The sequence below is a fragment of the Ranitomeya imitator genome, chromosome 10 (assembly GCF_032444005.1).
Source record: "Ranitomeya imitator isolate aRanImi1 chromosome 10, aRanImi1.pri, whole genome shotgun sequence".
Lineage (NCBI taxonomy): Eukaryota > Metazoa > Chordata > Amphibia > Anura > Dendrobatidae > Ranitomeya > Ranitomeya imitator.
The window spans coordinates 77,141,045-77,213,133 of NC_091291.1; the positions used below are offsets into that span (position 1 = coordinate 77,141,045).

Consider the following 72,089-nt stretch of genomic DNA (forward strand, 5'->3'; position numbering starts at 1 on the left):
GATTAGGGATTGCGGTCTGCAGAGTTCCCACGTCTCAGAGCTCGTTCTATGATTTTGGGTTATTGTCAGATCACTGTATGTGCTCTGACCGCTATGTCCATTGTGGTACTGAATTGCCTTTCATAACAGGGTTAATAAACTTCTTGAATGTGGTTTTTAGTACCTTAAGGGGTGCCGTTTTTAGAATGGTGTCACTTTTGGGTAATTTCTTTCATTTAGACCCCTCAAGGTGACTTCAAATGTGATGTGGTCCCTAAAAAAATTTTTTTTGTAAAATATGTTGAAAAAGTGAAAAATCGCTGGTCAAATTTAAACCCTTATAACTTAAGAAAAAATATTTGGTTCCAAAATTGTACTGATGTAAACATGTAACATGTGGTAAATGTTATTTTTTAACTATTTTGTGCGATATGGCTCTCTGATTTAAAGGAACTCTGTCAACTGAATTTGGAGGGAACAATCTTCAGCCATAGGGGCGGGGTTTTCGGGTGTTTGATTCACCCTTTCCTTACCCGCTGGCTGCATGCTGGCTGCAATATTGGATTGAAGTTCATTCTCTGTCCTCCATAGTACATGCCTGCGCAAGTGTCTGTATGGGGCAAGTGTCTGCATGGGGCCATAATCAACGTTTGTGCAGCACTATATGGGGCAAGTGTCTGTATGGAGCATCTTATGGGGCCATAACGTTTGTGCAGCACTATATGGGGCAAATATCTTTATGGAGCATCTTATGGGGCAATAATCAACATGTGTGCAGCATTATATTGGGCAAATTTGTCTATGAAGCATCTTATGGGGCCATAATCAACATTTGTGCAGCATTATATCGGGCAAATGTTATGGGGCCATCATAAACTTTATGGAGCATTATATGGGGCTCCTGATTCAATATGGATATTCAAAAACACTTAACCTACTGATGTCTCAATTAATTTTACTTTTGACATTTACCGGTAGCTGCTGCATTTCCCACCCTAGGCTTATACTCGAGTCATTAAGTTTTCCCAGTTTTTTGTGGCAAAATTAGGGGGGGTCGGCTTATACTCGAGTATATACGGGTATTTATGCCAGATTTTTGGTGCGCTTTTTAGAGTGACGTAATTATCCTGCTGTGCACACCCTGTTTGTTTCCTTCCCCCATTTATGCTCGTCTTTGATATTGTATTTAGGGTTTGTGCCACCCAATTATTTTATACATGTATGAGTCAATAAAAGTACTGTTTGATTATTCATAAAACGCTGTCTCACCATATTTACTGTCTGAGTATAGAGCTCCATATTCTATGTAGGTTTATACAGAGTAATCTAAATGTTGCATATACATAAAATGGAAGCATACTCAGAACTACAGAACAGGAAAGGACTTGGGTATTGTGGTTACAGGTAATTAGAGAATCAATAGTCAGGATGGTACATCAAAAATAAAGGGAAGAGACAAAAGTGTAGTCAGGTAACAGTCCAAGATCAAAATACCAGGAGGATGGCAGATCAGGTCAAAGGGGTTAGCCAAACAGGTGATCAGACTAAGGTCAACGTCAGACAACAATAGATCCCCAAGAAAACAAAGTACACTGAGCTGAAGATACGGATGGCAGCTATCTGGGACTGCATTCCCAGTTAAGTAGCTGAGTAATCAAAAGAACAGGGAGCACCTGATGAGAGCTCAGCACCTTCCTTTCTCCAATTGAACGGCTGAGTTGTCAATCAAAACACAGACAGCTGAGCTAAGCATGCACTTGCACTAGATTGTATGACTGAGCTTTCAATCACTGCATCTTAAGACACTGAGGGGTGGAATAGTTACATAGAGTTAGTTCAAAGGCGGGCAACTAAATTATTACAACAGATGTCAGGCCTCCTATATGATGAGAAGTTGAAAAAAGTTGGGCTTGTTTAGCTTAGAAAAAAGACGTCTCAGAGGAGATCTCATTTATATGTATATATTGTGGTCAATGCAAAGGACTGACACATGACTTGCTCCTTCCAAAAACCATACTAAGGATCAGTGGCACTCATTATGGGTGGAAGAAAAGCGATTCTGGCAGCTAAACAAAAATGGTTTCTTTACTGTTAGAGCAGTTAGATTGTGGAATGCCCCACCACAAGAGGTATTAATATCAGACACTATAGCTTTTAAAAAGAGGATGCATGATTTCCTCAGTACATATAACATTATGGGTTATAGATAATGTAGTGACAAAAAATGTATATTTGTTGGAGAAAGGTTGACTTTGATGGACCTAGGTCTTTTTTCAACCTATGTAACTATGAATTGCCTGATGAGAAAGTTCCATCAGCAACATCAGACAGTAGAAGTTTGTGAGGGCCCGGTGGCCCCTCGTAGAAGTGGAGGTACTGCCATAGCTTGGTTTGGAGATTCAATCAGATGAAATGTTGCTACGTGGTCGGTTCTTCTGTCTGCTTAGATATTGCCTGTTTTTCCCTGTCCAAATGATAATGGTTTTTATTGTCTTTGTTTTCCTTTATAGGTTTGCTCCTCTCCTACTGTTTCTCATGTTCCCGTTTTGGTTTTCCCCATCACATTGTGGGTGTGATTTCATATGCTTACCCTTCCCTTCACTTCCTTGCTGGCTATCTCTCTTGGTAGATGTGTGTTCAGGAGTTCCAGCCCTTCAGCTAAGTAGTTTATCTTGCCTGATAAAATCCAGTTGTATTCTTGCCTTGAATCTGTTTGCTTTCCAGCACCTTTACCTTCAACAGCTGTTAGGTTTCTGTGCGGTTATACTTGATCTTTTTATTTTTGATTCTTCTTAGCTTGTCTTTTTGCCCTATATGAATGTGTTTTAGTTTCTCATATCTTACTTCAAACTTTCCTTTCCCTTTGTTGACAGTGTATTGGGGCCATCCCCTCTAGTTCCTCAGGAGGTATGACAAACCCCTCAATGGCCTATTAGGGAGTTAGTCCCCAGATGGTGTTTTTAGAAGTCAAACTAGTGCCTTTCTATTCTGTACAATGACCAGTTGGGTGTAGTTGCAGTGTTCTCCCCTATGTGAGTTCTCCGGCGGCTATCAAGATGCGCTTTCTGGTTAAAACATTTCCCACATATTGAACATGAAAAAGGCATTTTGTGTGACTGCTCTGGTATGTAACAATATGCGATTTTGAGTTAAAAAATCTCCCACATCCTAAACAAGTTTCTCCTTGGTATGAGTTTTCCAATGTGTAATAAGATTTGATTTCTGTATAAAACATTTCCCACATTCTGAACATGAAAAAGGCTTCTCCCCTGTGTGAGTTCTGTGGTGTACAACAGCATCTGATTTCTGGTTAAAACATTTCCCACAATATGAACATGAAAAAGGTTTCTCCCCTGTGTGAATTCTCTGATGTCTAATAAAACTTGATTTCTCTGTAAAACATCTCCCACATTCCAAACATGAAAAAGGCTTCTCCCCTGTGTGAGTTCTCTGATGTTTGATAAGAGTTGATTTTTTTGTAAAACATTTCCCACATTCTGAACAGAAAAAAGGCTTCTCCCCTGTGTGAGTTCTCTGATGTGTGATAAGATTTGTTTTCTCTGTAAAACATTTCCCACATTCTGAACAGAAAAAAGGCTTCTCCCCTGTGTGAATTCTTTGGTGCTTAACAAGGGTCGATTTATGGTTAAAACATTTATCACATTCTGAACAAGAAAAAATCTTCTCCCCTGTGAGAGTTATCTGATGTCTGATAAACTTGGATTTCTCTGTAAAACTTTCAATGCTTATTTTGTGACTTTGATAGTCCTTAATAGTCAGTAATGAATCAGAAGGCAGAAACTGTTTCATTTGATCAGATGACAGATCTTTGCAGTGAAGAGATGATGGTATATCTGGAGTAATGGCAATCACTTCAATTGTATCCTGTGGGATCTCAAGATCATCTGATTTAAAAATTGAAGATATCAGCTGTCCCTCTGATCTCCTGGTACAGTCATCTGCTAAGAATTAAGGCAATTATTATTAATTTACGATTTTCAACATTTCTACTTAAACTGTCCATAAAATAGCAAGTTATGTAAAAATATTGAATTATTCACCAAGACAATTACAATTCACAAACTAATAGAAAACCTCATAGGATGAACCAGTAGAGCGTGGTATTCAGTTGTGTTTTCATTCTGCCTTCCAAATATTGGAATAAAAAGCCACCAAACAATGTTATGTAGGCGAATATAATACCAATAAAAACTTCTACTCATCTCACAAAAACAAGTCCTCACTCAGATCTATAATCTGTCAATGGAAAAACAGAGGTTTCCACATTAATAGTCGCTCAAACGCAATAACAAATCTATTGAAATGATCAAACAATAGTCTTCATCAGTAAAGAATGAGTAACTAGCGGAGAAACCTCTCTAGGGAAATTTCAGCACGTGGCTCAGTGGCTCTTGGCTATCTAAATTATTGTAAGGGCCAACATATTCTGTCAAATAAGTTTCAAACAGAAATATTAGATATTGAAGGAAAACTTTTTGTAACAGTGCAGAGCAGAGGTGTCTTAAATTTAGATCCTGGGCATTTGGTAATGGAGACCTTTTTTAAAGACTACCAAGGAGTTACAGACTCACATAAGCGAGGCAGGCCAATCCCACCACAATCAAACTGTCTTACAGAATGAATCAGTAAAAAAAAAAAAATAGAATAAAAAAATATTATATTGACAACAACAATGAATGTTTGGGGGAAAAATTCCAATACTAAATCAGAGTTGCACTTTTTTATGGTGGATAATTGGAGCTACTATGAGTTCTGACCAGAAAAGTAGAGAAAGTATTAGTGCTCCCCATTTCTGGAGAGATTGTGCAGTAATCTGATTTCCTTAGGATTGAAAACAATGTAATATATGATATGGAGTGATTACATGAAACCAGGGCTCAAGCCATGCGAATACATCTCCTGCAGGCATGAATAAATGTATATTACAGCCATCAGCAATGCACAGCTTAGAGATATATCATGGCACAGGTGTAATGTTTTTATGTAGTTTATCACAATTTTATCACAATCATCCTTTAAGTTAGTTTTAACCGCTTAGCAACCGCCGATACGCCTTTTAACGGCGGCCGCTAAGGGTACTTAAACCACAGCGCCGTTAATTAACGGCGCTGTGGAAAAAGTCAATAGCGCCCCCCAGAGGCCGATTTTCTCCGGGGTCTCGGCTGCCGGGGGTAGCTGAGACCCCAGAGAACATGATTCGGGGGGTTTTTAACCCACCCCACATTTGCGATCGCCGGTAATTAACCGTTTACCGGCGATCGCAAAAAAAAAAACAAAACAAAAAAAAACGCGATCTCTTTTTAATTTCTCTGTCCTCCGATGTGATCGCACATCGGAGGACAGAGAAAAGGGGTCCCAGGTTGCCCCCCAATACTCACCTAGCTCCCCCGATGCTCCTCGTGTCTCCCGGTGGGCGCCGCCATCTTCAAAATGGCGGGCGCATGCGCAGTGCGCCCGCCGGTCGGCACCGGGAGAATCTTTGGGGTCTCGGCTGCCGGGGGTAGCCGAGACCCCAAAGAGCATGATCGGAGTCGGTTTTACCGACCCCTGTTTTGCGATCGCCGGTAATTAACTGTTTACCGGCGACCGCAAAAAAAAAAAAAAAAGTAAAGTGTAATTCTCTGTCCTCTGATGTGATCGCACATCAGAGGACAGAGAAATAGGGGGATTCGGGGACCCTACAATACTCACCTGTGTCCCTGGATCCTCTTGCTGCTCCTCCTGGCCGCCGGCAGAAGAACATGGCGGACGCATGCCCAGTGCGCCCGCCATCTGTCTCCATCTGCCGGCCGGCAGGAGAACAGCAGTTGGGGCTAAAATTAGGGTTAGGGTTAGGGTTAGGGGTAGGGTTAGGTTATGGTTAGGGGTAGGGTTAGGGTTAGGTTAGGGTTAGGGGTAGGTTAGGGGTAGGGTTAGGGTTAGGGCTAGGGTTAGGGCTAGGGTTGGGGCTAAATTTAGGGTTAGGGTTGGGGCTAAATTTAGGGTTAGGCTTCTTTCACACTTACGTCGGTACGGGGCCATCGCAATGCGTCGGCCCGACATACCGACGCACGTTGTGAAAATTGTGCACAACGTGGGCAGCAGCTGTAGTTTTTCAACGCATCCGCTGCCCAATCTATGTCCTGGGGAGGAGGGGGCAGAGTTACGGCCACGCATGCGCGGTCAGAAATGGCGGATGCGACGTACAAAAAAACGTTTCATTGAACGTTTTTTTGTGCCGACGGTCCGCCAAAACACAACTGATCCAGTGCACGACGGACGCGACTATGGGCAAAAAACGCATCCTGCGGGCACATTTGCAGGATCCGTTTCTTGTCCAAAACGACGGATTGCGACGGAATGCCAAACGACGCAAGTGTGAAAGTAGCCTTAGGGCTAGGGTTAGGGTTGGGGCTAAAGTTAGGGCTAAAGTTAGGGTTAGAGCTGGGATTAGGGTTAGGGTTTGGATTAGGGTTGGTATTAGGGTTAGGGTTGGCATTAGGGTTACGCTTGGGATTAGGGTTAGGTTTGGGATTAGGGTTAAGGTTAGGGTTGTGATTAGGGGTGTATTGGGATTAGGGTTAGGTTTGAGGTTAGGGTTGAGATTAGGATTAGGGGTGTGTTGTTTTAGGGTTTTGATTAGGGTTATGGTCAGGGTTGACATTAGGGTTGTTTTGGGGTAAGGGTTGTGATTATGGTTAGGGTTAGTGATTAGGATTATGGATCAGGTTGGGATTAGGGTTAGGGGTGTGTTGGGGTTAGGGTTGGAGCTAGAATTGGGGGGTTTCCACTGTTTAGGTACATCAGGGGGTCTCCAAACACGACAGCCAATTTTGCGCTCAAAAAGTCAAATGGTGCTCCCTCCCTTCTGAGCTCTGCCGTGCGCCCAAACAGTGGGTTACCCCCACATATGGGGCATCAGCGTACTCGGGATAAATTGGAGAACAACTTCTGGGGTCCAATTTCTCTTGTTACCCTTGTGAAAATAAAAACTTGGGGGCTACAATATCTTTTTTGTGAAAAAAAAAATATTTTTTACTTTCACGACTCTGCATTCTAAACTTCTGTGAAGCACTTGGGCATTCAAAGTTCTCACCACACATCTAGATAAGTTCCTTGGGGGGTCTAGTTTCCAAAATGGGGTCACTTGTGGGGGGTTACTACAGTTTAGGTACATCAGGGGCTCTGCAATCGCAACATAATGCCCACAGACCATTCTATCAAAGTCTGGATTCCAAAAAGGCGCTCCTTCCCTTCCGAGCTCTGCCGTGCGCCCAAACAGTGGTTTACCCCCACATATGGCGCATCAGCGTACTCGGGATAAATTGGACAACAACTATTGCAGTCCAATTTCTCCTGTTACCCTTGTGAAAATAAAAACTTGGTGGCTACAATATCTTTTTTGTGGAAAAAAAATATTTTTTATTTTCACGACTCTGCATTCTAAACTTCTGTGAAGCACTTGGGCATTCAAAGTTCTCACCACACATCTAGATAAGTTCCTTGGGGGGTCTAGTTTCCAAAATGGGGTCACTTGTGGGGGGTTACTACAGTTTAGGTACATCAGGGGCTCTGCAATCGCAACATAATACCCGCAGACCATTCTATCAAAGTCTGCATTCCAAAAAGGCGCTCCTTCCCTTCCGAGCTCTGCCGTGCGCCCAAACAGTGGTTTACCCCCACATATGGGGTACCAGCATACTCAGGACAAATTGGACAACAACTTTTGGTGTCCAATTTCTCTTGTTACCCTTGTGAAAATAAAAACTTGGGGGCTAAAAAATCTTTTTTGTGGAAAAAAAAAATATTTTTTATTTTCACGGCTCTGCATTATAAACTTCTGTGAAGCACTTGGGCATTCAAGGTTCTCACCACACATCTAGATAAGTTCCTTGGGGGGTCTAGTTTCCAAAATGGGGTCACTTGTGGGGGGTTACTACAGTTTAGGTACATCAGGGGCTCTGCAATCGCAACATAATACCCGCAGACCATTCTATCAAAGTCTGCATTCCAAAAAGGCGCTCCTTCCCTTCCGAGCTCTGCCGTGCGCCCAAACAGTGGTTTACCCCCACATATGGGGTACCAGCATACTCAGGACAAATTGGACAACAACTTTTGGTGTCCAATTTCTCTTGTTACCCTTGTGAAAATAAAAACTTGGGGGCTAAAAAATCTTTTTTGTGGAAAAAAAAAATATTTTTTATTTTCACGGCTCTGCATTATAAACTTCTGTGAAGCACTTGGGCATTCAAGGTTCTCACCACACATCTAGATAAGTTCCATGGGGGGTCTAGTTTCCAAAATGGGGTCACTTGTGGGGGATTTCTACTGTTTAGGCACATCAGGGGCTCTCCAAACGCGACATGGCGTCCGATCTCAATTCCAGCGAATTCTACATTGAAAAAGTAAAACGGCACTCTTTCTCTTCCAAGCTCTGCGGTGCGCCCAAACAGTGGTTTACCCCCACATATTGGGTATCGACGTACTCAGGAGAAATTGCACAACAACTTTAGTGGTCTAATTTCTCCTGTTACCCTTGTGAAAATAAAAATTTGTGGGCAAAAAGATCATTTTTGTAGAAAAAATGCAAATTTTTTTTTTCACGGCTCTACGTTATAAACTTCTGTGAAGCACATGGGGGTTCAAAGTGCTCGCCACACATCTAGATAAGTTCCTTAAGGGGTCTAGTTTCCAAAATGGTGTCACTTGTGGGGGGTTTCCACTGTTTAGGCACATCAGGGGCTCTCCAAACGCGACATGGCGTCCTATCTCAATTCCAGCCAATTCTACATTGAAAAAGTAAAACGGCACTCCTTCTCTTCCAAGCTCTGCGGTGCGTCCTAACAGTGGTTTACCCCCACATATTGGGTATCAGTGTACTCAGGAGAAATTGCACAACAACTTTTGTGGTCTAATTTCTCCTGTTACCCTTGTGAAAATAAAAATTTGTGGGCAAAAAGATCATTTTTGTAGAAAAAATGCGATTTTTTTTTTCACGGCTCTACATTATAAACTTCTGTGAAGCACATGAGGGTTCAAAGTGCTCACCACACATCTAGATATGTTCCTTAAGGGTTGTAGTTTCCAAAATGGGGTCACTTGTGGGGGGTTTCCACTGTTTAGGCACATCAGAGGCTCTCCAAACGCGACATGGCGTCCAATCTCAATTCCAGCCAAATCTACATTGAAAAAGTAAAACGGCGCTCCTTCACTTCCAAGCTCTGCGGTGCGCCCAAACAGTGGTTTACCCTCACATATGGGGTATCGACGTATTCAGGAGAAATCGCACAACAACTTTTGTGGTCTAATTTCTCCTGTTACCCTTGTGAAAATAAGAATTTGTGGGCGAAAAGATCATTTTTGTGTAAACAAAAGCGATTTTTTATTTTCACGGCTCTACGTTATAAACTTCTGTGAAGCACTTGGGGGTTCAAAGTGCTCACCACACATCTAGATAAGTTCCTTAAGGGGTCTAGTTTCCAAAATGGTGTCACTTGAGGGGTTTCCACTGTTTAGGCACATCAGCGGCTCTCTAAACGTGACATGGCGTCCGATCTCAATTCCAGCCAATTCTGCATTGAAAAAGTCAAACGGCGCTCCTTCACTTCTAAGTTCTGCGGTGCGCCCAAAAAGTGGTTTACCCCCACATATGGGGTATTGGCGTATTCAGGAGAAATTGCATAACAAAATTTCTGGTTACATTTCTGTTTTTACACTTGTGAAAATAAAAAAAATGGTTCTGAATTAAGATGTTTGCAAAAAAAAGTTAAATGTTCATTTTTTCCTTCCACATTGTTTCAGTTCCTGTGAAGCACGTAAAGGGTTAATAAACTTCTTGAATGTGGTTTTGAGAACCTTGAGGGGTGTAGTTTTTAGAATGGTGTCACACTTGGGTATTTTCTATCATATAGACCCCTCAAAATGACTTCAAATGTGATGTGGTTCCTAAAAAAAAATGGTGTTGTAAAAATGAGAAATTGCTGGTCAACTTTTAACCCTTATAACTCCCTAACAAAAAAAAATTTTGTTTCCAAAATTGTGCTGATGTAAAGTAGACATGTGGGAAATGTTATTTATTAACTATTTTTCGTGACATATCTCTCTGATTTAAGGGCATAAAAATACAAAGTTTTAAAATTGCAAAATTTAAAAATTTTTCGCCATATTTCCGTTTTTTTCATAAATAATCGCAAGTAATATCGAAGAAATGTTACCACTAACATGAAGTACAATATGTCACGAAAAAACATTCTCAGAATCAGCAGGATCCGTTGAAGCGTTCCAGAGTTATAACCTCATAAAGTGACAGTGGTCAGAATTGCAAAAATTGGCTCGGTCATTAAGTACCAAATTGGCTCTGTCACTAAGGGGTTAAAAGAATATGAAAAGTCAGGATAAGGGGAAACTCTTGTTATTGTTCAGAAATTCACACTTAGACCTCACTTCAAATTTAATGTTGTCGATCATTAAAGCGAAGCTAGGCCATAAAGACTGGACCTGGTCTTGTAGAGACCATATGAGCACATTCAGCAGCACAGAAGAAAAAGGAGGTAGATTCATCCAATAAAATATCAGGGTTCTAGGAAGCCAACAGAATCATTTCCCCTCTGCTTTCTTTAAAAGGCCCATCATAATATTTTTCTTCAAGTGATTTTCTAACTTGTCAGCATATTCTGCATATGCTGTCATTTGGCTTTGTGGTTTACAGATCTGGGCAGGTAAGGGTCAGCGTCTTCTAATACCAGTTGGTAGGTTAATCATCCTGGTGGCTTTCAATATCTAAAGTAATTTAAAGAATTTCGTGTGGAGGTGAATGTTCTGGTCTAGAGGCAAAATGATGATCAAATGATTGTGATACAGCTGGACTACACCACCGAAAAAGCAGACACAGCCTGTGACTAAGAAAAATCTGTGACTTCTCAGCATTTAGTGGTTACTACTCACCTGGGTAGTCATATGTAGGAATCTCCTCTTTACACCACTCACCACCCCTCACATATGTCTCTGTAGTATTAATATAGGTCAGATCTTCACTCTGAAAGAAATATTGTAAAAGTCATAGACAGACGGAGAAGTCACATCTATGATCAGCTCTAATCCTGCCATCTCCGTCACTATCATTACACAAGTATAAAACTTATAACACTGATGGATCCAAGGGGTTACAATTCTCTTTGTGGAGACTGACATTTCAAGCCTGACATGCCAAGGTGAGGAGACTTTTTAAGCCTTTCAATGCTCCTTGGGGAATATACAAATTGTCTCTTCAGGGAGGACTAGGACTAGGACTCCTCTAGTGCCACCTATTGGAAGTAGCAATCCTAAAAGTCAATTCCAACTCTCTATCGAGCCTTGTCATGACTTTGGCTTTTATCCTATGTCATATGACAAGGCTTGTTAAAGAGTCAGTATTGACTTTTCGGATTGCTACTTCCAATAGATGGCACTAGAGTTCTAGTTCTCCTCCTCCCTCAAGAGAAATTTTTTTTTAACACTGGTGGATAAAACAAGACTGAACACAAGACCTTCACAGCCGTCTACTCATCATAGGGGAGATCTCATAACACTTTCTCTCCATCTACCTGATGATCCTGAGGAACATTGCGATCTTCTTGTTTACAGTCCTGTGGAAGAAGAGGATGGGAACATCTCTCTGGTGTTGTCATCTTACTGGATGTAACTGGAGGAAACACATACAGTGACTGAATTCATTCTTTGCATACAGATAATTACAGGTCGTGTGTATTTAGTCCTGTCTCTTACCTGGTGATGTGAGGGGCTGAGGAACCTCCATGACGTCTTTGTACACATCTTTATGTCCTTCTAAATACTCACATTCCTCCATGGACAAATAGACAGCGACATCCTGACATCTTATAGAAACCTGATGCATGTAATGATACCGTCAACTTCCCGATCCCTTCATAGCGTTATTTTTAAATGCCCCAGCATTCCCAGCAGTGTCACCTCTCCAGTCAGCAGCTCAATCATTTTATAGGTGACTTCTAGGATCTTCTGGTCATTGATGTCCTCATGTATCAGGGGGTGAGGTGGAGGCCCCGTGATTGGGCTCAGGAGTCTTCCCCTTCCCTTAGACACAGGGTCCTGACAGCACTCACTAGAGGTCTTCTTCACTACTGTGTAATCCTGGTTATGGAGAAACACATTAATAAATCTCACTACAGACATTTCCAGAGTCCTCACCTCTCCATTTCTGTCCATCTGTTATTCCCATAGATAAGAATGATGTAATGCAGGGGTGTCAAACTGCATTCCTCGAGGGCCTCAGACCATGCGTGTTTTCAAGATTTCCTTAGCATTGCACAAGGTGCTGGAATCATTCTCTGCAGGTTATTAAATTATCACCTGTGCAATGCAAGGAAATCCTGAAAACATGACCTGTTTGCAGCCCTCGAGGAATGCAGTTTGACACCCCTGATGTAATGTGATGTCATCAGAATCTCTCACCTCTCCAGTAAGCCGGAAGAGGATCTCTAGGGTGAGGTGTAATATTCTCTCTGCCATCTCGTCTCTGTCTATATGCATCCTTGGTGGGTAATTCAGGAAAATTCTCTTCTATAGAACGTCTCCACTGAGAAGATCTGATATTGCACAGACCTGAATGAGAAGATGATGAGCCGATGTAACATCATAAATATCCTGTGTAATAATACAATTACTGGAGATAATAATGGAAACATATGAGGAGATTTATTATTGTAAGCCCCAAGGGTGGTTTGCACGTTAATGACGGCCAATTTTTACAATTCTGACCACTGTCCCTTTATGAGGTTATAACTCTGGAACGCTTCAACGGATCTTGGCTATTCTGACATTGTTTTCTCGTGACATATTGTACTTCATGATAGTGGTAAAATTTCTTTGATATAATGTGCGTTTATTTGTGAAAAAAATGGAAATTTGTCAAAAATATTGAACATTTTGCAATTTTCCAACTTTGAATTTTTATGCCCTTAAATCACAGAGATATGTCATTTAAAATAATTAATAAGTAACATTTCCCACATGTCTACTTTACATCAGCACAATTTTGGAACCCCAATTTTTTTTGTTAGGGAGTTATAAGGGTTAAAAGTTGACCAGCAATTTCTCATTTTTACAACACCAATATTTTTTAGGGACCACATCACATTTGAAGTCATTTTGATGTGTGGCACCATTCTAAAAACTGCACCCCTCAAGGTGCTCAAAACCACATTCAAGAAGTTTATTAACCCTTCAGGTGTTTTACAGGAATTTTTGGAATGTTTAAAAAAAATTAACATTTAACTTTTTTCACAAAAAATTTACTTCAGCTCCAATTTGTTTTATTTTCCCAAGGGTAAGAGAAGAAATTGGACCCCAAAAGTTGTTGTGCCCACTGTTTGGGCGCACGGCAGAGCTCGGAAGGGAAGGAGCGCCATTTGACTTTTCAATGCAAAATTGACTGGAATTGAGATGGGACGCCATGTTGCGTTTGGAGAGCCCCTGATGTGCCTAAACATTGAAACCCACCACAACTGACACCATTTTGGAAATAGACCCCCTAAAGAACTTATCTAGATGTGTGGTGAGCACTTTAACCCACCAAGTGCTTCACAGAAGTTTATAATGCAGAGCCGTAAAAATAAAAAATCATATTTTTCACAAATATGATCTTTTCGCCCCCAATTTATTATTTTCCCAAGGGTAAGAGAAGAAATTGGACCCCAAAAGTTGTTGTGCCATTTGTTCTGAGTACGCCGATACCCCACATGTGGGGGTAAACCACTGTTTGGGCGCATGGCAGAGATCGGAAGGGAAGGAGCGCTGTTTGACTTTTCAATGCAAAATTGACTGGAATTGAGATGGGACACCATGTCACGTTTGGAGAGCCACTGATGTGCCTAAACATTGAAACCCCCCACAAGTGACAATATTTTGGAAAGTAGACACCCCTAAGGAACTTATCTAGCTGTGTTTTGACAGCTTTGAACCCCCAAGTGTTTCACTACAGTTTATAATGCAGAGCCGTGAAAATAATTTTTTTTTTTCACAAAAATTATTTTTTAGCCCCCAGTTTTGTATTTTCCCAAGGGTAACAGGAGAAATGCGACCCCAAAAGTTTTTATCCAATTTGTCCTGAGTACGGCGCTGATACCGCATATGTGGGGGGACCCACTGTTTGTGCGCATCGCAAAGCTCGGAAGGGAAGGAGCGCCATTTGGAATGCAGACTTAGATGGATTGGTCTGTAGGCGTCACATTGCATTTGCAAAGCCCCTGATGCACCTAAACAGTAGAAACCCCCCAGAAGTGACACCATTTTGGAAACTAGACACCCCAAGGAACTTACCTAGATGTGTTGTGAGAACTTTGAACCCCCAAGTGTTTCACTACAGTTTATAACGTCGTGAAAATAAAAATTATTTTTTTTCCCACAAAAATGTTTTGTAGCCCCCCAAATTTTTATTTTCCCAAGGGTAACAAAAGAAATTGGACCCCAAAAGTTGTTGTTCAATTTGTCCTGAGTACGCTGATACCCCATATGTGGGGTGGGGACCACCGTTTGGGCGCATGGCAGAGCTCGGAAGGGAAGGAGCGCCATTTGGAATGCAGACTTAGATGGATTGGTCTGCAGGCGTCACGAATCACGATGCATTTGCAGAGCCCCTGATGCACCTAAACAGTAGAAACCCCCCACAAGTGACACCATTTTGGAAACTAGACACCCCAAGGAACTTATCTAGATGTGTTTTGACAGCTTTGAACCCCCATGTGTTTCACTACAGTTTATAAAGCAGAGTCGTGAAAATAAAAATTAATTTTTTTCCCACAAAAATGTTTTTTTTAACCCGCGTAATTTTTATTTTTATTTTCCCAAGGGTAACAAGAGAAATTGGACCCCAATAGTTGTTGTCCAATTTGTCCTGAGTATGCTGATACCCCAAATGTTGGGGTAAACCCCTGTTTGGGCGCACGGAAGAGCTTGGAAGTGAAGGAGCACTGTTTTACTTTTTCAAAGCAGAATTGGCTGGAATTGAGATCGGACGCCATGTCGCCATGGAGAGCCCTGATGTGCCTAAACAATGGAAACCCCCCAATTATAACTGAAACCCTATCCTAAACACACCCCTAACCCTAATCCCAACCATAGCCCTAACCACACCCCTAACTCTGACACACCCCTAACCCTAATCCCAACCGTAAATCTAATCGAAACCCTAACCCTAACTTTAGCCCCAACCCTAACTTTAGCCCTAACCCTAACTTTAGCCCCAACCCTTACCCTAACTTTAGCCCCAACCCTAACTCTAACTTTAGCCCCAACCCTAACTTTAGCCCCAATCCTGTTATGACCTGGTGGTCAGGACAATAATGGACCTGGTGGTTAAGAGCACACGGAATGACCTGATAGTTACTGATAATAAAGGACGAGCTCTGGGACGTGGGAACTCTGCTGACCGCAATCCCTAAACCTATCAACCACACTAGAAATAGCCGTGGATTGCGCCTAACGCTCCCTATGCAACTCGGCACAGCCTAAGAAACTAGCTAGCCCTGAAGATAGAAAAATAAAGCCTACCTTGCCTCAGAGAAATTCCCCAAAGGAAAAGGCAGCCCCCCACATATAATGACTGTGAGTAAAGATGAAAATACAAACACAGAGATGAAATAGATTAAGCAAAGTGAGGCCCGACTTACTGAACAGACCGAGGATAGGAAAGGTTACTTTGCGGTCAGCACAAAAACCTACAAAAAGACCATGCAGAGGGCGCAAAAAGACCCTCCGCACCGACTCATGGTGCGGAGGCGCTCCCTCTGCGTCCCAGAGCTTCCAGCAAGCAAGACAACAAATTAAATAGCAAGCTGGACAGAAAAATAGCAAACCAAAGAAATACAAGCTGGAACTTAGCTTCTGATGGGAAGACAGATCACAAGAACGATCCAGGAGTGTACTAGACCAATACTGGAACATTGACAGGTGGCATGGAGCAAAGATCTAAGTGGAGTTAAATAGAGCAGCAGCTAACGAATTAACCTCGTCACCTGTGAAAGGAAACTCAGAAACACCCACCAGAGGAAGTCCATGGACAGAACCAGCCGAAGTACCATTCATGACCACAGGAGGGAGCCCGACAACAGAATTCACAACAGTACCCCCCCCTTGAGGAGGGGTCACCGAACCCTCACCAGAGCCCCCAGGCCGACCAGGATGAGCCAAATGAAAGGCATGAACCAGATCGGCAGCATGAACATCAGAGGCAAAAACCCAGGAATTATCTTCCTGACCATAACCCTTCCACTTTACCAGGTACTGGAGTTTCCGTCTCGAAACACGAGAATCCAAAATCTTCTCCACCACATACTCCAACTCCCCTTCAACTAACACCGGGGCAGGAGGATCAACGGATGGAACCACAGGCGCCACGTATCTCTGCAATAACGACCTATGGAACACATTATGGATGGCAAAAGAAGCAGGAAGGGCCAAACGAAATGACACAGGATTGATAACCTCAGAAATCTTATACGGACCAATGAAACGAGGCTTAAACTTAGGAGAGGAAACCTTCATAGGAACATAACGAGACGACAACCAAACCAAATCCCCAACACGAAGTCAGGGACCCACACAGCGCCGGTGGTTAGCGAAACGTTGAGCCTTCTCCTGGGACAATGTCAAATTGTCCACCACATGAGTCTAAATCTGCTGCAACCTATCCACCACAGTATCTACACCAGGACAGTCTGAAGACTCAACCTGCCCTGAAGAGAAACGAGGATGGAAACCAGAACTGCAGAAAAACGGCGAAACCAAAGTAGCCGAGCTGGCCTGATTATTAAGGGCGAACTCAGCCAACGGCAAAAAGGACACCCAATCATCCTGATCAGCAGAAACAAAGCATCTCAGATATGTTTCCAAAGTTTGATTAGTTCGTTCGGTTTGGCCATTTGTCTGAGGATGGAAAGCCGAGGAAAAAGACAAATCAATGCCCATCCTAGCACAAAAGGATCGCCAAAACCTTGAAACAAACTGGGAACCTCTGTCAGAAACAATGTTCTCCGGGATACCATGTAAACGAACCACATGCTGGAAAAATAATGGCACCAAATCAGAGGAGGAAAGCAATTTAGACAAAGGTACCAAATGGACCATCTTAGAAAAGCGATCACAAACCACCCAAATGACCGACATCTTTTGAGAGACGGGGAGATCCGAAATAAAATCCATAGAAATATGCGTCCAGGGCCTCTTCGGGACCGGCAAGGGCAAAAGCAACCCACTGGCATGAGAACAGCAGGGCTTAGCCCGAGCACAAGTCCCACAGGACTGCACAAAAGAACGCACATCCCGCGACAAAGACGGCCACCAGAAGGATCTAGCCACCAAATCTCTGGTACCAAAGATTCCAGGATGCCCAGCCAACACTGAACAATGAATCTCAGAGATAACTCTACTAGTCCATCTATCAGGGACAAACAGTTTCTCCGCTGGGCAACGGTCAGGTCTATCAGCCTGAAATTTTTGCAGCACCGCCGCAAATCAGGGGAGATGGCAGACAAAATTACCCCCTCTTTGAGAATACCCGCCGGCTCAGGAACACCCGGAGAGTCAGGCACAAAACTCCTTGACAGGGCATCAGCCTTCACATTCTAAAGGTACCGTCACACTAGACGATATCGCTAGCGATCCGTGACGTTGCAGCGTCCTCGCTAGCGATATCGTCCAGTGTGACAGGCAGCAGCGATCAGGCCCCTGCTGTGCTGTCGCTGGTCGGGGAAGAAAGTCCAGAACTTTATTTGGTCGCTGGACTCCCCGCAGACATCGCTGAATCGGCGTGTGTGACACCGATTCAGCGATGTCTTCACTGGTAACCAGGGTAAACATCGGGTAACTAAGCGCAGGGCCGCGCTTAGTAACCCGATGTTTACCCTGGTTACCATCCTAAAAGTAAAAAAACCAAACACTACATACTTACCTACAGCCGTCTGTCCTCCAGCGCTGTGCTCTGCACTCCTCCTGTACTGGCTGTGAGCGTCGGTCAGCCGGAAAGCAGAGCGGTGACGTCACCGCTCTGCTTTCCGGCCGCTGTGCTCACACAGACAGTACAGGAGGAGTGCAGAGCACAGCGCTGGAGGACAGACGGCTGTAGGTAAGTATGTACTGTTTGTTTTTTTTACTTTTAGGATGGTAACCAGGGTAAACATCGGGTTACTAAGCGCGGCCCTGAGCTTAGTTACCCGATGTTTACACTGGTTACCGGCATCGTTGGTCGCTGGAGAGCGGTCTGTGTGACAGCTCTCCAGCGACCAAACAGCGACGCTGCAGCGATCCGGATCGTTGTCGGTATCGCTGCAGCGTCGCTTAGTGTGACGGTACCGTTAGAGCCCGGAAGGTACGAAACCACAAAATCAAAACGGGAGAAAAATAACGACCATTGACTGTCTCGGATTCAACCGTTTGGCAGACTCAAGATAAGTCAAATTCTTGTGATCTGTCAAGACCACCACGCGATGCTTGGCTCCTTCCAGCCAATGACGCCACTCCTCGAATGCCCACTTCATGGCCAACAATTCACGATTACCAACATCATAGTTACGCTCAGCAGGCGAAAACTTTCTAGAAAAGAAAGCACATGGCTTCATCACCGAGCCATCAGAACTTCTTTGCGACAAAACAGCCCCTGCTCCAATCTCAGAAGCATCAACCTCAACCTGAAACGGAAGCGAAACATCTGGCTGGCACAACACAGGGGCAGAAGAAAAACGACGTTTCAACTCCTGAAAAGACTCTACAGCCGCAGAAGACCAATTGACCACATCAGCACCCTTCTTGGTCAAATCAGTCAACGGTTTAGCAACAGTAGAAAAATTAGCGATGAAGCGCCGATAAAAATTAGCAAAGCCCAGGAACTTTTGCAGGCTCTTCACAGATGTCGGCTGAGTCCAATCGTAAATGGCCTGGACTTTAACAGGGTCCATCTCGATAGTAGAAGGGGAAAAAATGAACCCCAAAAATGAAACCTTCTGAACTCCAAAGAGACACTTTGACCCCTTCACAAACAAGGAATTCGCACGAAGGACCTGGAACACCATTCTGACCTGCTTCACATGAGACTCCCAATCATCCGAAAAGACCAAAATATCATCCAAATACACAATCAGGAATTTATCCAGGTACTCTCGGAAGATGTCATGCATAAAGGACTGAAATACTGATGGAGCATTGGAAAGCCCGAATGGCATAACCAGGTACTCAAAATGGCCCTCGGGCGTATTAAATGCTGTTTTCCATTCATCGCCTTGTTTAATACGCACAAGATTATACGCCCCTCGAAGATCTATCTTGGTGAACCAACTAGCCCCTTTAATACGAGCAAACAAATCAGACAGCAACGGCAAAGGATACTGAAATTTGACTGTAATTTTATTAAGAAGGCGGTAATCAATACAAGGTCTCAAAGAACCATCCTTCTTGGCCACAAAAAAGAACCCTGCTCCTAACGGTGATGACGACGGGCGAATATGGCCTTTCTCCAAGGATTCCTTTATATAACTCCGCATAGCGGCGTGTTCTGGCACAGATAAATTGAACAATCGGCCCTTAGGAAACTTACTACCAGGAATCAAATTAATTGCACAATCTCAATCCCTATGAGGAAGTAGGGCACTGGCTTTGGGCTCATCAAATACATCCCGATAATCTGACAAAAACTCTGGAACTTCAGAAGGAGTGGAAGACGAAATAGACAAAAATGGAACATCACCATGTACCCCCTGGCAACCCCAGCTGGACACAGACAGATTTCCAGTCCAATACTGGATTATGAACCTGTAGCCATGGCAACCACAAAACGACCATATCATGCAGATTATGTAACACCAGAAAGCGGATATCCTCCTGATGTGCAGGAGCCATGCACATGGTCAATTGGGTCCAATACTGAGGCTTATTCTTGGCCAATGGCGTAGCATCAATTCCTCTCAATGGAATAGGATACTGCAAGGGCTCCAAGAAAAAACCACAGCGCCTGGCAAACTCCAAGTCCATCAAATTCAGGGCAGCGCCTGAATCCACAAATGCCATAACAGAATAGGATGACAAAGAGCAAATCAGAGTAACAGACAATAGAAATTTAGACTGTACCGTACCAATGGTGGCAGACCTAACGAACCGCTTAGTGCGCTTATGACAATCGGAGATAGTATGAGTGGAATCACCACAGTAAAAACATAGCCCATTCCGACGTCTGTGTTCTTGCCGTTCAGCTCTGGTCAAAGTCCTATCACATTGCATAGGCTCAGGCCCATGCTCAGATAGTACCGCCAAATGGTGCACAGCTTTACGCTCATGCAAGCGTCGATCGATCTGAATGGCCAAGGACATAGACTCATTCAGACCAGCAGGCATGGGAAATCCCACCATGACATCCTTAAGGGATTCAGAGAGACCCTTTCTGAAGATTGCTGCCAGGGCACATTCATTCCACTGAGTGAGCACAGACCACTTTCTAAACTTCTGACAATATATCTCCGCTTCATCCTGACCCTGACACAGAGCCAGCAAGATTTTCTCTGCCTGATCCACTGAATTAGGTTCGTCATAAAGCAATCCAAGTGCCAGGAAAAACGCATCAACATCACGCAATGCCGGATCTCCTGGCGCAAGGGAAAATGCCCAGTCTTGAGGGTCACCACGTAACAAAGAAATAATGATCTTTACTTGTTGAACAGGGTCACCTGAGGAGCGAGGTTTCAAGGCAAGAAATAATTTACAATTATTTTTGAAATTCAAGAACTTAGATCTATCACCAAAAAACAAATCAGGAATAGGAATCCTAGGCTCTGCCATCGGATTCTGAACCACAAAATCTTGAATGTTTTGTATCCTTGTAGTGAGATTATCCATCCAAGAGGACAGACCTTGAATGTCCATGTTTACACCAGTGTCCTGAACCACCCAGAGGTAAAGGGGAAAATTGAGACAAAACACACTGCAAAGAAAAAAAAATGGTCTCAGAACTTCTCGTATCCCTCTATTGAGATGCATTAGTACTTATGGCCACCTGTACTGTTATGACCTGGTGGTCAGGACAATAATGGACCTGGTGGTTAAGAGCACACGGAATGACCTGATAGTTACTGATAATAAAGGACGAGCTCTGGGACGTGGGAACTCTGCTGACCGCAATCCCTAAACCTATCAACCACACTAGAAATAGCCGTGGATTGCGCCTAATGCTCCCTATGCAACTCGGCACATCCTAAGAAACTAGCTAGCCCTGAAGATAGAAAAATAAAGCCTACCTTGCCTCAGAGAAATTCCCCAAAGGAAAAGGCAGCCCCCCACATATAATGACTGTGAGTAAAGATGAAAATACAAACACAGAGATGAAATAGATTAAGCAAAGTGAGGCCCGACTTACTGAACAGACCGAGGATAGGAAAGGTTACTTTGCGGTCAGCACAAAAACCTACAAAAAGACCACGCAGAGGGCGCAAAAAGACCCTCCGCACCGACTCACGGTGTGGAGGCGCTCCCTCTGCGTCCCAGAGCTTCCAGCAAGCAAGACAACAAATTAAATAGCAAGCTGGACAGAAAAATAGCAAACCAAAGAAATACAAGCTGGAACTTAGCTTCTGATGGGAAGACAGGTCACAAGAACGATCCAGGAGTGTACTAGACCAATACTGGAACATTGGCATGGAGCAAAGATCTAAGTGGAGTTAAATAGAGCAGCAGCTAACGAATTAACCTTGTCACCTGTGAAAGGAAACTCAGAAACACCCACCAGAGGAAGTCCATGGACAGAACCAGCCGAAGTACCATTCATGACCACAGGAGGGAGCCCGACAACAGAATTCACAATACAACCCTAACTTTAGCCCCAACCCTAACTTTAGCCCCAACCCTCGCCCCAACCCTAACCCTAGCCCCAACCCTAACCCTAACTCTAACTCTAGCCCTAACCCTAGCCCTAACCCTATCCCTAGCTCTAGCCCTAACCCTAATAGGAGAATGGAAATAAATACATTTTTAAATTTTATGTTTTATGTTTCCCTAAGATTTACTTTTCTAGCGGGTTTTCTAGCGGATTTTTATGATTGGCAGCCATCACACACTAAAAGACGCTTATTATTGCAAAAAAATATTTTTAGCATTAACCCATTTTGAGACCTATAATTTTTCCATATTTTGGTCCACATAGTCATGTAAGGTCTTGTTTTTTGCGGGACGAGTTGACGTTTTTATTGTTAACATTTTTGGCACGTGGCATTTTTTGATCGCTTTTTATTCCGATTTTTGTGAGGCAGAATGACCAAAAACCAGCTATTCATGAATTTCTTTTGGGGTGGGGGTGCGTTTATACTGTTCCGCGTTTGGTAAAATGGATAAAGCAGTTTTATTCTTCGGGTCAGTACGATTACAGTGATACCTCATTTACATGATTTTTTTTATGTTTTGGCGCTTTTTATATGATAAAAACTATTTTATGGCAGCTCGTTTTTTGCGGGACAAGATGACGTTTTCTGCATTACCGTGGTTATTTATATCCGTCCTTTTTAATCGCGTGTTATTCCACTTTTTGTTCGGCAGTATGATAATAAAGCGTAGTTTTTTGCCTCTTTTTTTTATTTTATTTTTTTACGGTGTTCACTGAAGGGGTTAACTAGTGGGAATGTTTTATAGATTGGGTCGTTACGGACGCGGCGATACTAAATATGTGTACTTTTATTGTTTGTTTTTTTAAATTTAAATAAAGAAATGTATTCATGGGAACAATATATATATATTTTTTTCTTTATTTAGAAATTTTTTTTTTTTTTTTACACATCTAAAACTTTTTTACTTTGTCCCAGGGGGGACATCACTGTATAGTGACAGATCGCTGATCTGACACTATGCAGAGCACTGTGTCAGATCAGTGATCTGGCGTGCCCTGATCCTTGGTTACCAGCGCCTGCTCTGGACCGGGAAGTAGCCCCACGGCCATTTTGGATCCGGGGCCTGCAGGGAGGAGACGCTCGGTACAAGGTGAGCACATCGCCTTGTACCGATCGTCTTAGGGAAGCACAAAGGGAGCTTCCTCCCTGTGCGATGCTTCCCTATGCCCCCGGAACACTGCGATCATGTTTGATCGCGGTGTGCTGGGGGTTAATGTGCCGGGGGCAGTCCGTGACCGCTCCTGGCACATAGTGCCGAATGTCAGCTGCGATAGTCAGCTGACACCCGGCCGCGATCGGCTGCGCTCCCCCGTGAGCGCGGCCGATCGCCTATGACGTACTATCCCGTCACTGGGAATTAAGTCCCAAGTCACCTTTACGGGATAGTACGTCATATGGGATTAAGGGGTTAAAGTATTTTGTTTTCTTCTTTACATCTACTAATGAATCCTATATATTTTAGGCCACAGATAGTATGGGGCGGCCTAGTTACTACGATACTTACATGCCAATAATTGTGTCTGGGCTTGCAATGTACGATGGTCCATTAGGCTGGGCCAGAGGCACCGAAAACCAACCCATTCCATAATAGAAAGGTTTGTCCATTCATCGTGATACCTGCATCTATGGAATAACTTGCCTTATACTCTGCCTCCTGATGAACCGTGGGTCAGGAAATGCGTCGAGGCCATGAGGCTACTTGCTGGAAGCTAAGTTTTTTCTTTGGGTTAACACCCGTGTATGCTTCTTCCCTGCATTGCTCATCAGTGTTCACAAAAAAATGGTGCATTGCTTTGAGTTGATATGTGATCTATGATGGGTATGCTACCATTATTTTGAATCAGGCCGTATATCTTGTTATCTTATGGCTTTATTATTCCCCCTCTTGTCTGGTTATTTCTGAGTCCTATGGAATACAGGCTTTGTCTATACATGAAGCGGCCATTATAGCCATTACAATATAGGATTTCTGTTTGATATATGCTACTCTATTATAAGTTATATATACTAGCACTTTATGATGGGGGAATTGAATTATCATTTTCTGTACTATAGCCTTTTTTATTAAGTGCTTTCCTTTCATCTCTTTTTGCTGCTTATTGTTTTCCCACCTATAGTCTAATAGTTATTTAACAGGGCGAGTTGGGGATAGCCGCCGCTGAGTGGAGGCGCCAAAAATCGTGTCTATTAGGGTGCCAACCTCCACTGGTAGGTAGGGATAGCAGCTAAGCATAGGGAAACTGTTAGATTATTGTTACGGAGTAGATCTACATTATCATTTTGTTACACTGGGTTTTGGTGTTTTTTAAAGTAACTTGGCATTAAACTTTATTATTTTTAAGGGATTACATGTTGCACAGTTGATTATTTTCCCTGTTTTTGCATTTTATACTTTCTCCTCATAATAGAAAGCAGCAGGGATAAAAAAAAATGAAGAAATCCGCACAGAATCCGCAACAAATCTGCCAAAAAAACAACAAAAACTGCAAAAAAAAAGTGCAGATTCTTACCTGTGTTTTCTGCCAAGAAATGCAGAATCTGCACAGAAAATTCCAGTCAAATCGTGTGCACATAGCCTTAAAATGAAAGAAAATATCACAGTTTTAGCAACAAGAAATATCTGTAAATATAGGGAAAGCAGAGTTACTGCATAATGTTAGTTACGTCACATTCATAACAACTTTATTATACTGTACTATCCTATACACTGGAGCGTAGATAGAAGTCACAGGTCCAAAAGCAATAGCTGCCCAACTTAAAGGAAAAAATATATACCCGTATATACTCGAGTATAAGCCGGCCCAAGTATAAGCCGACCCCCCTAATTTTGCAACAAAAAACTGGGAAAACGTAATGACTCGAGTATAAGCCTAGGGTGGGAAATGCAGCAGCTACCGGTAAATGTCAAAAAAGAATCAGGAGCCCCATATAATGCTCCATACAGTTCATTATGGCCCCAAAAGATGCTCCATATTAAAATATGCCCCGTATAATGCTCCATACAGTTTATGATGGGCTCCATAAGATGCTCCATATTAAAATATGCCCCATATAATGCTGCACAAATGTTGATTATGACCCCATAAGATGCTCCATAGACACATTTGCCCCATATAATGCTCCACAAATGTGGATTATGGCCCCATAAGATGCTCCATGCAGATATTTGCCCCATATAATGCTGCACATGGCTCTATACAGATATTTGCCCCATATAATGCTGCACAAAGCCCCATAAGATGCTCCATACAGATATTTGCCCCATATAATGCTGCACATGGCCCCATACAGATATTTGCCCCATATAATGCTGCACATGGCCCCATAAGATGCTCCATACAGATATTTGCCCCATATAATGCTACACATGGCTCCATACAGATATTTGCCCCATATAATGCTGCACATGGCCTCATAAGATGCTCCATACGGATATTTGCCCCATATAATGCTGTACATGGCCCCAGAGAGATATTTGCCCATTATAATGCTGCACATGGCCCCATAAGATGCTCCACACAGATACTTTCCACACAGATACTCTCTTTCAAGCCACATATCCAAGCCCTTGCCTCCTCTTGCCGATTCCAACTCAAAAACATTTCCCGGATCCGTACATTCCTTGATCATGAAACCACAAAAACACTAGTGCATGCCCTTATCATCTCCCGCCTTGACTACTGCAACCTCCTACTCTCTGGCCTCCCTTCTAGCACTCTGGCACCACTCCAATCCATCTTAAACTCTGCTGCCCGACTAATCCACCTGTCTCCCCGTTATTCCCCAGCCTCCCCTCTCTGCCAGGCCCTTCACTGGCTTCCTATTGCCCAGAGGTTACAGTTCAAAACACTAACAATAACATACAAAGCCATTCACAATCTGACTCCTCCATACATCTGTGACATGGTCTCCCGCTACCTACCTACACGCAACCTTCGATCATCTCATGATCTCCTACTCTACTCCTCTCTCATCTCTTCCTCCCACAACCGCATCCAAGACTTCTCCCGTGCATCCCCCATACTCTGGAACTCTCTATCCCAACACATCAGGCTCTCACCTACCATGGAAACCTTCAAAAGGAACCTGAAGACCCACCTCTTCCGACAAGCCTACAACCTGCAGTGATCCCCAGTCTACTGAAGCGCCACATGACCAGCTCTACCCTCACCTAGTGTATCCTCACCCATCCCCTGTAGACTGTGAGCCCTCGCGGGCAGGGTCCTCTCTCCTCCTGTACTTGTGTGTGCCTTGTTTTACTCATGTTTATTGTACTTGTCTATATTTGCCCCATTCACATGTAAAGCGCCATGGAATAAATGGCGCTATAAAAATGAATAATAATAATAATACTTGCCCCATATAATGCTGCACATGGCCCCATACAGATATTTGCCCCATATAATGCTGTACATGGCCCCATACAGATATTTGCCCTATATAATGCTGCACATGGCCCCATACAGATATTTGCCCCATATAATGCTGCACATGGCCTCAGAGATATTTGCCCCATGTAATGCTGCACATAGCTCCATAAGATGCTCCATACAGATATTTTCCCCCATATAATGCTGCACATGGCCCCATACAGATATTTGCCCCATATAATGCTGATTATGGCCCCATAAGATGCTCCATACAGACATTTGCCCCAAATGCTGTTTCTGCGATTAAAAAAATAAAAAATGACATACTCACCACTCAGGCCCCCGACACTTGCTATACTCACCTTTCCCGTTCCACCGCCAACCGCTGCTGTGTCTTCCCCGTCCTCTGCACTGACGTTCAGGCAGAGGGCGACGCGCACTAATCGCGTCATTGCGCCCTCTGACCTGCGTGTCACTGCAGAGGACGCCGAAGGTGGAACGCAGAAAGGTGAGTATAGCGCACTGCCTCGGCCATACTCACCTGCTCCTGGCGCGTCCCTGCACGTCTGTTCCCCGGCACCAGCAGCTTCTTCCTGTAGTGAGCGGTCACATGCTACCGCTCATTACAGTAATGAATATGCGGCTCCACCCCTATGGGAGTGAAGTGGGGTCCATATTCATTACTGTAATGAGCGGTACCATGTGGCCGCTCACTACAGGAAGAAGCTGCCGGCGTCGGGGAACCAGGAACGTGCAGGGATGCGCCAGAAGCAGGTATTATTACACAGCTCCGTTCCCCCTCCCCTGCCGACCCCTGGGTATGACTCGAGTATAAACCGAGAGCATTACTTTCAGCCCAAAAAAGTGGGCTGAAAATCTCGGCTTATACTCGAGTATATACGGTATATACTGTATATTTGGCAGAGTCATGTCTCCCGACTCTGCAGACCTCATACTGCTGTTGTACTTGGCAGGCCCTGATCAGATGGAATGGAGATGAATGAGACCAAAGTTCAAGAATAAACTTTCCTTTACTTAGCAAGAACTTAATGAGAAGTACTGTATATACTTCAGATAGGAGGCACAACACTGTGAATGCTTCTTCTGCATTATGCAGAGTCAGGAACTTTACGGTTATATGTGGGGGTACATATCTTTTGTTATAAGCCACAATAGTCCAGCAAACTTGAGCCAAGAACCTCGCCCTACTCTTTGTCTCTGCTATGCTCCCTGCCTGGAATCCGAGTTCCCACTGCCATTATATCTTTGCTTACCTTCAGCATGTACTATTTGATGTCTCCCTCCTGGCACACAACACATATCAATTCAGGAGGACTGCAATCAGATAGACCAAAGGTCTGTATTTCTAACTTTCTATCTGACTCATCACAAGTAAATTGTTCTCCTGTGTGCCCATATATCTCAGTATGAGGTCTCCCACATAGTATGATGGCATCCACAGACCCCACTGTTATGATGCGGTGGTCTAGGAGCAACATGGAACGAGCTCTGAAGGAAGTGGTAACTGTACTGACCGCAGTTCCTAAGCTCAACACAACACTAGAAGTAGCCGTGGAATGCTCCTAACTCTCCCTAGGCATCTCGTCACAGCCTAAGAGCTAACTACCCCTAAAGACAGAAGCAGGAAAACTATCTTGCCTCAGAGAAAATCTCCAAAGGATAGATTAGCCCCCCACAAATAATGACTGTGAGTGGAGAGGGAAAAGACATACACAGAATGAAACCAGGATGAGCACAGGAGGCCAGTCTAGCTTGATAGATAGGACAGGATGGAATACTGTGCGGTCAGTATAAAACACTACAAAAATCCACGCAGAGTTTACAAAAAAAATCTCCACACCTGACTAAAGGTGTGGAGGGTAAATCTGCTTCCCAGAGCTTCCAGCAAGACAGAATTAATTCATACTGATAACGCTGGACAAACATAGAAAGCACTGAACGGATAAGTCCACAATCTGTGAACAGAAAAGCGCAAGCAAAAACTTAGCTTTGCTGAACTGGTCAGGATAACAGGGAAATCCAAAGAGATGTGAATCCAACCAGGAACCATTTACAAGTGGCACAGGCTGAAGAAAAAGCCAGGCCTAAATAGCCGAGCAGAAGAGACGATAAGTGGAGGCAGCTGATGACAGCTAACTCCAAGGAGCAGCCAAACCACTTGAAACCACAAGAGGGAGCCCAAGAGCAGAACTCACAAAAGTGCCACTTACAACCACCGGAGGGAGCCCAAGAGCGGAATTCACAACAGTACCCCCCCCCCTTGAGGAGGGGTCACCGAACCCTCACCAGAGCCCCCAGGCCGATCAGGACGAGCCAAATGAAAAGCACGAACCAAATCGGTGGCATGGACATCGGAGGCAACAACCCAAGAATTATCCTCCTGGCCATAACCCTTCCACTTGACAAGATACTGAAGCCTCCGCCTCGAAAAACGAGAATCCAAAATCTTCTCAACCTCATATTCCAACTCTCCCTCAACCAACACCGTGGCAGGAGGGTCAACCGAGGGAACAACGCGCACCACATATCTCCGCAACAAAGATCTATGGAAAACATTATGAATGGCAAAAGAGGCTGGAAGAGCCAAACGAAAAGACACCGGATTAATAATTTCAGAAATTTTATAAGGACCAATAAACCGAGGCTTAAACTTAGGGGAAGAAACCTTCATAGGAACATGACGAGAAGACAACCAAACCAAATCCCCCACACGAAGCCGGGGACCAACACACCGACGGCGGTTAGCAAAACGTTGAGCCTTTTCCTGAGACAACGTCAAATTGTCCACCACATGAGTCCAAATCTGCTGCAGCCTGTCCACCACAGAATCAACACCAGGACAATCAGAAGGCTCAACCTGCCCAGAAGAAAAACGAGGATGAAAACCAAAATTACAAAAGAAAGGTGAAACCAAAGTAGCCGAACTAGCCCGATTATTAAGGGCAAACTCGGCCAACGGCAAGAAAGACACCTAATCATCCTGATCAGCAGACACAAAGCATCTCAAATAGGTCTCCAAGGTCTGATTAGTTCGCTCAGTTTGGCCATTAGTCTGAGGATGAAACGCCGAAGAAAAAGACAAATCAATGCCCATCCTAGCACAAAAGGCCCGCCAAAATCTAGAGACAAACTGAGAACCTCTGTCAGACACAATATTCTCCAGAATGCCATGCAAACGAACCACATGCTGAAAAAATAATGGAACCAGATCTGAGGAGGAAGGCAACTTAGGCAAAGGTACCAGATGGACCATTTTAGAGAACCGGTCACAAACAACCCAGATAACAGGCATCTTCTGGGAAACAGGAAGATCCAAAATAAAATCCATGGAAATATGCGTCCAGGGCCTCTCAGGGACCGGCAAAGGCAAAAGCAACCCACTAGTGCGGGAACAGCAAGACTTGGCCCGGGCGCAAGTCCCACAGGACTGCACAAAAGCACGCACATCGCGCGACAAGGAAGGCCACCAAAAGGACCTAGCAACCAAATCTCTGGTACCAAAAATCCTAGGATGACCAGCCAACACTGAACAATGAACCTCAGAAATTACCTTACTTGTCCATCTATCAGGAACAAACAGCTTCCCCACTGGACAGCGGTCAGGCCTATCAGCCTGAAATTCCTGAAGCACCCGCCGCAAATCAGGGGAGATAGCAGAAAGAATCATCCCCTCCTTTAGAATGCCAACCGGCTCAAGGACTCCAGGAGAATCAGGTGAAAAACTCCTAGAGAGGGCATCAGCCTTAACATTCTTAGATCCCAGAAGATACGAGACCACAAAATCAAAACGGGAGAAAAACAGGGACCATCAAGCCTGTCTAGGATTGAGCCGCTTGGCTGACTCGAGGTAAATCAGATTCTTATGATCGGTCAGGACCACAACGCGGTGTTTAGCTCCCTCAAGCCAATGTCGCCACTCCTCAAACGCCCACTTCATAGCCAACAACTCCCGATTGCCGACATCATAATTGCGTTCTGCAGGCGAAAACTTTCTGGAAAAAAAAGCACACGGTTTCATCAAAGAACCATCAGACTCCCTCTGAGACAAAACGGCCCCTGCCCCAATCTCAGAAGCGTCGACCTCAACCTGAAAAGGAAGAGAAACATCCGGCTGACGCAACACAGGGGCAGAAGTAAATCAGCGTTTAAGCTCCTGAAAGGCCTCAACAGCCTCAGAGGAACAATTCGTCACATCAGCGCCTTTCTTCGTCAAATCAGCAAGGGGCTTAACCACACTGGAAAAGTTGGCAATGAAATGGCGATAGAAATTAGCAAAGCCCAAAAATTTTTGAAGGCTCTTCACAGATGTGGGTTGGATCCAGTCATGAATAGCTTGGACCTTAACAGGATCCATTTCTATAGACGAGGGAGAAAAAATAAAACCCAAAAAAGAGACCTTCTGAACTCCGAATAGGCACTTAGACCCCTTCACAAACAAAGCATTATCACGAAGGATCTGGAACACCATCCTGACCTGCTTCACATGAGACTCCCAATCATCGGAAACAATCAAAATATCATCCAAATATACGACCATGAATTTATCAAGATAATTGCGGAAAATATCATGCATGAAAGACTGGAACACAGATGGAGCATTAGAGAGCCCAAATGGCATCACAAGGTATTCAAAATGGCCTTCGGGCGTATTAAATGCAGTTTTCCATTCGTCACCCTGTTTAATACGAACAAGATTATATGCCCCTCGGAGGTCAATCTTAGTAAACCAACTAGCCCCCTTAATCTGAGCAAATAAATCAGTAAGCAAAGGCAAGGGGTATTGGAATTTGACCGTGATCTTATTAAGAAGACGATAATCAATACAGGGTCTCAAGGAGTCATCCTTCTTAGCAACAGCAAAGAAACCCGCTCCCAATGGTGACGAAGAGGGACGAATATGCCCCTTCTCCAAAGACTCCTTGACATAACTCCGCATGGCGGCATGCTCTGGCACAGACAGATTGAAAAGTCAGCCCTTAGGGAACTTGCAACCAGGAATCAAGTTAATAGCACAATCACAGTCCCTGTGCGGAGGAAGGGAACTGGACTTGGGCTCATCAAATACATCCTGGAAATCCGACAAAAACTCAGGGACCTCAGAAGAGGGGGAAGAGGAAATTGACATCACAGGAACGTCACTATGTACCCCTTGACAACCCCAACTAGTCACCGACATAGTTTTCCAATCCAGCACCATATTATGTTCCTGTAACCATGGAAAACCCAGTACAACAACATCATGCAGGTTATGCAACACCAGAAAACGGCAATCTTCCTGATGTGCTGGAGCCATGTACATAGTCATCTGTGTCCAGTACTGAGGTTTATCCTTGGCCAAGGGTGTAGCATCAATACCCCTCAAAGGAATAGGGCTCTGCAAAGGCTGCAAGGAAAAACCACAGCGCCTGGCGAATTCTAAGTCCATTAAGTTCAGGGCAGCGCCTGAATCCACAAATGCCATGACAGAAAAGGACGACAATGAGCAAATCAGGGTCACAGATAAGAGAAATTTCGGCTGTATAGTACTAATGGTAACAGACCTAGCGACTCTCTTAGTACGCTTAGGGCAATCAGAGATAACATGAGCAGAATCACCACAGTAAAAACACAGCCTATTCTGACGTCTGAATTCCTGCCGTTCTGTTCTAGTCAAAATCCTATCACATTGCATAGGTTCTGGACTCTGCTCAGAGGATACTGCCATATGGTGCACAGCTTTGCGCTCGCGCAGACGCCGATCAATCTGAATGGCTAGAGACATAGATTCGCTCAAACCGGCAGGCGTAGGAAAGCCCACCATAACATCTTTAAGGGCTTCAGAAAGACCTTTTCTGAAAATAGCAGCCAGAGCCTCTTCATTCCATTTAGTGAGCACAGACCATTTTCTAAATTTCTGGCAGTATAACTCTGCCGCTTCCTGACCTTGACACAAGGCCAACAGGGTTTTTTCTGCATGATCCACAGAGTTAGGTTCGTCATACAATAATCCGAGCGCTTGAAAAAATGCATCAACATTCAATAATGCCGGATCCCCTGTTTCAAGAGAAAAAGCCCAGTCTTGAGGGTCACCACGCAGCAAGGATATGATTATTTTTACTTGCTGAATGGGATCACCAGAAGAACGGGGTTTTAAAGCAAAAAACAATCTGCAGTTATTTTTAAAGTTCAAAAACTTGGATCTGTCCCCAAAAAACAAATCAGGAGTAGGAATTCTAGGCTCTAAAGCCGGAGTCTGGACAACATAGTCCTGGATACTCTGTACTCTTGCAGCAAGTTGATCCACACGAGAAAACAAACCCTGAACATCCATGCCAAAGCATATATCCTGAACCACCCAGATATCAAGAGGAAAAAAAGACAAACCAGAGTACAGAAAAAAAAATGGTTCAGAACTTTCTTTTCCTTCTTTTGAGATGCATTTAATTCATTTTTGGCCACTTGTACTGTTATGATGCGGTGGTCTAGGAGCAACATGGAACGAGCTCTGAAGGAAGTGGTAACTGTACTGACCGCAGTCCCTAAGCTCAACACAACACTAGAAGTAGCCGTGGAATGCTCCTAACTCTCCCTAGGCATCTCGTCACAGCCTAAGAGCTAACTACCCCTAAAGACAGAAGCAGGTAAACTATCTTGCCTCAGAGAAAATCCCCAAAGGATAGATTAGCCCCCCACAAATAATGACTGTGAGTGGAGAGGGAAAATACATACACAGAATGAAACCAGGATGAGCACAGGAGGCCAGTCTAGCTTGATAGATAGGACAGGATGGAATACTGTGCGGTCAGTATAAAACACTACAAAAATCCACGCAGAGTTTACAAAAAAAATCTCCACACCTGACTAAAGGTGTGGAGGGTAAGTCTGCTTCCCAGAGCTTCCAGCAAGACAGAATTAATTCATACTGATAACGCTGGACAAACATAGAAAGCACTGAACGGATAAGTCCACAATCTGTGAACAGAAAAGCGCAAGCAAAAACTTAGCTTTGCTGAACTGGTCAGGATAACAGGGAAATCCAAAGAGATGTGAATCCAACCAGGAACCATTTACAAGTGGCACAGGCTGAAGAAAAAGCCAGGCCTAAATAGCCGAGCAGAAGAGACGATAAGTGGAGGCAGCTGATGACAGCTAACTCCAAGGAGCAGCCATACCACTTGAAACCACAAGAGGGAGCCCAAGAGCAGAACTCACAAAAGTGCCACTTACAACCACCGGAGGGAGCCCAAGAGCGGAATTCACAACACCCCACACAGTATGACAGCCCCACAGCACCTCACACAGTATTGTGGCCACCGCAACCTGCTACAAAATAAGGACCCCCACTCAGTATGGAGATATTTACAGTCCACCACAACCCCATACTCAGAATAATGACCCCGGCCAGCCATTCAGTATGAGAGTCCCAACAGCTCTTCTCTTAATATTAAGCCCCTCACAATTCCTGATATTTAAAAATAACACACACACTACTCACCCAACTGGGTTCCTGAGGTGTGCTGCTCCAGTCTGTGACATGTGAGTACTGTGGCTCCATACTATAGGAGTGATGTAGTAATGTCATTGTGCCTGTAGTGCACGGAGTCTCAGACTCACAAGCGAAGGCTGAATGGTGGATCAGGAACTTTTTACTCCCTGATTCACTATTCTATTCAATGGTATCACCGTCATGGAAATGTGGATATCGCTGAAATTCTGATGATGGGAAGGAGAGGGTGACTAAGGCTAAGTGAGCATTTATTAATTAGCTGTGAGGTTGTCGGATGGGTGGATGGTATCATATTGCGCATGTAGGGGACAGTACTGTGGGAACATTAGAAAGTGGGGAGAAGGCAGTACTGTGGGAACATTATACCATGTGTGAGGGAAGCTGCTATTGTGGGAATATTAACCACTTAACGAACGCCGATATGCCTTTTAACAGCGGTAGTTAAGGGTACTTAAACCACAGCGTTGTTAATTAACGGCGCTGTGGAAAAAGTATATAGAGCCCCCCAGAGTTGGATTTTCTCTGGGGTCTCGGTTGCCGGGGGTAGTCGAGACCTCAGAGAACATGATTCGGGTCGGTTTTTACCGGCCAACTAGGTTGAGATCGCTGGTATTAACCATTTACCAGTGACCGCAAAAAAAGCATGATTTGCCATTTAATTTCTCTGTCCTCCGATGTGATCGCACATCGGAGGACAGAGAAATAGGGTCCCCGATCCCCCCCACCCCCCGGTACCTCCCGGTGCTCTTTGGCCCTTGTGGTTCCCCATGGGCACCGCCATCTTCTCCCGGTAAGAAAATGGCGGGCGCATGCGCAGTGCGCCCGCCTGCTGGCAGATCTTGGGATAGCCGAAACCCCAAAGAACATGATCTGGCTCGGTTTTTACTGACCCATGTTTTGCGATCGCCGGTATTAAACGTTTACCAGCGGCTGCAAAAAAAAGTCTGATGTGACATTCAATGTCTCTGTCCTCTGATGTGAACGCACATCAGAGAATAGAGAAATAGGGTCCCCGATCCCCCCCGATACTTAACAGTGTCTCCCGGTGTCCCTGGGTCCTCCTGCTTTCCCTCACGGTCGCTGGCGTCTTCCTCCGGTAAGAAAATGGTGGGCGCATGCACAGTGTGCCCACTGAGTTCTTCCAGACGGCACCCGGCAACAAGAAGATTTTTCCCATTATTTCATTTTGGTCACTGTGATATTTATTTCCATTTTCCAATTAGGGTTACAGTTGGGCTAAAGTGAGTTGGGCTAAAGTTACGATTAGGGTTGGGGCTAATTAAGGGTTAGGGTTGGTGCTAAAGTTAGTGTTAGGGCTAGGGTTGGGGCTAAAGTTAGGGTTAGAGTTGGGATAAGGGTTAGGGTTGGGATTAAGGTTAGGTTTAAGATTAGGGTTAGGGTTGGGATTAGGGTTAGGTTTGGGATTAGAGTTTGTATTAAGGTTAGGGTTGAGATTAGTGTTAGGTTTGGGATTAGGGTTAGGTTTGGGATTAGGGTTATGGTTGGGATTAGGGTTAGGGGTATATTGGGGTTAGGGTTGGGATTAGGGTTAGGTTTGTGGTTAGGGTTGAGATTATGGCTAGGGGTGTGTTGGGATTAGGGTTGTGATTAGGGTTATGGTAAGGGTTGAGATTAGGGGTGTGTTGGGGTTAGGGTTGTGATTAGGATTATTGATAGGGTTGTGATTAGGGTAAGGGGTGTGTTGGGGTTAGGATTGGGATTAGGGTTAGGTTTGTGGTTAGGGTTGAGATTATGGCTAGGGGTGTGTTGGCCTTAGGGTTTTGATTAGGGTTGGGATTAGGGTTAGGGGTGTGTTGGGGTTAGGGTTGTGATTAGGGTTATGGTAAGGGTTGAGATTAGGGGTGTGTTGGGGTTAGGGTTGTGATTAGGATTATGGATAGGGTTGTGATTAGAGTAAGGGGTGTGTTGGGGTTAGGGTTGGAGTTAGATTTGGGAGGTTTCCACTGTTTAGGTACATCAGGGGGTCTCCAAACGTGACATGGCTCCACCATTGATTCCAGCCAATTTTGCGTTCAAAGAGTCAAATGGTGCACTCTACTTTCTGAGCTCTGCCGTGCGCCCAAACAGTGGTTTACCCCCACATATGGGGCATCAGCATACTCGGGACAAATTGGACAACAACTTTTGGCGTCCAGTTTCTCTTGTTATGCTTGGAAAAATAAAAATATTGGGGCAAAAAAATCATTTTGTGGAAAAAAATATATATACTGTATTTTATTTTCATGGCTCTGTGTCAAACTTCTGTGAAGCACTTGGGCGTTCAAAATGGTCACCACACATCTAGATAAGCTCCTTGGGGATCTATTTTCCAAAATGGGGTCACTTATGGGGGATTTCTACTGTTTAGGCACATAAGGGGCTCTGCAAACGGAACATGACACCCGCAGACCATTCCATCAAAGTCTGCATTCCAAAACATCACTACTTCCCTTCCGAGCCACGACGTGTGCCCAAACAGTAGTTTTCTAACACATGTGGGGCATCAGTGTACTCAGGAAAAACTGGACAACAACTTTTGGAGTCCAATTTCTCCTGTTACCTTTGTGAAAATAAAAAATTGTGGGCTAAAAAATAATTTTTGAGGTAAAAAAAGATTTTGTTATTTTCACGGCTCTACGTTATAAACTTCTGTGAAGCACTTTTGGGTTCAAAGTACTCACCACATATCTAGATACGTTCCTTAATGGGTCTAGTTTCCAAAATGGTGTCAGTTGTGGGGGGTTTCCACTGTTTAGGCACATCAGGGGCTCTCCAAACGCAACATGGCATCCGATCTCAATTCCAGCCAATTCTGCATTGAAAAAGTCAAACGGCAAGCCATGAAGTACTATATGTCATGAAAAAACAATCTTAGAATCAGCGGGATCCGTTAAAGCGTTACAGAGTTATAACCTCATAAAGTGACAGTGGTCAGAATTGTAAAAATTGGCCTGGTCATTAAGTACCAAATTGGCTCTGTCACTAAGGGGTTAAACTATGTAGGGGGTGGCGGTACTGTAGGAACATTATACTTTATGTGGTGGGATGATGGTACTATGGGAACATTATACTGTGTGAAATTTATGGCAGTACTGTTTGAAGATTATACTGTGTGTGGGGGATGGCGGTACTGTGTGAAGATTATACTGTGTGTGGAGGGAATGTCGGTACTGTAAGAAGATTGTACTGTGCGGGCGTATGGCGCTACTGTGGAAATATCTTTTGTGTGAGACATGACAGTAGTGTGGAAACTTTATAATGTGTGAGAGGCATCATATACAGTACTGTGGGAACATTAGAAAGTTGCAGGATGGCAGTACTGTGGGGACATTATACTGTGTGTGAGGGGGATGCCAGTACTGTGGAAACATTATCCCATGTGTGTGGGAAGCCGCTATTGTGGTTGGTGTGTGGTGGGAAGGTGGTACTGTGGGAACATTATACTGTGTGGAGAGAATTGCGGTACTGTGAGAAGATTATACTGTGTGTGGTGGGATGGAGGTACTATCGGAACTTTATGCTGTGTGTGGGGGTATGGCGGTAGTGTGGAAATGTCTTTTGTGAGAGAGATGCTAGTACCATGGAAACATTTTACTGTGTGAGGGGCATCATATATACTGCATAAGGGGTGTATAAAGCTATGTGCAGACAGTGCATTTCTGATGCGTTTTTGCTGCGTTCTTTCCGCTTGGAAATGGGCCAAAAAACGCTATGGAATCCTTATGCAAGCTTATTCAATGACAATCCTGAAGTGTTGTGCACATGATCAGTAATTTTTTTTCTGCAGCATGTCAATTCTTTTTTGCGTTTCTGCACACATTAACACTGGCGTGGTGGTTCTTATCGCCAGTCAGAGCCCTGCAGGATCATGCTGCCAGTGTGACCCCGCAGCTGTGACTGTGACCCGCAGGCATAGACCGATGAGACTACTGCTCCCATCGGGCTACGTCTGCTGTCATTGATAACAGTGACAGCAGGTGCTGCTGATGGGAGACGTAGCCTCATCTGCCAGCGCCTCGGCTCACAGTTAAAAAAAAATAAAAGAAAATTACATATTCAAATAAAAAATATTGTACTCACCTAACACCACATCCCCGATGCTTCGGCTCCTAGAAATAATGTAAAATAATAAATCACCATATACTCACCTATCTGCCATAGTCCAGGTAATCCTGAGTGTCCGACAGCAATCTCACGTGTAGAACAGTCACATCGGGAGATGTGACCGCTCTACCCAGCCACTAGCGGCACACGAACAGGAGGTAATCGCTCCAGCAGTGTATCACTGAGCTGCTGTGAGAGAGTTCACCAGCGTTCATTGGCTCTGGTGATTTCACTTACGGCACCGCTGAGCGAGAACTTTCCCGTGTAGCAGTGGTGCCGTAAGGGAGTCACTGATATGACTGCTGTCAAAGTCATCAGGATCGTCGTGGGACAATATGGATTATCTTCTCAGCGGACAGGTGAGGAATATTGTGGTTTATTTTTTATTATTGTTGCAGGATACGTTGGCTTTAGGTGGATTAGGCGTTTGTTGAGTATGGTTTAATTAATGATAATCTTTAATAATAATCTTTATTTTTATATAGTGCTAACATATTCCGCAGCGCTTTACAGTTTGCTCACATTATCATCGCTGTCCCCGACGGGGCTCACAATCTAAATTAAGATTATTAAAGGAGTCTGTGTCATTATTTCAAATAAAGGACTTTTTTTGGGTGTCTGTTTTTTTTATACAATATCACTATGGGGTTACTAATGGATAGGCTTTCCTTCTGCTGGTTACTAAAATTACGTGGGAACCAACGCAGTTTTTCTTTTCATTTTTTTAGTTAAAATTTAAACTGTGCAGGAGGTGTGGGTTAAATCCGCGCTGCCTTAATAATGAAGTTCCAAGGATAATAAATTTAAATTTATTATCCTTGGAACTTCATCATTAAGGCAGCGCGGATTTAATCCACACCTCCTGCACAGTTTATATTGTCATACGGCCGTTGATCGGCTTGTGGATCTGCAGCAGCCGAAATCGCTACATGCTCTTCTTTCAAGAAAATCAGGTGAGCAATTCTAAGAAAGCTCTCTTGGTTATTTATTGGATAAGACCCTATTTTGCGCTTTGTGTCTCCATTTTTTGCCCTATAGTATTTCTTTAAAATGAACAGTTGCTGTCTTGATACAGCTTAGGGACATTCATTCTGATAGCTTCCTACATAGGCTGGTGATAATGTGTGTGTTTCTGTTTACTTATCGGCTTAGTAATGAGGTGTGGGGCTGACAACTTTTCATTACTAAAGGTACCTTCACACTTAACAACTTTCCAACGAGAACGACAACGATCCGTGACGTTGCAGCGTCCTGGATAGCGATCTCGTTGTGTTTGACAGGCATCAGCGATCTGGATCCCGCTGTGACATCGCCGGTCGTCGCTAAAAGTCTAGAACTTTATTTGGTCGTTATGTCGGCGTGATTCCTCCTGTTTGACAGCAAAAGCAACGATGCCTGCAATGTTTTTTCATGGAGCAACGACCAGCGAGAACGATAAGTACGTCACTGGATCGCTCCTGCATCGTTCTGCTGTTGCCGTGTTTGACGTCTCCTAGCGACCTAAACAGCGACGTTGCAGCGATCTATATCGCTGTCTATATCGCTGCAGCATCGCTAAATGTGACGGTACCTTAAGCCTAGAGCTCGGTGTCAATGACAGCTGCTGACACCAAGCCCTAATCCCATTACCCTAATGCTACTGCATCAGCAAAAAAAAAGTAGTGATGAACCAAGGAATTACATCACAAAACTTTTTTTAAAATACCTTTATTTAGCGGAAAAAGCAATCATTGCTGTACAAAAATGCATACAAAACAAGGCAAAAACACACGGTTTATCTGCAGCGTTTTACCTGCCAAAAGATGCAGAAACCTTTTCCGAAATGTCTGTAAGCAAATACTCAAAGTGCGCACATAGCCTAAAGGTGTGTCATAAGAGGAAAGAATCCTCAGGGCTGTGCAGTATTTGTACAAAAAGACCGCCATCTGCCATCCAGATGGAATTCTGCAGAATCAATGGGAAGAGGGAGAGTTTCAGGAAGGAAGAGTCTAGATTGTAGACCAGATCAGGTGACCTTGATGACGCAGTTTCCTGTTTTTAAAAGGCCATATCCCAAAAGCCAGAACAGATTTGATGCCAAGCAAAAGAACGGGGTGCTGGGGAAGAATCTGAGGTACCGGGCCATGGTGAAGTTCCCCCCGCCTGTTTGTAGCAGCAAAACCCAGGCAGATCCAGATGAGTCCCAGAGTCCAGACTACGCCAGCCAAGGCCCGAGAACCAGACCTGCGCTGGTCAAGATCCAGATTCCAGACTACACCAGGCAAGAGCGGAGTCCCACCTCTCACTACTTCTGGTACAAGAGACATCCGCCGTTCATTAAGCACCAAAGATTTGCGGAGATTCCGCTCAGTTTTATACGCCTGCAGTGAGCGCAGGAGGCGTGAGTGACCCGGGCCATCGCTTCCAGCACTGACGTCAGTGCAAGTAGCACTGCAAGTAGCGGTCATATACCGGCCTCCAGGCTCACCCACCCACTTCCTGGACCATTTCTCTGCCTGGCTGCCGCACTTCATGTCCTCAGAACTACCAACCCTTATCCTGGGAGACTTCAACATTCCCATTAACAGCCCCACTTCCACATCTGCATCCCAGCTTCTATCACTAACCACTTCCCTAGGCCTCTCACAGCTCTCAACCTCTGAAACACACAAAGACGGTAACACCCTGGACCTGGTCTTTGCCCGGCTCTGTTCAATCTCTTACCTAGATAACTCACCACTTCCCCTCTCTGACCACAACATTCTCTCCTTCACACTCACAACTCCTCGCCCACCCCAGCACCCTCCTACCTACCACACATTCAGAGATCTATATGCCATTAACCCTCATACACTTTCAGACTCCTTACACTCATCATTGTCCCCAATCTCTTCTTTTTCCTGTCCTGATCTGGCTGTACATCACTACAATGACACTCCTAGAAGCACCCTAGACCAAGTAGCTCCCCTCACCCTCAGAACCTCCAAACAAAGAGTGAGACAGCCCTGGCTCACATCGCAAACCCGATTTCTCCAGCGATGCTCCAGGTGTGCTGAACGCTTATGGAGGAAAACTCGCACCCCAGAAGATTTCATACACTTCAAATTTATGTTAAGGACCTATAACTCTGCCCTTCACCTTGCCAAACAGACCTACTTCACCACTCTGATCTCCTCACTATCCAACAACCCCAAGAAACTTTTTAACACCTTTCACTCCCTCCTCAGGCCAAAAGCACAAGACCCTATCACAGATATTTGTGCTGATGACCTGGCCTCCCACTTTATAGAGAAAATAGACAATATCCGTCAGGAAATCCGCTCCCAGACACCAAGTGCAATGACTCCCATTCCTCCCTGCATCTCCCCTGGCTCACTCTCCGCATTTGATCCCATCACAGAAGAAGAAGTCTCCAAGCTCCTCTCCTCTTCTCGTCCGACTACATGCACCACCGACCCCATTCCCTCACACCTCCTCCAGTCTCTCTCTCCAGTCGTCACATCTCACCTAACTACAATTTTTAATCTCTCCCTCTCCTCTGGCATTTTCCCCTCCTCCTTCAAACACTCTGTCATTACACCATTACTAAAAAAAACCACCCTTGACCCATCATGCGCAAACAACTACAGACCGGTCTCCAATCTCCCCTTCATCTCAAAACTCCTGGAGAGCCTAGTCTACTCCCGCCTTACCCATTACCTCTCCACTCATTCCCTCCTAGACCCTTCTCAGTCCGGGTTCCGCCCCCTACATTCAACAGAAACTGCACTCATCAAGGTGACCAATGACCTTCTGACAGCAAAATGTAACGGTGACCACTCTCTGCTCATTCTCCTCGATCTTTCTGCAGCTTTCGACACTGTTGACCACCCTCTCCTTCTCTCTAGGCTCCAGTCACTAGGCATTAAGGACACTGCTCTCTCCTGGTTCTCCTCCTATCTTTCTGACCGCTCCTTCAGTGTACTGTTCTCCGGCTCCACTTCATCTCCTCTCCCCCTCACTGTCGGGGTACATCAGGGCTCAGTCGTTGGCCCCCTTCTCTTCTCCCTCTACACAGCCCCAATTGGACAGACCATCAGCAGATTTGGCTTTCAGTACCATCTTTATGCTGATGACACACAACTATATACGTCATCCCCTGACCTTACCCCCGCTGTACTACAGAACGCCACTGACTGTCTGTCTGCAGTCTCTAACATCATGTCTGCTCTCTATCTGAAACTCAACCTCTCCAAAACTGAACTTCTTCTGCTCCCGCCTTCTACTAGCCTCCCTAAATCTGACATTTCCCTCTCCGTGGGTGGCACCATAATAACGCCTAGGCAGCAGGCACGCTGTCTGGGTGTTATGTTTGACTCTGATCTCTCCTTCGCCTCCCACATACAATCTCTTGACCGCTCGTGCCGCTTACACCTAAAGAACATCTCTAGAATCCGCCCTTTTCTCACCATGGAGACAACAAAAACTCTCACTGTCGCCCTAATCCACTCCCGCCTGCACTACTGCAACTCTCTATTAATTGGCCTCCCCCTCACGCGACTTTCCCCTCTCCAGTCCATCCTTAATGCGGCAGCCAGGGTTGTCCATCTGGCTAATCGTTACTCGGACATGTCCGCTCTTCGCCAGTCGTTACACTGGCTGCCCATTCATTACAGGATGCAATTCAAAGTACTTGTTCTCACCCACAAAGCTCTCCACAGTGCGGCACCCCCTTACATCTCCTCCCTCATTTCTGTCTATCGGCCTAGCCGACCGCTGCGCTCTGCAAACGACTTTCGACTAACCTCTGCACTAATCCGTACCTCCCACTCCCGACTCCAAGACTTCTCCCGTGCTGCGCCAATCCTCTGGAATGCTCTACCCCAAGATATTAGGACCATCCACAACTTGCATAGTTTTAGGCGCTCGCTCAAAACTCATTTGTTCAGAGCGGCCTATCACATTCCCTAATCAGTCATTTTATGTTTGTGTGTGTGTGTAGCCCATTCACTATCTCCATCTACCCCCCACCCCCTGAAGATGGCTGGACCATGATTGTAAATACATCATTGTAAATACACACCTGTACTTTGTATCTCCCCCACCTCATTGTAGATTGTAAGCTCTCACGAGCAGGGTCGTCTTATTTTGCTTTACTACTGTATTGTTAACATTGTTACCTATGACTGTTGTGTTTGAAACTGTTAAACTGTAAAGCGCTGTGGAATATGTTGGCGCTATATAAATAAAGATTATTATTATTATTATTATTATTATAGGGTAATACAACAGACAAGGCAAAAGCCGATTGAAGTGAAGTCAACCAGCGAGCCTTGATAGACTTTGTTAGGAGGACTTATGACCTAACGTGAAGAGGTGGAGACCCTGCAATGGCCTGTGTTCGCAGAAGAGATAGTGTTGTCGACTATACTGTACTAGCTGAAGAGCCCGGCGTTGCCTGGGCATAGTAAATATCTGTGGTTAGTTATAGCACCTCACTTCTCTTATTTTCCCATCACGCCTCTCATTTTCCCAATCACATCTTTCATTTTCCCCCTCACATCTCTCATTTTCTCCCTCACACCTCTCATTTTCCCCTCACTCCTCTTATTTCCCCCCTCACTCCTCTCATTCCCCCCTAACACTTGTCATTTCAACCTCACATCTGTCATTTTCTGATCACTCCACTATTTTTCCTCACTCCTCTCATTTTGCACTCACACCTTTTCATTTTCACCTCACACCTCTCATTTTCACCTCATCACCTCAGTATATACATGTTTGTCATCTCCCTTATATATAGTATACATGTGTATGTCATCTCCTGTATATAGTATATACCTGTATGTCATCTCCCCTGTATATAGTATATACCTGCTGTGTGTCATCTCCCCTATATATAGTATATACCTGAATGTCATCTCCTTCTATATATAGTATATACCTGTATGTCATCTCCTCCTGTATATAGTATATACCTGTGTGTCATCTCCCCTGTATATAGTATATATCTGAGTGTCATCTCCTCCTGCATATAGTATATACCTGCATGTCATCTTCTATATATAGCATATACCTGTATGTCATCTCCTCCTGTATATAGTATATACCTGTGTGTCATCTCCCCTGTATATAGTATATATCTGAGTGTCATCTCCTCCTGCATATAGTATATACCTGCATGTCATCATCTATATATAGCATATACCTGTATGTCATCTCCTCCTGTATATAGTATATACCTGTATGTCATCTCCTCCTGTATATATATGTACCTATATGTCCTCTCCTCCTCTATATAGTATATACCTGTGTGTCATGTCTCCTGTATATAGTATATATCTGTGTGTCATCTCCCCTGTATATAGTATATACCTGTGTGTCATCTCCTCCTGTATTAGACCTCGTTAACACGTTATTTGCTCAGTATTTTTACCTCAGTATTTGTAAGATAAATTGGCAGCCTGATAAATCTCCAGCCAACAGGAAGCCCTCCCCCTGGCAGTATATATTAGCTCACACATACACATAATAGACAGGTCATGTGACTGACAGCTGCCGTATTTCCTATATGGTGCAATTGTTGTAGTTTGTCTGCTTATTAATCAGATTTTTATTTTTGAAGGATAATAACAGACTTGTGTGTGTTTTAGGGCGAGTTTCGTTTGTCAAGTTGTGTGTGTTGAGTGGCGTGTGGCGACATGCATGTAGCGACTTTTGTGAGATGAGTTTTGTGTAGCAACATGCGTGTAGCAACTTTTTGTGTGTCGAGTTGCATGTGACAGGTTAGTGTAGCAAGTTGTGTGCAGCAAGTTTTGCGCATGGCGAGTTTTGCGCGTTGCGAGTATTATGTGTGGTGCCTTTTGAGTATGTGCAAGTTTTGTGTGAGGCAACTTTTGCATGTGTTGCAACTTTTGTGCATGTGGCAATTTTTCCGCGTGTGCAAGTTTTGCATGTGGCGAGTTTTTCATGAGGAGAATTTTGCACTTGTGGCGAGTTTTGCAAGAGCCTAGTTTTTGCATGTGGCGAGTTCTGCGCGTGGCGAGTTTTGAGTGGCGACTTTTGTGTTTTGACTTTTATGTGGCGAGGTTGGTGTATTTGTGGTGAAATGTGTGCTGAGGGTGGTATATGTGTTCAAGCACGTGGTAGTGTGTGGCGCATTTTGTGTGTGTTCATATCCCCGTGTGTGGTGAGTATCCCATGTCGAGGCCCCACCTTAGCAACTGATCGGTATATACTCTTTGGCGCCATCGCTCTCATTCTTTAAGTCCCCCTTGTTCACATCTGGCAGCTGTCAATTTGCCTCCTACACTTTTCCTTTCATTTATTCCCATTATGTAGATAGGGGCAAAATTGTTTGGTGAATTGGAACGCGCGGGGTTAAAATTTCACCTCACAACGAAGCCTATGACGCTCTCAGGGTCCAGACGTGTGACTGTGCAAAATTTTGTTTCTGTAGCTGCGACGCCTCCAACACTTTTCCTTTCACTTTTTTCCCCATTATGTAGATAGGGGCAAAATTGTTTGGTGAATTGGAACGCGCGGGGTTAAAATTTCGCCTCACAATATAGCCTATGACGCTCTCGGGGTCCAGACGTGTGACTGTGCAAAATTTTGTTGCTGTAGCTGTGACGCTTCCAACACTTTTCCTTTCACTTTTTTCCCCATTATGTAGATAGGGGCAAAATTGTTTGGTGAATTGGAACGCGCGGGGTTAAAATTTCGCCTCACAACATAGCCTATGACGCTCTCGGGGTCCAGACGTGTGACTGTGCAAAATTTTGTGGCTGTAGCTGCGACGGTGCAGATGCCAATCCCGGACATACACACACACACACATACACACACACACACACATTCAGCTTTATATAGTAGATGTGTCAGGAAAATCACCATTTTCAGTAGCTAAAGTAACATGTGGTTAGAGGCTGCTATTACAGTGAATATTTGATATCTGATATTGTATATTTCACCTCGTAATTACCCTGTTGTGCATTATTCACTGTTGCCATAGTGATCACAATTCCCCGCCATTATCAGGGAAATAAATAATTACATTGGTTACTTCCAGTTTGTGTGTTGTATCCGGTCACCTGCTTACAGGGGCATAATGGGGGTATTACACTGTGTAACCATGGGGGATGGTGGTACTGTGGGAACATTATACTGTATGATGGGATCATACATACTGTATGCAGGGGTCCCCAACTCCAGTCCTCAAGGCCCACCAACATGTCATGTTTTCAGGATTTCCTTAGTCTTGCCCAGGTAATAATTGCATCACCTGTGCAATGCAAAGGAAATCCTGAAAACATGACCTGTTGGTGGGCCTTGAGGACTGGAGTTGGGGACCCCTGGTATAAGGGGCATAAAGGAGGGATTATACACTCTGTGGGGGCCAAGAAGGGGGCCTGTACTATGAGAACAATCCGTTTCCTCCCTTCCTGTCTTCGATAGTTGGGTCGTATGTATCTATTACAGGAAACAGAACAAAAACGTTATGATTCTTTCAAAGTGGCAACAAAAACACAAAAAGAGTTTAAGTGCTGAAGGGGTTAATGTCCCTCGCCTCAGTAATGGGGAATCTCCACCTACCTCCACCTGCAGAGCTGCACACCACATATATGGCTGTTCTGTGCGCACAGGACCTGTGATGAGGTCACTGGAGGGGAGGAGTCAGGGGTCACATGATCAGGGGCCTCAGTGATGATAATATACGTATCGAAGACGCTACATGGAAACTTCTCCTCAGTCAGTGACATTTCCGCCATTATTTCCCCTCACTACTGGCACAGTTACCCCGCACCGCCTTTTCTACACAGTGTTATGTGTGGAATGTAACGTGTGATTTCTCTGCCTGGAGACAAACAGACCCCACACATGAGGGAGTTATCACCAGTTACCGGACAGCTACTATATGGCGACATATGATTGTGCTATGGGCTCCCTACCAGGAGCTAAAATGCCGAAGTGTCATTTATTTAACCCCTTCCAGAGTCTGGCGAAGGCTCATATACTTCCATCCACCTCTCCAGTCGTGGGGGGTTTTTGTTACAAGGATGGAGGGCTGCGTCCATGTTTGGTCTTTAGAGCAATGAATAAAATCACGATTGACAATTCCTATCCTTCACCCCTTATACCTGACCTCCTTTACCAATAATCAGGAGTCAAATCATTTTACAAACCGAACGTGAGAGGAGCATATAACCGTATACGTATACACAAGTGTGATGAATGGAACGCCGCATTCAATACACCTGAGGGGCAGATTGAAAATTTGGTGATGCCATTAGGATTTACCAATGCTCCATCAGTCTTTGAAAATGTCATTAATTAGTAATTAGTCATTAATGTTTTTCTCACTGATGAGTAGATTTGCGGTAGTTTACCTGGATGATATATTGAGTTACCCTGTGCCCAGTGCATGCGCATTTGGGGACATGTCAGACAGCTGGAATGAGAAAAACAACAAATAGCACTCCCCGTTTGACATTTCGAAGAGCTCCATAGTTAAAAAATGTCCTAGCACCAAGAAAGATAAAAGAGAAGATGGAAGATTCACCTGTCTTCTTAATAAAATCATTGCATGCAAATCTGAAAAATTGCCTATGTTGTCACATGATCTGCCATGGTCTCTATGAATTGCAATGACTAAGAATCGCAAGGTTCTAAACGAGTCTGCCCAAACAAACTAAGCCCCTTGGGGCCAGTGACAATTATGCTGCATGCTATCATGCTGTTATTTTAAAGAATTTCTTCAATAAACTATATTGATACAGGAAAGATATATATCTTGGTACCGTGTTAGCCAGTAGATAGAAAAATATTTAGAATTGAGAGTCCTCAGTGGTTGATACCTTTTAATGGCTAACTGAAAAGATGGTAACAAATTGCAAGCTTTCGAGACTACACAGGTCTCTTCATCAGGCAAAGACTGAAACAAATTCTGAAGAATCACGTATTTATGCACAACATAGTATAGGAAAAAAAAACAAAAACAAACATCAACTAAGGAACTTGCCCCTCAGACTATAAGGGGTCATCACAACAGAGACCCTAATCAGAGGACAATAAAACATTCCTTATCTAAGAGCTGGCCCAATATTTATGGACGTAATTATCACTCATGGTAATTCTGCTTCATGTCACCTGTCTTATCCATGGTTCCCCCCCCCCCTTTTTTTCCTCTGTGCTGTGTTGTGCATAAATATGTGATTCTTCAGAATTTGTTTCAGTCTTTGCCTGATGAAGAGACCGGAGTAGTCTCGAAAGCTTGCAATTTGTTACCATCTTTTCAGTTAGCCATTAAAAGGTATCAACCACTGAGGACTCTCAATTCTCTATATTTTTCAATAAACTACAAATTTTATGGGACAAGAGGACCCGGATACACTCATTTTCATAGAAAAGATTCCCCCACAGGTTCAGAATCACATAAAGGCCGGGATCACACACAGCGAGATACGGCCGAGTTAAAACCAAGCTCTGGCACCGGCACTCCGGAGCGTAGCGTGCAGCTGCATAGCAATACATGGAGCCGCACGCTCCGCTCCGGAGTGCCGGTGCCAGAGCTTGGTTTTAACCTGCAAGACTCGGCCGTATCTCGCTGTGTGTGATCCCGGCCTTATCAACTAAATCAGAAAGAAATCTTTTGGATTTATAACTAAACACTCTTACTCCAAATAGACCTAATGGAATTGTAGATGTATTTTTGTGACCACCTTTTTGACTTCATAAATTGTATTATTTATTGTAACATCTTATTGTCATATTCATCATAAATGTTATTGGTCTATTCATTGATCTTAATTATTTATAAATATTTAACATACTTCTAACACAGTACATTCATAAATTTCTTTGTCATATTTTTTATCACCCTTATTTATAATACAGTTTTAATACATTTTTACAATGATAACACATAATTTGTTTATATCAAATTAGGTAATTCTTATTTTTATATCCCTATTTATACTATGTTATATACTACACACCTGCCACCAATTTCTGTGTGTAGATCGTTCACTCAGTGTTTTTCGTTGTCTCCGGCATCCAGAGCGCTCCTCCAATAGATCCTCTGTTCTGTAGCCTGAGTGATCAGCTGGCGCTCTTTGTATTGTATAATTATTCACCTCATCAACAACACCCCCCTCATTGTCCCTCTCTCCCATTCACTACACATTGTGTCAGCTCCCACCATTGCCCCCATACCACCAAGCACCCTTGAACCTGCCCCAGAAGAAGTCAGATCATCGCCGGACCACCAAGCACCCCCTGTGACCCTGCTACACCAGCGCTGTGAATCCCCCCCGGGTAAGCTGAATTTGAACTGTAAGATGGACCCCATTTGACGCGTTAATTTTTTCCCTATTCTGCTTCTGAAAATTTGCGGTGCGTCTTATAGTCCAAAAAATCTGATACATTTTTATTAATTCTTTTAGGTAACCTCACTTAATCCTAGGTACTTTTTAATATAATTTTTGTTTTTGTTTTTTCATGAACCATAATTTATCTTTGTGTGACGGACTTTTTCATGAACTTTGACATGTCATGAATTTTTTGGCGTTTTTTCTCAAAAAGACCATGCAAAACGTTCCAAGCTTGACATGTTTATCCATTATCAGCTTTTGTCCTGATGAAGAGGTTCAGCGTGACTTTGAAATGCATTGCCTTTGAAAACCTATTTAAATAAGTTTTTAAGGAAAATCTCCATATCCGGTAGCCTTCATCAGCAACGCCGATACAGACACATTATACCTGGATCAACTATTCTGCTCAGTCTTCGGACCTGTGTCCTACAGCAGCTGATTTATGCATTGAACATGTTGCAAAAGTGCAACTCCATCAGGTGAGAGTAATACTCCCGTATTTTCATTATATCTTGTTCTCACTTAATACCCTATTCTGCGCTTGTTTGCTCCCCAGTATCTCGACTACAAGAAATCTCTGTAATGCTTTCAGGTTACTTGGTGTAAGGAGGCTAATGGCTGCATAATCAATGGGAGGTATGTGTCACAAGGGATGGCTGCTCTCTGTGATGTAACCCAGAGTATTTTCTTTACTGCATGTAAGCACTAACATGTCATTTGGTGCACCTGAGTCCAGGTTGCAGGTAACTATGAGAGAGGGGTGGGTCTGGCTACCCACATACCTCACCTCTGGGTGTGGTTACAGCTTATGTAATGGAGGCTGTGGTTTGGCACATGGTCTGTGTGTTGGGAGGAAGAAGGACTCCTGTGTATGTTGCTCCAGACCGAGCCTGCATGCTGGACATTACCAGCTCCTGTTCCCACAACCCTGGGGGAGCAAAGCCCTGCAATGGACATTAATGATTTGTTTTGCCTGCTCCAAAGGATTGTGACAAAACACTCTGGGATCGCCTTTGCTGGGGTCAAAGGTCACGTGGTTTGTGCATTGAATCTGAGGCGTACAGCAGGTTTCTGAGCAGGCTGACCTCAGGTCAGATTTATTAACGTGAAAGCAACATGAACAAAACAAAACATAAAAATAAATCTTAGCCTGTCCGGCACTAACTAAACAAATACGTTGCTATCTCAACAACTGGGGGGGCTTCTCCCACCCAGCTAACATCACACAGATCTTGAGCAGAGCTCTTCACTCACGTTTGTCTCACACAGGCAGGCAATCTGTGTGCCCCAGGCAGACGCTGAAAACCCCCAGCTGGTCATCTTTTATTCCTGCAATCATTAACCCATTAGCACCCTGAAGATACTGAGTGGCCTAATTCACATAGGACAAACACCTGGGCGAGATATACCTGCCTCCAACTACCACACCAGCATGAGTCTTACATATCCCCCCCTTGCTCAGACCACTCCGGTCGAGCAAGAACACTTTTGAAACAGTGCACTCGGGATAGGGCATCGGCGTTCCCCATCTGCACCCCAGGTTGGTGCTCCACCGTAAAAGAGTAAGCCTGCAGGGCAAGGAACCACCGGGTTACCCGACTATTACGGTCTTTGTGGAGGTGCATCCACTTGAGAGGGGCATGGTCTGTGACCAGCCTAAACTTCCTACCAGCCAGGTAATACTTGAGGGAGTCGAGAGCCCATTTAATGGCTAGGCACTCTTTTTCAACCACCGCATACCTCTGCTCATGTACATTCAGTTTCCGACTGAGATAGAGGACCGGGTGTTCGACTCCGTCCCTCACCTGGGAAAGTACAGCTCCGACACCAGTATCAGAGGCATCAGTTTGTACCACAAACTCGCTGCTGAAATCAGGAGTCACTAGTACGGGCTGAGAGCACAAAGCCCGTTTCAGGCTGTGGAAGGCCTCTTCAGCAGCTGAGGTCCATTTTACCATGACGGAACCCTTCCCCTTGGTAAGATCCGTCAAGGGAGTAGCCATGGCTGCAAAATTGGGTATGAACCGGCGATAATAGCCGGCAATCCCCAGGAAAGCCTGTACTTGTTTTTTGTTCACTGGTTGTGGCCAGCCCTGAATTGCCTGTATTTTGTCGATCTGGGGTTTAACCACTCCTCGGCCAATCACGTAGCCCAAGTATCGGGCTTCTTCTAGCCCGATGTGGCATTTCTTGGGGTTTGCCATTAAACCTGCATCTCGCAGGTCATCAATCACCGCTTGTGCCTTCTGGAGATGAGTTTCCCAGTCCATGCTGTAAATTACGATGTCTTCCAGGTAGGCAGAAGCGTACTGTCTGTGAGGCCTCAAGACTCGATCCATCAATCTCTGGAACGTTGCGGGAGCTCCGTGAAGTCCAAACGGCATATAGACATATTGGAACAGACCTTCCGGTGTAGCAAATGCCGTCTTCTCTCTGGCCGCCTCGGTCAGAGGAATCTGCCAGTACCCCTTTGTTAAATCCAGGGTCGTAATGTATCGGGCTTTACCAAGCTGGTCGATCAACTCATCGACCCGGGGCATAGGGTACGCATCAAATTTAGAAACTGCATTCAGTTTCCTAAAGTCATTACAAAACCGGATGGAGGTTTAGGTATCAACACAATTGGACTGGACCAGGCGCTGTGCGACTCCTCAATGACTCCGAAGTCCAACATTGCCATCACTTCCCGGGAGACGGCTTCACGGCGGGCTTCCGGAATCCGGTAGGGCTTCACATGAACAGTGACGCCAGGCTCTGTGACAATCTCATGTTTCACCAACTTAGTCAGGCCAGGTTTTTCGGAGAAAAACTGTCGGTTCTGTAACAAAAATTGCTTAACCTCAGATTTTTGTCGTTCTGAGAGAGTCTCGGCAACCTGCACCTCCGGTACAGTAGGTGAACAAAACGGACGGGGCAGATCCGCCGTTAGGGCAGAGCGGTCTTTCCAGGATTTTATCAGATTCACATGATAAATCTGTTCCGGTTTTCTCTTACCCGGCTGGTACACTTTATAGTTCACTTCACCAACTCTTTCTCGGACCTCAAATGGGCCCTGCCATTTTGCCAGGAATTTACTATCCACCGTAGGGATTAGGACCAACACCCTATCGCCGGGTGCAAATGTACGGACCTTAGCGCCTCTATCATAACTTTGCCTCTGGGCTCCCTGGGCCTGTAACATATGGTCCCTAACAATGGGCATGACAGCGGCAATACGATCCTGCATTTGTGTTACATGGTCGATCACCGTTTTAAAGGGAGTGACTTGACCTTCCCAGGTTTCTTTTGCGACGTCCAGCAGTCCCCGGGGACGACGGGCGTACAACAGTTCGAAAGGCGAAAACCCTGTGGAAGACTGGGGAACTTCCCTAATGGCAAACAGCAAATAGAGTAACAAGTAATCCCAGTTCTTCCCATCTTTGTCTATCGCCTTCCGGAGCATCTGTTTTAAGGTTTTGTTGAAGCACTCAACCAGGCCATCTGTTTGAGGGTGATAGACAGACGTACGCAACGGGTCTATTTGTAAGAGCCTGCAGAGCTTCTTCATTACCCTCGACATAAAGGGAGTCCCCTGGTCGGTGAGTATCTGTTTTGGAATTCCCACCCGACTAAACACTTGTACCAATTCCTTGGCGATCGTCTTGGTAGCTGTGTTACGTAAAGGGACGGCTTCCGGGTAACGAGTGGCATAGTCCACGATGACGAGGATATGTTGGTGCCCACGTGCGGATCGGGGAAGGGGCCCAACCAAATCCATCCCAATTCTCTCAAAAGGGACCCCGATGATAGGAAGGGGTACCAAAGGGCTACGGAACTGAGATTTAGGGGCCGCGATTTGGCACTCTGGACAGGACTCACAATAGTTACGCACATCACAATGTATTCCAGGCCACACAAAACAATGCAATATCCTTTCTGTGGTTTTCTGTACCCCCAGATGTCCCCCCATTATATGTCCGTGGGCCAAATCCAGTACCTTCCGCCGATAAGGTTTGGGTACCACTAACCGTTGCACTGTGTCTTCCCCTTTTTTTTCTACCTGGTAGAGCAAATCATTTTCAAGAACCATATACGGGTACGCTAGCCTAGTGTCAGGTTCTACGGGTACCCCATCTATCATTTTTACATTTTTCCTAGCCGGAGTCAGGGTAGGATCTTTCATTTGCTCGCTGTGGAAGTCATCCGCCTGGACTCCCAAATCTGGCAGGCAGGGTGCCGGATGGCTGTCTGCCTCCGCCTCTCGCTGAGGTTCCTCAGTTTCCTCCGTTTCCCCCGCCATGACGGAGAAGGGGTACTTAAGGTTAGATTCACTAACCTCCCCAGCAACATCTTCCTGTGGGGTCTCCTCTAGGGACTCAGGACCTCCAGATGGCATGGGAGAAGATTCACGGGTACAGCTACCGTGAAGGAGCAACTGATTCTCCCACAACTGCCAGAAATAGGGAAAATCCCTGCCCAGGATTACATCCTGTAACAATGCGGGAACGAGTCCCACTTTGTGCTGCACTGACCCATAGGGAGTAGAAATCCATATGACCGCTGTTAAGTACGAGCGGGTGTCACCATGCACACACGTCACAGAAAACTTGTCAGACGGACCAGACGGAAGTGCCACCAGACTAGCTTTCACCAGAGTCACCACACTTCCGGAGTCTAGTAATGCCACAACATTTTTCCCATCAACAGATAATTCACACAGGTGTTTCACTGTATCATTTTGACCCGCATTCACATTCACTAGCTGTGTAACCAAAGACATGCGTTTTCTAGAGTCTATAACGTCGCACTGCATGGGTTCAGGGGTAACAGGACAGTTCGCAGAAACATGACCCTTCTCATGGCAGCGGAAACACCTAACAGGTCCCCTACTGAGACCACCGTCCAATACTCTTGGTCTCGGAGTGCGAACAGTCCCGGACTCCTCCCCCACAGTTTTAAGCGATTTTCCTTCACCCGTGGTCCCTGGAACAGTCTTACCGGTTCCACGAGGAGGAGGCACAGACCGGGGGTTGGTGGTGTCGTCGGGAAGTCCTTCTGCCACGGAATAACGCTCGACCAACTCCACAAGTTGATCCGCTGTCGTGGGATTTCCTTGGCTTACCCACCTTTTCAGCGCTGGGGGTAGTACTCTCAGGTACTTGTCCAGGACAACCCGCTGGATTATTTCGGGTATTGTCAGTACCTCGGGTTGCAGCCATTTCTTTGTTAAGTAGATGAGGTCGAACATCTGAGACCGCGCCGGTTTATCTTGCTGGTATGTCCACTGATGTACCCTCTGTGCCCGGACAGCCGTCGTCACACCCAGCCGGGCCAGGATCTCAGCTTTCAGTTTCTCAAAGTCCTGAGCGACCTCCGGGTCCAAATCATGGTAAGCTTTTTGGGCCTCGCCGGAGAGAAACGGGGCAATCAAGTCGGCCCATCGTGCCTTCGGCCACTTCTCTCTCAACGCCGTCCGCTCAAACGTTGTTAGGTATGCCTCGACGTCATCTTCTGCAGTCAGCTTTTGCCAGTATCGACTCACATGGATCCTTCTGGACTCTGCTTCCGGGTCAGCGTCAGGCATGCTCACCAGGCGCTGCGCCACCTGTTGGAGAAGTTGGCGGTCTGCAACCGTCATGTCCACTAACTCCTTCAGCTGTGCGGCCATCAAGCGATTAGCTTCGTGCTGTGCGGCAGTGGCCTGCTGCTGTACGGCAGTGGACTGTACTGAGGCTTTCACCACGTCTTCCATGCTGTCGCCTGTGCCACGGTATGCCCGCATTCTCCACCACAATGTGACAAAACACTCTGGGATCGCCTTTGCTGGGGTCAAAGGTCACGTGGTTTGTGCATTGAATCTGAGGCGTACAGCAGGTTTCTGAGCAGGCTGACCTCAGGTCAGATTTATTAACGTGAAAGCAACATGAACAAAACAAAACATAAAAATAAATCTTAGCCTGTCCGGCACTAACTAAACAAATACGTTGCTATCTCAACAACTGGGGGGGCATCTCCCACCCAGCTAACATCACACAGATCTTGAGCAGAGCTCTTCACTCACGTTTGTCTCACACAGGCAGGCAATCTGTGTGCCCCAGGCAGACGCTGAAAACCCCCAGCTGGTCATCTTTTATTCCTGCAATCATTAACCCATTAGCACCCTGAAGATACTGAGTGGCCTACTTCACATAGGACAAACACCTGGGCGAGATATACCTGCCTCCAACTACCACACCAGCATGAGTCTTACAGGATGTTTACTTTTTGTTGATGTTTTGGGATTTATGAAGCAAATAAACCCACATGAACTTTTTAAGGAACGTGCCTCCTGTTTCCTCCTGTTGCACCTGAGTGAGTACAGATCCCTACAATTGGTGGAGAATGCAGGCATCGGTCCAGGAGGTACCTGGGAGAATTACAGCAGGTGATTGCCGTCGATCGGCAGTTCCACGAACTCCGGGCAGCTTGCTGTGGATCGGCGGGTTCACGAATTCTGGGTGGCTTGCTGTAGATCGGTGGGTCCACGAAATCTGCAGATCAGAGGCTTGCAGAGCTGTGTAGATCCATGCAGAGAGATGTGAAGCCTTGCGAAGCCGTGTAGATCCTTGCAGAGCAATGCGGAGCCTCGCCATGCAGAGAGGTACGGAAGCTTGCAGAGCTGTGATGAGGCTCACTGTGGAGAGCCAGCGGCTGCAGTAGGAGCTGGGGCAGCACCAGTAGGAGCTGGTGGGGTGTCACAAGAGGACATTGGTGGACCAGATTGTGCAGTCTCTTAAATGGCCAGTGCAAGCCCAGAGAGATATCAGTGTACTCTGCGAACTGGGGCCTGAGAGGGCTGTGGGGAGTCCATGGGGTGCACCCCAAAAGAGGGCGATGATCCAAACAGGGATAGTTTCCCAAAAATGGGTGGAGTCCCAAAAAGGGGCAGTGACCCAAACAGGGATGCTGCCCAAAAGGGGGTGGGGTCCAAAATGGGGGTGGAATGTTCCAAGGCAAAAGCGGCGGCAAATGCGTCGATGGACTATTGCCGGGAACAATGTTCGAACAGCGCATGTCCGTTATCCTGTACGAAGTATCCATCTGACAAAACATTACAGAGGTGTTCTGTGGAAGTCTATGGAGAGAGCATGACTGGACTTCTACACTCATGGAGCTCGGTGACCCTGGTGAGCACCACCCTCTCTACCTATCTGATTCCTGGAAGGATGATGGAAGTCCACAGCATCCATGGGGTCGCGTGGGATAATCCGGTGTCTAGGGTAATCATTGAGACACCCACCATTATTAACAGCTATGACGTCCCTGTAGTCCCTGACTTGCCCTACCCAATTATAATAGGCCGGGACTTTAAATTGTTTTGGGACTTGTGGGAGGAGGAGGTAGCGCCCCCTAAGGTCAATACCCCAGAGTTAGCGGTCTCCGGAAGAAAGTGTGGGTTTGACCAACTCAGGGACTTTCCAACAGTGTGACCATTAGAAACAGGGCAACTCCAGGAAAGGGGTCTGACACCTGATTAAGTGGGGACTTATTGTTGTTCCAGGGTGACAGAGTGAGTGGTGGTGACTCCCAGTCAGACTGTGTCTCTAACGCAAGGGAAAGAGAATGCTGTAAGGTGGAGCCAGGTACAAATGGCAAGACTTCCTCTCACCGCCGGGGACACGGCGGCCGCAGAAAGGCAGGACGGGCTACATCCTCTGAAAAGAGGACTGAAGAAGAGACAGCGTCAGGTGCAAACTAGGTGAATGTCCTTGATAAAGAGGCCACATTGCCGCTGACAAACCCCAGCAATGAGGTAGTCAATGAGGTGCTAAAAATAAAACTGACACTTGGTGACAGTAGAGATCAATCAACGGAAAGCGCTAGGAGAAGAAATACCAGAGAGCTCAGGTGAAGGGAATACCCACAGAGGTCACGGAGAGCAGACTGGTGGTCCATGCAATTCTGATGTGGGGAAAAATAACTGCTTCAATACTCTTGATGGGAACTTTGTTAAGGCATGTGACCCCATGACAGTGGGTGGTGAAGACTCCAGAGAACCCGAGGCTGAGGAGATGGAGTGTGCGAACGAGAACATGGAAGCTTCAGAGAACCCAGCAGAGATCCTGGAGACAGTGGATAGGTTCAAGGAGACCATAAAAGACCATGTCAAGCAAGAAAATGTCTTGTGACAAGCGTCTGAACACAGAGTGGATGAGCAGGAGAAAGAAGTTTCTGAGCTCAGGGATCACTTATCAATGTGTCAAACAATGAACAAGGCCATATTGGAAGATATGGAGTTGCTCAAAGAAGCATTATGGGGACTTCCACATGAGAAGGAGATGGTGGTCGCAGATTTATAGCGGCAGTTCCAGAGTTGTAAAGGGGCTGAGCTGCATATGCCCATCTTGGCGAGGTGTCTTGAAGAGGGTGAAGCTCAAGGAGAGCTTGCACTAAAGGTTGAACAAGACAATCACTCGGTGGTGGCAGATGACTTGCTGGAAACTTACAAGACAAAGCAGGAGCCATCGGTCCCTGAAGAGAATGAGACTTTGCTCTTCAAGTGCGTAGTAGTTGTATTTGAGGACTTGAGAGAAGCTTGTGCCAGTGAGTCTGTACATGAAGATTTTAGGAAGTCAGTGGAAGCATGCAGTGTGAACTGGGTGCCAGAGACTAAGCAGTTGGTTATTCTGTCAACTAAGAAAGTCACAGTGAAGTGGGTGGCTATCCTGAGTGACATGCACCTACACTGTCTTCGCAGGAAATAGACGATCTTGTTGAGGAATGAGGAAGCCGCTCGTCATCTGGAGCGTACAAGGAAAGCTCAAAGTCGGTTGGGATTTGTGGAAAACATTGTTCAACTGTCCAGAAATATGGTGAAGAAAGTTATTGGGAGACTTGGAAAAGTAATGCAGGAAATTGTGAATAAATCTGGAGTGGCGAGTGTGAGGATTCTGGCTGATGACGAAGCCCAGTTAGCTGGTGAAGATAGGATGGTTCCATTCATCATTGTCGGATCAATGGAAAGCCTTAGAAATTTCTGAATACTCCTGGAATATCATACCTAAGAGAGGTAGAGCAGCTAAGACTTGACAGACTGCAGATTAATAAACAGCTGCAGGAAACGGAAAGAAGGTCGCCACCCATTTGCAACCAGAGGTATAGAGAGACAAAGGGGTTTTTCTAAAGAGTGGAAGTACTTCATCTAAAGCTGAAATAGAAGGTAGAGATAAATGGAATGACTGGTATCTGGTTAATAAAGACAGTAGGAGAAGTTGCCAACAGAGAGACACCCGAAGATGGCCTGATGGAAGAGGACACAGAAGGGTTAGAAGCAGTGACTCCTCTAACTCAGTGCTGAGTAGTCTAGGCAGGAGACCTGTAGCGGACGTAGTGACAAAGAGTCAGACCAGACAGTAGGTATGGGGACAAAGGAATCGCCATACCGTACTGACCGCCGGGGCTGTGGGTTGCCTGACAAAGGGGCAACTTTAAGTATATGCTGCTGGAGAAAGATAGCGCAAATAGCGTCTTATCTGAGACACAAGTGGCTTCAATACTATCAAATTGTACTCACCAGATGGAGCCACAAATCGAGCCTATACAAAATATTTGCAGCAGATCCACAGGTCCAATAATGGACACCGTATAGATAAAAATTGGGAACAAAACATGGACTTATTCTGAACTGCTGAATAACTGAAGATCCGGGTATATTGCATAAAATGTGGTTTTTATTCAATGCGATTCAAAGTTCAAAGACTTCTTTATCAGGAAACACCACAGATGTTGGTGTTTCCTGATGAAGAAGTCTTTGAACTTTGAAACGCGTTGAATAAAAACACATTTTATGCAATGTACCCGAATCTTCAGTTATTGAGCAGTGCAGAATAAGTCCACGTTTTCGTCCCAATTTTTATCTATAAAGGGGCAACTTTAATAGAGGAGTTGATGGAGTCGGATGAGGTATTGTTTCAAATGGGTTCAGTGACAGGGCCCGAATTTGACAGATGGGTTTACTTTCAAAGGCGACCTAGAAGGGACTCGGGTCAGGTAATGGAAGGTGCCAAGCCCCATGGCTTTAGGCAGAGGGAGGAGGTATGTAAGGAGGCTAATGGCCACGTAATCAATGGGAGGTATGTGTCACAAGGGATGGCTGCTTTCTGTGATGTAACCCGGAGCATTTTCTTTAGCACACGTAAGCACTAAGATGTCGTTTGGTGCACCTGGGTCCAGGTTGCGGGTAGCTCTGAGAGATGGGTGGGTCTGGCTACCCACATACCTCAACTTTGGGTGTGGTTACAGCTTATGTAATGGAGGCTGTTGTATGGCACATGGTCTGTGTGTTGGGAGGAAGAAGGACTCCTGTATGTGTGGCTCCAGACCAAGCCTGCGTGCTGGACATTACCCAGCCTGAGTGCCCATAGGCCTGGTGGAGCAAAGCCCTGCTACGGACGTTGATGCTTTGTTTTGCCTGCTCCAAAGGCTGGTTACCTTTTGTTGGTGTTTTTGGGTTTATGAAGCAAATAAACCCACATGAGCTTTTTAAGGAACGTGCCTCCTGTTTTCTTCCTGTTGCACCTGAGTGAGTACAGATCCCTACATTGGTTAAAACCAAAGACTGATTGGACCTTAACGGGGCCAACCTGAAATCCCAATGCAGAAGTCAAATGTCCTAAAAGCTCGACCTGCTGTACCACAAATTGACATTTCTCCAATTTAGCAAATAAATGACTGTCGCGTAGAATCTGGAGAATCTCCCAGAGTACATGAGCAACTCAATATGTCATCCCTGTAAATTACCACAAATCTACCGATAAGTGAGGAAAAATATAATTAATTCAATTTTCAAAGACTGCCAGAGCATTGATTGATCCTAATGGCAGCACCAAATTTTCAACATGAACCTCAGGTGCCCCTAGCACGTTAAGTTTGTAACACCATTTAGCTCCAGATAATTAGTTAAACAGGTCAGGAATAAGGGGTGTTATGATCCGGTGACCTTGGAGCAGCATGAAAACTTTCACTGGAGTAAGTGGTAACTATACTGACCGCAAATCCTGAACTTACCACCGCAACTAGAAGTAGCCGTGGGATGTACCTAAGAACCTAGACACCTCGTCACAGCCGGAGGTCTAAATACCCCTATAGATGGAAATAGGAATACTGTCTTGCCTCAGAGCAGAACCCCAAAGGATAGGCAGCCCCCCACAAATATTGGCTGTGAGTAGGAGAGGAAAAACACACACACAGGCAGAAAAACAGGATTTAGCACAAGAGGCCACTCTAGCTAAAATAGGAAAGGATAGGACAGAGTTCTGTGTGGTCAGTATTAAAACCCTTTCAAAAATATCCACAGCAGATTATACAAAAAATTCCTCCATCTAACTAAAGACGTGGAACGTATATCTGCAACTCCAGAGACCAATACACTCAGAGCAGGAATACAATCAAAAAACAAGCACACAGCTTGTGTGCCATGGAAAAAGAAACATACACTTATCTTTGCTGAATTGGCAGCTAAGCAGGAGAAGCCAGACAGAGATCCAACACTTCCCAAGAAACATTGACAACTGGAAAGGACTAATGAGTCCTGCAAACCTAAATACCCCAGTCAGAACTGCAATCAGCAGATACACCTGTCCAGGACTGCCACCCAGGGACAACTGCATTACCACCTACAACCACCGGAGGGAGCCCAAAAGCAGAATTCACAACAAAGGGGTGAAGGATAGGGAAGGTGAACCGTAATTTTATTAATCTCTCTAAAATCCAAGCACGGACATAGCCCTCCATCATTTTAATAAAAAAACTCTTACGGCGACTGGAGAGGAGGATGGTGGTATATGAGCCTTAGCCGGACTCTGGAAATGAGTTAGGCATTTTAGCTCCTGGTATGAAGTCGATAGTACAATCATATGCCATCATATGATAGACATCTGCAGGGTCATACTGGCCCACCGGTGGATTCTCCGGTGGGCCCAGACACTGACACCAGCTGGCATACTGGCCAGCAGCTGCCTAAGGCCCTCACTGCTCTAGGGGCCGCCAGCCAGTGGCTATGGGGCCCCTGAGTCAAGGGGGCCCACTCTGTGCCAGTGGAGCAGCAGCGGCTGACAGGAAGCCACACCTGTCCTGCTGCTAAAGAGAAATGAATATTCACGCTTCTCCACGCCCCATGGGCGTGGAGCGGAGTGAATACCATTTCACTTTAATAGCGGACAGCGTTAGCTGCAGGCCGCAGCTAACACTGCACGTATATAAAGCCCCACCACCACCTCACCACTCTCTCACACTCACACACAAAGCACCGCATCACATACACACACACACACACACACATCTCGCAGCTCATCCCGGCGTCCTGCTTCCTGCCCAGTGCCTCCTGTCTGAGACAGCGCAGCTGGATGAGGTCATCATTCAGCGCGCAGCTGTTTCAGTCACTATGCTGCCGGCGAGGAAGAGGCTGCCGGGATGTGCTGCGAGAGGTGAGTGGTGCTGTGTGTCTGTCTGCGTGCGTGTGCGTGCATGTGTGTATGTGGTGCAATGCGGTGCTTTGTGTGCGAGTGTAAGAGAGTGTTGCGGTGGTGTCAGGGGTGGATTAAGGGTACCCAGTGCCCCGGACTTGTCTCTGCAGGAAATAACACAGTTATCTCGAGCTCCGCTTGCAGAACACATTAATTTTCCCAACTTCTACATTACACAACATGAAGAAAAAGACGCGACATAGTATCACTCTACACAGTAACAGGACCGCCCCCCCCCCCCCCCCCCATTTAAAACAGTGTCCTCAAAAAATAAAATAAATACATCACTGCAGTAATAATATCCCTTAATTAGCCCCTATGGTAATAATATTCCCCATCCTGGCCCCGTGTATCTCATAAAACCAAAGAAAAACAGGATTCATAAAAAATAACCTTTATTAATATATACTACTAAAAAACTCTAATCATTAAAATACAACAGCAGAAATGTGCCTAACGGACAAACCCTACCTGACAGTGGAGGTTGGCACCCTACTTTGAAGCGGTTGGCGCCCCCACTCAGCGTCGACTTACCCTAGGATCCCTCAAAAATCCCTACAATGGAGATAAAAGATCAGAAAAATGTCCCAATACACCCTGATAACCACGAAGATAAAAAATAAAAAATGTGAAACAAAAACATAAAGAAAATAACCCAACAAGATAATGTAGTGTAATAGAGAGATCGGTATATCACAGATTGGGCTTCAGTCTACAAAATCAGATATGCCCAACTGATAAAGGGTATATCAGGATGCAGTAAATAAATCTCACATCATCAAAATAAGAAAGGATGATAACAAATATCCAATAGGGGGACACATTAAAGTCAATCAGTAGATGATTATGTTACCGAGACACGATCGTCTCTAGCCAAGCAGGCAATATACAGATATTTAAACAGATTGCCCAAAAAGCCATTGGGCATTGTTTTGGGGATAAGATTTTGATCGAGTGCTGCTTTTGTCATCTCCTTATCATCATCTCCTACGGCGTTACCTGGATTTCGGGATCTTGTGCCGCAGCTCACAGATGAGTATCGTTGATCTTAAGGTACCGTCACACATAGCGACGCTGCAGCGATACCGACAACGATCCGGATCGCTGCAGCATCGCTGTTTGGTCGCTGGAGAGCTGTCACACAGACAGCTCTCCAGCGACCAACGATCCCGAGGTCCCCGGTAACCAGGGTAAACATCGGGTAACTAAGCGCAGGGCCGCGCTTAGTAACCCGATGTTTACCCTGGTTACCATCCTAAAAAGTAAAAAAACAAACGCTACATACTTACCTATCGCTGTCTGTCCTCGGCGCTCTGCTTCTCTGGTCTGGCTGTGAGCGCCGGGCAGCCAGAAAGCAGAGCGGTGACGTCACCGCTCTGCTTTCCGGCTGACCGACGCTCACAGCCAGAGCAGGAGGAGAGCAGAGCACAGCGCTGGAGGACAGACGGCTGTAGGTAAGTATGTACTGTTTGTTTTTTTACTTTTTAGGATGGTAACCAGGGTAAACATCGGGTTACTAAGCGCGGCCCTGCACTTAGTTACCCGATGTTTACCCTGGTTACCAGCGAAGACATCGCTGAATCGGTGTCACACACGCCGATTCAGCGATGTCTACGGGGAGTCCAGCGACGAAATAAAGTTCTGGACTTTCTTCCCCGACCAGCGATCTCCCAGCAGGGGCCTGATCGCTGCTGCCTGTCACACTGGACGATATCGCTAGCGAGGACGCTGCAACGTCACGGATCGCTAGCGATATCGTCTAGTGTGACAGTACCTTTACTGTGCTAATCATTGAATTACCATGCTGCTGTGACTATTGTTTCTGTACCCTTTATTATTAAGGGTTAAGTCTGAGTCAGTACGGGGCTTTTTGTAACGATAACGCTGCTATAATTATCGGTCCTATGCCCTCTATCAATTTGGCACTTTGCACTTTATTATTGCCGTTTGTACCTGTTTGATTGGAGATTGATGTAATAGCTTTTTTTGTCCATATGAGGGGGCTTTTTGGGCAATCTGTTTAAATATCTGTATATTGCCTGCTTGGCTAGAGACGATCGTGTCTCGGTAACATAATCATCTACTGATTGACTTTAATGTGTCCCCCTATTGGATATTTGTTATCATCCTTTCTTATTTTGATGATGTGAGATTTATTTACTGCATCCTGATATACCCTTTATCAGTTGGGCATATCTGATTTTGTAGACTGAAGCCCAATCTGTGATATACCGATCTCTCTATTACACTACATTATCTTGTTGGGTTATTTTCTTTATGTTTTTGTTTTACATTTTTTATTTTTTATCTTCGTGGTTATCAGGGTGTATTGGGACATTTTTCTGATCTTTTATCTCCATTGTAGGGATTTTTGAGGGATCCTAGGGTAAGTCGACGCTGAGTGGGGGCGCCAACTGCTTCAAAGTAGGGTGCCAACCTCCACTGTCAGGTAGGGTTTGTCCGTTAGGCATATAATTAGGTCGCTTCAGGTTTCCTGTATCGTAGGAATCTCCAGGGACTCTTAGGGCGAGCCGCCGTGGAGTGGGGGCGCCAAGCGTAATTTAGGGTGCCAACCCCCGCTGCCAGGTAGGACAAAGCGTAGTGTCGTTCTAGGATCATATAGGCACATTTCTGCTGTTGTGTTTTAATGATTAGAGTTTTTTAGTAGTATATATTAATAAAGGTTATTTTTTATGAATCCTGTTTTTCTTTGGTTTTTTGAGTTTGAAAGGGTTCTAGGGTATACATTTTTGGTGGTTTTTTTCCCGTGTATCTCATTCCTGGCTTCAGCCATATGTTCTCCCATCCTGCCCTCATGAGTATCCATTCTGCCCCATATGATCTCCCCATCAGTCTCCATCGTATCCATCCTGCCTCATGATCCTGCACGATCTGTCTCCAATCCTGCCCCAAGTCATTCATTCTGCCCCGTGTCTCCAATCATGCCCCGTATCTACATTCTGCCCATGTCTCCAATCCTGCCCCATCTGTCTCCAGTCCTGCCCCCTAGTGTGTCCAGCATCTCTGCCCCAGTGTCCGGCATCTCTGTCCCCAGTGTCCGGCATCTCTGCCCCCAGTGTCCGGGCATCTCTGCCCCCAGTGTCCAGCATCTCTGCCCCCCAGTGTCCAGCATCTCTGCCCCCAATTTCCAGCATCTCTGCCCCCAATGTCCAGCATCTCTTCCCCCAGTGTGTTCAGCATCCTGCCCCCAGTGTGTCCAGCATCCTGCCCCCAGTGTGTCCAGCATCCTGCCCCAGTGTGTCCAGCATATTGCCCCAGTGTGTCCAGCAATCTGCCCCAGTGTCTCCAGCATATTGCCCCCAGTTTGTCCAGCATTCTGCCCCCAGTGTGTCCAGCATCCTGCCCTCAGTGTGTCCAGGTCCTGCCCCCAGTGTGTCCAGCATTCAGCCCCCACTGTGTCCAGCATTCTGCCCCCACTGTGTCCAGCATCCTGCCCCCATTGTGTCCAGCATCCTGCCCCCATTGTGTCCAGCATCCTGCCCCCCAGTGTGTCCAGCATCCTGCCCCCCAGTGTGTCCAGCATTCTGCCCCCAGTGTGTCCAGCATTCTGCCCCCAGTGTGTCCAGCATTCTGCCCCCGGTGTGTCCACCATTCTGCCCCCAGTGTGTCCAGCATTCAGCCCCCAGTGTGTCCAGCATTCAGCCCCCAGTGTGTCCAGCATTCAGCCCCCAGTGTGTCCAGCATTCTGCCCCCAGTGTGTCCAGCATTTTGCCCCAAATGCGTGTCCAGCATTCTGCCCCAAATGTGTGTCCAGCATTCTGCCCCAAATGTGTGTCCAGCATTCAGCCACCAGTGTGTCCAGCATTCAGCCCCCAGTATGTCCAGCATATTGCCCCTAGTGTGTCCAGCATCCTCTGCCCCAGAGTGTCCAGCATATTGCCCCCAGTGTGTCCAGCATCCTCTGCCCCAGAGTGTCCAGCATATTGCCCCCAGTGTGTCCAGCATTCTGCCCCAAATGTGTGTCCAGCATTCTGCCCCAAATGTGTGTCCAGCATTCAGCCCCCAGTGTGTCCAGCATTCTGCCCCCAGTGTGTCCAGCATATTGCCCCCAGTGTGTCCAGCATCTCTGCCCCAGAGTGTCCAGCATATTGCCCCCAGTGTCCAGCATTCAGCCCCCAGTGTGTCCAGCATTCTGCCCCCAGTGTGTCCAGCATATTGCCCCCAGTGTGTCCAGCATCTCTGCCCCCAGTGTCCAGCATTCTGGCCCGGGCCCTTTGAATTACTGTTTGCAATAAAAAAAAAACCTAGTTCTCCTCACCTGACCACCCTCCTTTGGTGATGCTCCCTCCAGCAGCGCGCACTCGCCGGCGACTGACAATGACATCAGACGCCGGCGATGTGCACGCTGCGGCTGACTTCAGCTGCCAGCTTCCAATTGGCTGGCAGCTGTTAACTATTGATGTGCGGGCGCGTGCCCGCACGTCAATAGCGTTAAACTCCTGCAGCACCGGTAGGGGCCCGTGAGCAGATGAGATGGGGCCCGATGCAGGCCCCCTCTGCCCACCAGGCCCATACGCCAGTCAGGGCAGTAATGCCCTGATGGCGGCAGTCAATCTGAGCGGTTGCCCCGGGCCCCCCCACACCACTGGGCCCTGGGCCACCGCCCAGATTGACCTCATTATAATCCACCTGGGTGGTGAGTGTGTGTATGTGGTATGGTGCTTTGTGTGTGTGTGAGAGAGTGATGCTGTGTGTGTGTGTGTGTGTGTGTATTGCAGATGTGTGAATTGGAGATTGGGGTGTGGGGAAGGACGATGGAGGTGTTGGGGAAGAAGGCAATGGTGGTTGTTGGGGAAAGGACAATTATGGTGGTAGGGGAGGCAATGATGGAGTTGTTGAAATGGGCAATGATGGGGGTATTGAAATGGGCAATGATGGGGGAGAAAAATCATGGTTGTGGTGTAAAGGACAATGATGGTAGTGGTGGAAAAGACAATGGTAGTGGTGGAATGGGCAATAATGAGGGTTGTGGGGGAGGAGGCAATGATGGAGGTGGTGGAAATGGCAATGATAGGGGTGGTACATTATACCCTATGAGGGGGGCTGCATTATACTTTATGAGGGGGCTGAATTATATTCTGTGGGGGGAATGCATTATTCTCTCAGGGGACTACATTATATTCTGGGGGGCTATATCATACTATATGAGGGGGCTGCAGTATACTCTATGGGGGAGCTACATTATATTCTATGGTGGGGCTGCATTATTTTCTCAGGTGACTACATTATATTCTGGGGGCTACATCATAGTGTATGAGGGGGGCAGCATTATGCCCTATGGTGGGGGCTACAGTATACTCTATGGGGGGCTGCATTATAACCTATGAAGGTGCTACATTGTATTCTATGGTGGGGACTGCATTATACCTTATGAGGGGGATGCATTATATTTTGTGGGGTCCTGCATTATATTCTATGAGAGGGGGCTGCATTATATTCTTTGAGGGGGGCTACATTATTTTATGAGGGAGGCTACATTATATTCTATGAGGGGTTACATTATATTCTATGAGGAAGGCTGCCCCAATCGCTGCTACATAATTAAGACGTGAACTACCTTATATTATACTCTGATATCAGCGTGTTTTACCACACAATTGGTGGTCTTATATTTATTTCTATGTAACGACAGTTGGCCCCAAGAATGATTTTCTCTGGTGGGCCCAAGGTGCTCCAGTCCTACGCTGGACGTCCAGTAACTGGTGTTCCCTCATGTGTGGGGTCTATTTGTCTCCAAGCAGCGAAATCACACGTTACATTCCACACATAAAACTGTGTAGAAAAGGCGGCGCGGGGTAATTGTGCCAGTAGTGAGGGGAAATAATACCGGAAATGTCACTGACTGAGGAGAAGTTTCCTTGTAGCGTCTTCACTACGAATGTCATACACTGAGGCCCCTGATCATGTGACCCCTGACTCCTCCCCTCCTGTGACCTCATCACAGGTCCTGTGCGCACAGAACAGCCATATATGTGCCATATGTATGGCCCCTTTCATGACCCCACACAGAGTATAATATCCCTATTATGCCCCTGTATTCAGGGTTCTGCCCCACAACCAGCTGCCTTGGGCACTTTACCATGGCCTGGTACCTCAGAATCTTCTCTGTCACCCCATTCCTTTGCTTGATACCAAATCTGTTCTGGCTTTGGGGCAATGGCCTTTATAATATCAGGAAACTGCGTCATCAAGGTCACCTGCCCTGGTGCACCATCTTGACAAGTATTTCCCAAACTCCAGTCCTCACGGCTCAAGACAGGTCATGTTTTCAGGATTTCCATAGTGCTGCACAACTGAGAGATCTCCTGATTAGTGATGAGCGAATATACTCGTTACTTGAGATTTCTCAAGCATGCTCGGGGGTCCTCCGAGTAGTTTTTAGTGCTCGGAGATTTAGTTTTCTTGCCGCAGCTGAATGATTTACAGCTGTTAGCCAGCATAAGTACATGTGGGGGTTGCCTGGTTGCTAGGGAATCCCCACATGTACTTATGCTGGATAACAGATGTAAATCATTCAGCTGTGGCAAGAAAAACTAAATCTCCGAGCACTAAAAAATACTCAGAGGACACCTGAATGTGCTCGGGAAATCTCGAGTAACAAGTATATTCGCTCATCACTACTCCTGATACTTCCATCACCTGTGCAATACTAAAGAAATCATGAAAACATGACCTGTTGGGGTTCAGGAGGACTGGAGTTTGGGAAACACTGATCAAGACTCTTTGTTCCTGAAACTCTCCCTCTTCCCATTGATTCCACCAGGTCCCATCTGGACGGCAGATGGCGGTCTTTTTGTACAAATGCCGCACAGCCCTGAGGATTCTTTCTTCTTATGACACACCTTTTCCACCCCTTATGCAGTATATATGATGCATGACAAACATAAAGATTGGAACAGCACCAGGGCTCGCCTTCTGGTTCTATGCCCCTTTGCTTATTTCACCGATATATACCAATTGCGTTTTCCAGATAAAGCTACTGGATACGGTGCTCTGCTCAATAAGTAACAGTAATCTTCATATCTCATCAAAGGATAATAAAAGAAGCGGCACTCACCAGTTTGCTGAAAAAAGTGTCTTTAATGCAGCCTTAATCCATGCTTACAGGCTATTCAGACACGTTGCAGGTGATTGTGAGGGTGCGGGGAGTGAAGGAGGACGTCGTCCTCCTTCACTCCCCGCACCCTCACAATCACCTGCAACGTGTCTGAATAGCCTGTAAGCATGGATTAAGGCTGCATTAAAGACACTTTTTTCAGCAAACTGGTGAGTGCCGCTTCTTTTATTATCCTTTGATGAGATATGAAGTATATATGATGCCCCTCACACAGTAAAAGGTTTTCACAGTACTGGCATCTCTCGTACAAAAGATATTTCCACACTACCGCCATACCCCCACACACAGTATAAAGTTCCAATAGTACCACCATCCCACCACACACAAATATAATCTTCTCACAGTACCGCAATTCCCTCCTCACAGTATAATGTTCCCACAGTACCACCTTCCCACCACACAAAGTATTTTGTTCCCACAATAGCGGCTTCCCACACACACAGGATAATGTTTCTGCAGGGCTGGTATCACCCTCACATAATGTATAATGTCCCCACAGTAATGCCTTCCTCCCACTTTCTAATGATCTCACAGTGCATTGAACAGCAAGGCGGATTGCTGCAGAGGGGAATAAAAAAAAAAAATCTTTAAATCTCCAGCTTAGCGAGTGTGAGCGAGCTGAGTGTGATCTGAGCATAAGTGTGACTGGCGGTAAGCGTGACTTGTGATTCAGTGAAGAGGTATTTGGAAAGCCTTTAACAAATACCTGTGTGAATTGGTGTGAGTTGCTAAATTGGGAGTAGCTATATTCACAAGGGGTTAACTTAGGGTGGGGGCTCATAATTAAGGGTTTATAAGGCGCAGCTGGTTGGGACTCAAGTCCTTTTTGGAGGTACATTGAACAGCAAGGTGGATTGCTGCAGAGGGGAAAAAGAAAAAAAATCTTTAAATCTCCAGCTTAGCGAGTGTGAGCGAGCTGAGTGTGATCTGAGCGTAAGTGTGAACGGCGGTAAGGCTACGTTCACATTTGCGTTGTTGGGCGCAGCGTCGGCGACGCAACCAACAACGCATATACACAACGCAGCATTTTGCGACGCATGCATTGTCATAAGATAATAAAGATCCGGAAATTTGGCGCAGGGAAAACGCTACAAGTAGTGTCCTCTGCACCCTGTCTTGTGCGTCAAACTGACGCATGCGTCGTAAAACACATTACAATGCATACCGGCGCATGTCCATGCGCCCCCCCATGTTAAAGATAGGGCCGCATGACGCATTCGTCGGTATCCGTTGCCGACTCTGCGCCCAACAACGCAAATGTGAACGTAGCCTAAGTGTGACTTGTGATTCAGTGACTTTGGATTCAGGGAGTTTCTAAGGGAGGAATTGCTGTCTGTATTTTATTAATACTTTGTATTTATTTTTATTTAACGCTTTTGTCTGGTGCAATCCCCATTAGGAAATGTGCTCCACTATTGTTAATGCCATCCAGTGCACATCTTGCCACATGTATGCAGTCCTTGAGCAGCCGGTCGAGGGTGCATACTGCTGTGCGAGATGTGAGCACGTTGAGCATTTGGAAGCCCAGATTCTGGATCTAAATGTGCAGCTGGCAACACTGAGATCCATAGACAATATGGAGAGGAGTCTTCTGCTCACTGAGCAGACGCTCAATGGGATAGATGAGGGGGAAATGGTAGGATGGAGCCGCATTACAGTGAAGTAGCAAGCTGGGTGACAGTTAGGAAGCGGGGTAGAGGGAAGAGTGCCAGGGAGCTAGTCCTGATCTGGAACACCCCAATAAGTTTGCTAAGTTGGCAGATGAGAGGGGTGCCAGTACAGGGGTTGCACTGCTGCAGCCAGGCATGTCCTCTGAAAGCCGGAGTAGTGACTGCTCCAGTAAGGAGGGAAATAGGAGACCAGGGCAGGCCAGACAGGTGCTGGTAGTGGGCGACTCAATTATTAGGGGAACATATAGGGCAATCTGTCACAAAGACAGGGATCGTCGAATGGTGTGCTGCCTACCTGGCGCTCGAGTCCGACACAGCGCTGATCGGGTTGAGAGATTACTGGGAGGGGCTGGTGAGGACCCAGCGTGTTGTGAATTCTGCTTTTGGGCTCCCTCCGGTGGTTGTAGGTGGTAATGCAGTTGTCCCTGGGTTGCAGTCCTGGTCAGGTGTATCTGCTGATTGCATTTCTGACTGGGGTATTTAGGTGTGCAGGATTCATTAGTCCTTGCCAGTTGTCCATGGTTGTTTGGAGGTGTTGGACCTCTGTCTGGCTCCTCCTGCCTTGCTGCCAAATCAGCAAAGATAAGTGTCTGGTTTTGTTTCTGTGGCCCACATGCTGTGTGCTTGATAATTCGGTGCTATTCATTTGTTTTTTTCTTGTCCAGCTTAGATTGTGTCAGTATTTACTCAGTCTAGTTGGAGTCTCAGGAGTTGCAGATATACGTTCCACGTCTTTAGTTAGATGGTGGAACTTTTTGTATTATCTGCTGTGGATATTTTTGGAAGGGTTTTAATACTGACCGCTCCTATACCGCACCCTCATATGTACCTGATGTCCTGATGGATGTAATTTTCATCTTTCTCCATTAAAGATCACTATCTTCACAGCAAATTCGGGGTGAGTGCCGCATTAGTTTCTTCTCTTTTACTAAAAACTTAGCTTAGCTGAACTGGTCAGGATAACAGGGAACTCCAAAGAGATGTGAATCCAACCAGGAACCATTTACAAGTGGCACTGGCTGAAGATAGAGCCAGACTTAAATAGCCGAGCAGAAAAGACGATAAGTGGAGGCAACTGATGACAGCTAACTCCAAGGAGCAGCCATACCACTAGAAACCACAAGAGGGAGCCCAAGAGCAGAACTCACAAAAGTGCCATTAAACAACCACCGGAGGGAGCCCAAGAGCGGAATTCACAACAGTACCCCCCCTTGAGGAGGGGTCACCGAGCCCTCACCAGAGCCCCCAGGCCGATCAGGACGAGCCAAGTGAAAAGCACGAACCAAATCGGTGGCATGAACATCGGAGGCAACAACCCAAGAATTATCCTCCTTGCCATAACCCTTCCACTTGACAAGATACTGAAGCCTCCGCCTCGAAAAACGAGAATCCAAAATCTTCTCAACCTCATATTCCAACTCTCCCTCAACCAACACCGGGGCAGGATGATCAACCGAGGGAACAACGGGCACCACATATCTCCGCAACAAAGATCTATGGAAAACATTATGAATGGCAAAAGAGGCAGGAAGAGCCAAACGAAAAGACACCGGATTAATAATTTCAGAAATTTTATAAGG

The 72,089-nt window shown here is 45.6% G+C and overlaps 1 pseudogene; it reads right to left on the reverse strand.

The window, feature by feature from the left end:
- Nucleotides 1-1,235: 1,235 nt before the first annotated feature.
- LOC138651794 (oocyte zinc finger protein XlCOF22-like) lies at nt 1,236-46,504 on the reverse strand (annotated as a pseudogene).
- Nucleotides 46,505-72,089: the final 25,585 nt, after the last annotated feature.